We start from the raw sequence: 72089 nt of genomic DNA, 5'->3' as shown, positions 1-72089 counted from the left end.
ACCACTTTCTTACACCATACACAAAAATAAATTCAAAATGGATGACAGACTTCAATGTGAGACAGGATACCATCAAAATCCTAGAGGAGAACATAGGCAACAACCTCTTTGACCTCAGCCACAGCAACTTCGTACTAGATACCTCTCCAAAGGCAAAGGAAACAAAAGCAAAAATGAACTATTGGGACTTCATCAAGATAAAAAATAACTTCTGCACAGAGAAGAAAACAATCAACAAAAGTAAAAGGCATTCTATGAAATGGGAGAAGATATTTGCAAATGGCATATCTGATAAAGGGTTAGTATCCAAAATCTATTAAGAACTTAACAAACTCAAAACCGAAAAAACAAATAATCCAGTTAAGAAATGGGCAGAAGACATGAATAAATATTTTTCCAAAGAGGACATCCAGATGGCTAACAGACATATGAAAAGATGCTCAACATACTCATCATCAGGAAAATAAAAATCAAAACCACAATGAGATACCACCTCACACCTGTCAGATGGCTGAAATTAACAACTCAAGGAACAAAACAACAGATGTTGGTGAGTATGCAGATAAAGGGAAACCCTCTTACACCCTTGATGCAAATGCAAAGTGGTGCAGCCATTCTGGAGAACAGTATGGAGTTTCCTCAAAGAGTTTAAAATAAAACCATCCTACCACTCAGCAATTGCACTACCCAAAGGACACAAAAATACTTATTCAAAGTGGCACATCCACCCCCAATGTTTATAGCAGCATTATCAACAAGAGCCAGATTATGGAAAGAGCCCAAATGTCCATCAACTGATGAATGGTTAAAGAAGATGTTGGGGACACACATGCGCACACGTGCCCGTGCGCGCGCGCCCCCCCCCCACTGGAATACTACTCACCCATCAAAAAGAATGAAATTTTGCCATTTGCAATAACATGGATGAAACTAGAGTGTATTATGCTAGGTGAAATAGGTCAGTCAGAGAAAGACAAATACCATGTGATTTCAATCATACATGGAATTTAAAAAACAAAACAGATGAACCTAGGGGAAGGGGGGAAAAAGAGAGGCAAACCATAAGAGACTCTTAACTATAGAGAACTGAGGTTGCTTGAGGGGAGATGGGTGGGAGGTGGGTGGGAGATGGGCCAAATGGCTGATGGGGATTAAGGAAGGCACTAGTTGTGATGAGCACTAGGTGTTCTATATAAGTGATGAATCACTAAATTCTACTCCTGAAACCAATATTACACTATATGTTTAGTAACTAGAATTTAAAAACTTTAAAAATATTTTTTAAAAATGCATATGGATATTTCATTCTATTCGATAATTCACATTTGCTTTAAGATAAAATCTGCCCTCCAAGATTTTTGTTTGTATTTTTCAATGTCCTACTTCCCCTCCAAGCAAATCTTCAACCAAAGTTGATCTTTCAAGAAGATAGACTAAGTATTTAAGGTGGTGTTCCCAGTTTGAGAAGCATTGGCCAAGGGCAGCCACCTTGCCCAAGAAAAATAATATCTTTATCAGTCAGAATTAATTTGTCCCATTAACCATATTTCTAAGAGAGATTAGCTTCTTTCCCACCGTCAAAGCACATGATTCTGAAGGATTTTGGGTAAAATGGAATTGAACCAAACAGATTAACTGAGTAACTTAGCAGGAGAAAGGAGACAAACACATCAGTTAGACAGATGAAGTTCTCCATGGCTAAACTCAAAATAAGCATAAGGTTTGACATAAGGCAAAGCATCTTACGAGCAGGATATTTTTAGCTTGGACTGAGATGTAAGGACATGTGAGAGAGAAAGGGGGAAAGAATGTGTGAGCGTGTGTGTATAAGAGGGAGAGAAAAAGAAAATTTGGAGAAGGAGCAAAAAGTCTGCTTTTATTAGAAAAGAATGCATTTGGACACCTGGCTGGCTCTGTCAGAATAGCATGTAACACTTAATCTCAGGGTCATGAGTTTGAGCCCCATGTTCTGGGTAGAAATTACTAAATAAATTAAAACTTTTTTAAAAAGAAGAAATAATACAATTTAATGGGGGGAAATGTACAAGAATTAGAGTCAATTCATCCACAAACGAGAACGTTATACGTGTTCATAATAGTGCACTGATTTTACCAAATCAAAGACACCATCAATTATAAGATTCATTCAAATATTCTTTAAAAATTTTTAAATTATTTATAATGTTTAATTTTTTTATTTGACAGAGAGCGAGCGAGCGAGCATGCACAAGTGGGGGGGGCGGGCAGAGGAAGAGAGAGAAAATCCTAAGCAGGCTCCAAGCACAGTGCAGACAGAGCCAGAAGTGGGGCTCTATCCCACAACCCTGGGATCATGACCTGAGAAGAAATTGGGTCAGATGCTCAACTACCTGAGCCACCCAGGTACCCTCATTCAAATATTTTTTTAAAATATCATCTCAGAATTGATGAACTACAGTAATTTCTTTGAGTCTCATTTGCAAAATGAAGATAATACCTACTACACCCCTTTTGGTTTTGTTTTGTTTCATTTATTTATTTTCCAGAGGGGGTGCAAGCAGGGGAGGGGCAGAGAGAGGGAGAGAGAAAGAATCCCAAGCAGACTCTGCACTACCAGCTCAGAGCACAATGCAAGGCTCAGACTCACAAACCATGAGATCATGACCTGAGCCGAAACCAAGAGCCAGTCACCCAATCGGCTGAGCCACCCAGGCACCCTAATACCTACCTACTACAGCCTTGCAGGGCGATGGTGACAGATAAATGAGGTAACATTTGCCTGACATATAGTGAGTCCTCAGGAAATACAAGAAGTATTATTTCTACTACTTTTTGCCAAAAGCAAGTTAGTTTCCTTCTTCTCCAAAATAATATTTTTATTTTTACTGGAAAAGTTTACATTGTAAAAGGGAGCATTCACCTAATCACAAATGAAAACAATACACTGACAGATAAAGCAAGACAGTATTTATCCTCCCCAGATATTTCTATATTTATACAACAATATATGTGAGTAGTGACCCACACACACGAGGTGATAAATTGTTTTTTAAAATTTATTCACCTAAGCACCCTTAAGGGTTTTCACACTGCACTGCATAATGGACAAAGAATCATACTGGAGGAATAATATAATTCATTATTTGTCTTTCTAAGAACAGCTTGGTTCTTCCGCTGAAATTAATATAAATTACACCATACCTATACTTAAAGTGTGTTAGGGTCTAGTAGTGTTTTATTCTATACATGTATCTTCATAATAGACTTGAAGACTTTTCTGATCATCATTAACTAGATGTGCTCTCTCCCACCTTTACAAGACCATGGATTTCTGTATTATGCTTATAATTGTTATGGAATACCACTGCATATTGCACTTACGTGTGTTTATATCTTATCGCCTCTGCCAGCACACTGAAAAATGGAAATGACATGTTGTGGCAATGACACAGCATTGGTCACTGGAAAGAGTGGTAGAAAGATAAGATTGCAAATAAACTGTGAGCAATTCTAATGATCAACTGTGGTTCCCAGGCTGTACAGAGAAGGGCTAGAAGCCAAGCAGGGAGTGAAAGATTAATTTAAAAAAGGGATCAGGGGGCTCAAGCTCTCCTGTGCTCAGTCAGTAGAGTGGCAGAGAAATGCAAGAATTAAGAGTAGGTGTTAGGGGTACAGAGAAGAAAAGTAAATTCACATTGTATGTGGTAGAGAAGCTCAGAGTGATGATAAGCTTCAGGCTGTAACTCTCCAAGTGGGTAATGGAAATGAGGTTTAAGAGTTGGGGGGAGCCTGGGTGGCTCAGTCAGTAAGGCATCCAACTTCAGCTCAGGTCATGATCTCATGATTTGTGAGATCAAGCTCCAATAGGGCTCCAAGCTGACAGAGCAGAGTCTGGTTGGGATTCTTTCTCCCCCTCTCTCTGTCCCTCTCCTGCACACACACAGACGTGCTCTCTCTCTCTCTCTCTCAAAATAAATAAACTTAAAAAAAGAGTTGAGGGAAAATTGAGGTGCCTGAGTAGCTCAGTCGGTTAAGTGTCCAACTCTTGATCTCAAGTGCAGGTCTTGATCTCAGGGTGATGAGTTCAAGTCCTGTATCGGGCCCTGCCCTGGGGACAGAGCCTACTTAAAAAGAAAAAAAAAAAAGTTAAGGGGACAATCTGTGGATCTGAGGTGGTAAATACATTCTGAAATCTAGGATGTTAAAAGGTCCCATGGATGGTGAAACTCCTCAGACAACCCAGGAGCTGGAGTAGCAGGGAAGACAGTGAGCAGGGAACCTGTAACAGGAAAACTCATATTCCTCCTTCTGTGGGAAAAATCCACTTCTTCACTGTGGGTTTCTTTTCTAGAAATCTCCTTTACTTTTACCCAGAACACTTCACTTCTGGGCACTTCTGGTTACCAGATGTGTGGAGACTTTTCCCCATACCAAGCGATTCTCTGGGATACAGGCTAGGCATCTTAAAATTTAGCTCAGTTCTGACACTATCTACCCAGATATGGTGTCAGATCCCCCAGGTTAAGGCCTCAGTCTCACAAGACTGCCCACCCTTGCCTCCTTTGCAAAACGCACATCAAATGCCAGTTGTGAACCCAAGCTATCACCTGGGCTTCTGATCAGCTGACTATAGATTGGAGGTCCCAGAGACCCCCGACCTTAGGTTTGATTAACTTGCTAGAGCAGCTCACAGAAATTGGGGAGACACTTAGGTTTATCAGTTTATTAAAGGATATGATAAAGGATACAGATAAATAGTCAGATGAAGAGAGACATCGGGTGAGGTCTGATAGCATTTCTGGTGCAGAAGCTTCTGTCCCCATGAGGCTGAGGTCTATCACTCTCCCTGTATTGATGTGTTCCCCACCCGGAAGTTCCCTGAACATGACACCACCGGGATGTTATGGATGCTTCCTCATGTATGCATGATCAATTATTTACTCTGTTTCCAGCCCTTCTTCCCTCTCTGGAGGGTGTGGGATAGGCCTGAAAATTCTAAGCTTTTAATCTTGGATTGGTCGTTCTGAGGACCAGTCCCTATCTTGGAGCCGTCCAGGATCTCATCCAGAGTCACCTTAAGAGAACAAAAGGTGCTCTTAGTGCTCTTATTCTTTAGGAATTTTCAAGGGTTTTAGGAGACCTGTGCCAGGGATGGAGGTCAAAGACAATATTAGAGCACGAGATGCTCCTTGTGTTCTTATCATTTGGGAAAGCACAAGGGTGCCAGAAACCAGGGGCAGAGACCAATATATTTTTTTCTATTTTTTTTTAAGTTTTAAAATTGATTTTTTTAAAGATAGAAAGAGAGATTGAAAGCAGGGGAGAGGCAGAGAGAGAGAGAGAATCCCAAGCAGGCTGCTTGCTGTCAGTGTGGAGTCTGACTTGGGGCTCAATCTCACAAACCATGAGGTTGAAATCAAGTGTCAGACGCTTAGCTGACTGTGACACCCAGGCACCCCTATTTTTTCTATTTTATAGTGCCATAAGATCTTCTGAGAGTACGTGTATGAGGTGACTGGAATGTCAGTAGACAGCAGCTACAAGCTGGAGAGTGCATGGCATAATGTCAAAGGTATCAAAGGAAGATGAACATTTGCACCAGAGTAAAGGACTAACAATTTCCAATGGTGATTCTCAGAGTGTAGTTCCTAGGCAAGCAGTACCAGCACCACCTAGGAACTTGTTAGAAATGCAAACTCTAGGCTCCATTCCAGGTCTACTGAATCAGAAACTGGGACTGGGCTCAGAAATCTGTGTTTTAACAAGCCCTCCAAGTGGTGTGGAGGCTTGCTAAGGTTTGGACCACCATTGGTTTAGAAGTTGCTACAGATAGGGGTACCTGGGTGGCTCAGTTGGTTAAGTGTCGTCAGCTCAGGTCATGATTCTCATGGTTCATGGGTTTGAGCCCCATGTCGGGCTCTGTGCTGACAGCTCAGAGCCTGGAGCCTGTTTCGGATTCTCTCTCTCTGCCTCTCTGCTCCTCCCCAGCTCATGCTCTGTCTCTCTGTCTCTGTCTCTCTCTGTCTCTCTCAAATATAATTAAACCCTAAAAAAATTAAAAAGAAAAAGCTGCTACAGACAAAGCTGAAGGACAGGTCAGCATCCACCCATTTACCATCACAACCTCTTCTTTAGTCATCTGTGGGATTCAGATTTCAGTTAAAGCTGCAAAGTGAAGGGAGCATTATGGAGAAAAGATGGGGAAAAGTTTCTGACAGAAACTGGGGACAGGAGTATACTAGAGGGCAAACTGAATTAATAACTGTAACAACAATATTTTATAATAACCTTAATCATACTATTAATAATTACATATAATTAGTAGCTATTAATGCTGTTTCATTCATACCAGCAGGAAGATAAGTGCCACGGTCTCCCAGTGCTGAACGTGGAGAAAATGTTCACTCCCACACTTACAGTTAACAGATGGAACAGGCATGGCCACACGGACTAACAATTTTTCAGTTTATCCTTAAACTAACCAAATCGGTCCAGTAGCATATGAACAAGCCCACAGCACCGAAAAAGCACTTAAGTTCACGTAGTATAAACTTGTACTCATGGTCTCCTCCTTTGCTGTGATTCAAACCCCTCCCAAATCACCACCGAGATCATTCTCCAAATGAAGCTAACCATACCACGTGTTGCTTCAGCCTTTATTACACAGGTAACTTCACTCCTAACTAGTCTTTACTTCATTTGCATGTTGTTGTTTTAGGAGACTGGGGAGGGGATCCTGAAATCTAGACAACTGGGAGCAGCACCTGCAGAGTTCAGTTACAGTTGGACCCTCTCCTCCTGGTTAAACTTCAGCTTTGTTCTTGGCGCTCTGCACTGGAGTCACAGGAATGTAAACATTAGAGAACCTCATCCTTTTGATCTGGTCTGTTACTTCCCATGTCCCTCCTGAATTTACTGATCTAACATATTCTGTTTCTAATAACTACTAAAGTGAATACACTTCTTCCCTTTAATAAAACAGGTCTCCTTTCTGATCAATACAACCCAGAGTGAAGGGCACCTGCGTGGTTCAGTTGATTAAATGTGTGACCCTGATAGGAACTCAGGTCATGATCTTGCAGATCATAAGTTCCAGCTCCAAGTTGGGCTCTATACTGTCAGTGAGAGTCTGCTTGGGATTTTCTCTCTCTCTCACTCTCTCTGCCCCTTCGCTGCTCGCTCGCTCTCAATCTCTCTCGCTCTCTCACACACACACAAGCACACGCACACACACACACACACACACACACACTAAATAAACTTTAAGAAAAAAAATACGGGGCACCTGGGTGGCTCAGTTGGTTGAGTGTCCAACTTCAGCTAAGGTCAAGATCTCACAGTTTGTGATTTCAAGTCCCACATCAGGCTCACTGCTGTCAGCACAGAGCCTGCTTCTGATCCTCTGTCCCCCCACCCCACACCTCTCTGTTCCTTCCCTACTTGTGCTCTCTCTCTCTCAAAAATAAAATATATCTTAAAAAAAAAAAAACAAGAAGTGCAGAGAATGAGAAAGTACAGAGCTACCATAGGAATGTCTGGCTAGCCCATTTATTAATGAGTGTCAGTATAGTTGTGCTTAAGGCAAAACTTGGAAACTTTGGCAAACTCGAGTTCCAGAATTGGCTAATCTAGTTATTAGCTGACTGTAGAAATAATACTAGGCTCACAGGCTTGCTGTGAAGATAAAATGATAATGCATATAAACGTATCAGAATTCCCAATAGTTGGTAAACCTCAATAAATGGTAACTTGGAGTTTGCATTTTTCTTCTTCTTTTTTAAGGTTTTATTTTAAGTAATCTCTATACCCAGTGTGGGACTCAAGCTCACAACCTTGAGATCAAGAGTCATATCCTCTACCAACTGAACCAGCTGGAGCCCTTGGAGTGTACATTTCTTATGAGTAAACTACAGCATAATTTAGACCAATTAAAAGACAGCACATGAGGGGTGCCTGAGTGGCTTAGTCGGTTAAGCGTCCAACTTTCCCTTAGGTCATGATCTCGCGGTTCGTAGGTTCAAGCCCCGCGTCGGGCTCTGTGCTGACTGCCAGCTCAGAGCCTGGAGCCTGTTTCAGTCTGTGACTCCCTCTCTCTCTGACCCTCCCCTGCTCATGCTGTCTCTCTCTCTCTCTCTCCTAGAAATAAATAAAACATTAAAAAAAAAAAAAGACAGCACATGATACAGAAGTAAATGATAATTGAATCCTTACTGCTTCTGTGAACATAAAAAAATGTTGCTCAGGTGAAACATATCATTAAGTCTTTGAAGAGAATTCAGGAAACAATATAGTTAGTGCTATGTTGTGATGAATCTCAAGGGGAGAAGACATGGTCTTCATCCTCAGTGGGACGAGACAGGGAAATTTTGTAAGAATTCACTTTTTTAAAAAAGAGTTTTAGGTTTGCAACAACACAGAGAGGTAGGTATAGAGATTTCCAATATACTTCCCGCCCCCGTGCATGCATAACCTTGTCCGTTACCAGTATCACTCCATAGTGATATTGGGATGTTTTTTACCAACGGGGAAATTACATTGATATATCATAATTACTCAATGTCTATAGTTTACTTTACACTTCACTCTTGGTGTTTTACTGCCTATGGATTTAGACACAAGTATAATGACCTATCATTAAATATCATACAGAGTATTTACATTGTCCTAAAAATGTTTTGAGCTCTACCTATTCATGTGTTTCTACTCCTATCCCTGGAAACCACTGATCTTTCTACTGTCTCCAAATTTGGCCTTTTTCAGTTCCCTATAGTTGGAACTGTACAGTATTTAGCCTTTTCACAGTGGCTTCTTGCAGTTAGTAATATGTATTTAAGTTTTCCAGGTTTTTTTCATGGCCTGATAGTTCATTTCTTTTTAGCACTAAATATTTCCATTGTGTGGATGGATGTACTATAGCTTATTTACCCATTCATGTACTTAAGGACATCTTGGTTGCTTCTAAAAGTTGGCAATTATGAATAAAATTTCTATAATCATCCATGTGCAGGTTTTTGTGCAGACATAAGTCTTCAGCTCCTCTGGGTAAATACCAAGAAACACAATTGTGGGATTATATGTTAACAGTATGCTTCATTTTGCAAGATATCCACCAAAATGTCTTCCATAGTGGCTGTACCATTTTGCATTCCCACCAGCAAAGTATGAGATTTCCTACTGCTCCACATCTTTGCCAGTATGTGGGGTTATCAGGGTTCTGGATTTTGGCCCTTGTCATAGGTGTGTAGTGGTATCTCACTGTTGTTTTAATTTGTGTTTCCCTAATGACATATGATGTTGAACATCTTTCCATGTGCTTATTTGCCATCTGTACATCTTCTGTGGTGAGGTGTCTGTTAAAGCCACTGACCCATGTTTTTAATTGGGTTGTTTGTTTTTTCACTGCTGAGTTTGGAGTTCTTTGTATATTTTGGATAACAGTCTTGTATCAAATGTGTCTTTTGCAAATATTTTCTCCCAGGCTGTGGCTTGTCTTCTAACTCTCTTGATATTGTCTTTCACAGAGCAGAAATTTTTAATTTTAATCCAACTCAATTTCTCATTTATTTACTTCATGGCTTGTGCCTTTGGTATTGTATTTTTAAAAACATCACTATACCTAAGGTCATCTAGGTATTCCCCTATGTTATCTTCTAGTAGTTTTATAATTTTACATTTTGTTTTGTTTGCTTGTTGCTGCTGTTGTTTAAGTGGGCTCCATGCCTAGCTTGGGCTTGAACTCATGACCCTGAGATCAAGACCTGAGCTGAGATCACAAGTTGATGCTTAACCGAATGAGCCACCCAGCACCCTGCATTTTACGTTTGGATCCATGATTCATTTTGTTATTTTTTGTGAAGGGTGCAAGGCAAGACATAGAATTTTAAGAGCTAAAAATTAACAGTATGCAAATGTACAAGCAAGGTTAAAGGTCACTTGATTGGGTGGATCAAGTCATGCAGAATTGAGAATGAGGAAATAATTATTAAGGGAGGAGCAGAGAGAGAGGGAGTGAGAATCCCAAGCAGGCTCCATACTGTCAGCGTGGAGCCCTACTTGGTGCTAGTTCCCATGACCATGAGATCACAAGCTGAGTGAAATCAAGAGTCACACGCTTGACTGAATCATCCAGGCACCCCAGAGAACTAGAGAATAATTATTAAGAAGTGGAGTTATAGATTCTGGATATTAACCCTTTATCTGATATGTCATTTGCAACTATCTTTTCCCATTCCGTTGGTTGCCTATTAATTTTCTGGGTTGATGGATGTGGGGGGGAGGGGGGGATGGGCATGGAGGAGGGCACTTTGGGGATGAGCACTGAGTGTTATGTGGAAACTAATTTGACAATAAACTATTTGTAAAAAAAAATAAATAAATAAAAAAATAAATAAAAGTAACTAATACTAAAAAAAATAAATAAATACACATTTTTATTAAAAAAAATCAGTTTTAAGTTTATTTTACTTAATTTGAGATAGAAAGAGTACAGGATGGGCAGAGAGAGACAGATAGACAGACAGAGGGAGGGAGAGAGAGAGAGAGTATCCCAAGCATGCTCTTTACTGTCAGCACTGAGCCCACTGAGGGGCTTAAACTCATGAACCGTGAGATCATGACCTGNTGGGCATGGAGGAGGGCACTTTGGGGATGAGCACTGAGTGTTATGTGGAAACTAATTTGACAATAAACTATTTGTAAAAAAAAAAAAAAAATAAAGGCAACTCAAGTGAGAAAAAAAAGAAGTGGAGTTAATTAAGGACCTCTTCCTAGAGGGGGGTTGTTTGAAGGAAGTTCATAATTGAAATGTTAGGAAGGAAGCTGATGACCTAGTTTAAATAACCTGAATTGTGCAAGCTACGGAAAACAGACAATGTTTACCCTTAAAAGAAAAGAATGAAGTTCAAGAGAAAGAAGAGGACTGGCTATTTTCTTCAAATAAGTGAAGATCTATCATATAAAGTAAAAATGGTTGCCTAAATAATACCTAGGATGGTATTTGCCCAGCCCATTTCCCCTTCTGTGTAAATGGTCCCAATTCAAAAAATGACCACTGCATCCACTTTTTAAAAAAATGTTTGTTTATTTTTGAGAGAGAAACAGAGTGTGAGCAAGCGAGGGGCAGAGAGAGAGAGGGAGACAGAATCTGAATCAGGCTCCAGGCTCTGAGCTGTCAGCACAGAGCCCAGTGTGGGGCTCTGACTCACGAACTACAAGATCATGACCTAAGTAAAGTTGGATGCCTAACTGACTGAGCCACCCAGGCGCCCCTGTACTCATGTTTAAAGTACTTGACCAACCCCTCTCCATGGCTCAGTTGTTTGGACCCAAGAAGGCATCTCATCCAAGACAGACATTCAAATTCTCTCTTTTAGAAATTTGAGATGGTTCCAGCAGAGGAGTTGAAAACCTAGGGGGTAAATGGTCCACTAAAGGGAAGTGACCTGAACTACTAAATGACTGTGTAGAGCAGAGCACTCCCCTGCCAAACTGCATTAGACTGTGAACCAGCAAGAAACAAGCCTTTATTGTGTTAGGCCATTAAAATTTAAGGGTTATAATAGTGATTCACCTACCTTGACTAATAACAGTAACTTAAACAACATCACCTCTAAATACCTCTTTAAACTCTGAGATTCCTTAATAAAAGTAAGATTTTTAAAAAACTCTAGTCAATAGATGATCTGCAAGATGGATCAAAGGCAAAGAGAAAAATGGAAGTTAGAGATTAGTTATAAATCTAACACAGAAACTTAGAATCTAAATAATGTCACTTTCATGAGAGGCTTTCCTTCACTCCTCAATCTAAATTAATTAATAAATAAATAAATCATTTAAAAATAAATAATAAATTATGTCCCTCTCCCCATTATTGTCTTTCATATTCCCCTAAACTTTTTCTGTAATAGTATTTACTATAAATTACTTTTAATTTGTAATTATATATATATGTAGGGGTTTACTTATTTAAAGTCAATCTGTCTCCCTGGATTGCAAGTGTCATGGGGAAAGTGACCATGTCTCTTTCAGTTCACTTTTTTATACCCAATGCCCAACACAGTAAATAGCCAAAACATATTTGCTGAACTAAGTAATTCTCAGATTTCTAATTTGAAACATTGAAGAAGTATTGCACATTGTCTGAGTCAGTATTCACATATTGAAGAAATATTTGTACAATCGAAAAATTAAAGACTTAGGGAATATCAGCTGTCTGGTGCAGTGTACAGCACACCAGATTAGGTCCGTCAACAAATATTAGCTCCATTCCTTTAGCCCCCAGAATGTATGCCCCAAACCACCAGATGAACTGTCTGCAACAATGGAACATGCGATGAAACAAGAAAGATGGACATTTAGATACTGGTCTTCCAAATACCAGGAAGGCCAAGAACTAGTCCAGACAGGATGTAATAATTTGAGGAGCATCAGGCCCATAATAGAGCAACAGTGCTCCTCAGCAGTAACCAATATTCCATTGAAAGCCCCTGGACTAGGGGTGCCTGGGTGGCGCAGTCAGTTAAGCATCCAACTTTTGTTCTCAGCTCAGGTCATGATCTCATGGTTCATGAGTTTGAGACTCGAATCAGGCTCTGTGCTGATGGTGTGGAGCCTCTTCAGGATTCTCTTTCCCTCTCTCTCTGCCCTTCCTCCACTTGTGCTCTCTCTTTCTCTCTCTCTCAAAATAAATAAATAAAACTTAAAAAATTTTTTATAAAGTCCCTGGGTTTAGGTTCTTAAACTCAGTGTGACAGCTCCTGTCTTGCGCCAATCTTTTTGCTCTAAGCCTTTGGCCAGCACCTTTACCTGGATATTCCTTATCTCTGATTAGATAACCTATTTCCAGTCTTGGCAAACATGACCCTAATCTAACTGGACACACTAGTGCTATTCTTACTCTCAATTAAGAGTAAGATATTCTTAGTGCAATTTCTAAATAAGTTGTCCAACTAGAAAAGGACTTCTTTCTCCCACAAGTGACCCATTTTTTCATAATAGAGAATAAATGCTCAGCAAATAATATGGGGAAAATGTTCTCTATGGAGAAGCAGAAGAGGGAACGAAAAGGTAGTTTTGCTTTTCCTAGAACATTTCTTACAAAGTACTCCTTATAAAATATTTCCTGAAACAGGCATATCATACCCAAGCTGTAAGTGTTTTAGGAGGACAATTTTTTTTTAATTTGTGGCATCATATGTGGCCTTTCAGGTTCACATTTCATAGCTGTCCTTTGATCATTGTTCAAATGGAGTCTGTTTCCCTAGTATATTAATGTTGGCTTCAAAAAAGTAGGGGAGGGGAGTGGCAGCCCTCAGTTCTACAAAGAACAATGTGCTGAGCAAATTGACATAAATGGTATTCAGGGAATTCTGGTATTTTCTAAGTAATAACTTAAGGATATTGAACAGAAATCACTATCCTACTGTAAGGCATCTTTTTTTAATTTCTTTTTAAATTTTAAAAAATTTTTTCTTACAAATAGTTTGTCAGGTTGGTTTCCATATAACACCCAGTGCTCATCCCCACAAGTGCCCTCCTCCATGCCCATCTCCCCCTCACCCCCACATCCATCAGTCCTCAGTTTGTTTCTCAGCATTCAAGAGTCTCTCATGGTTTGCCTCTCTCCCTTTCCCCCACCATTTCCCCCTTCTTCTCCCCCGTGGTCCTCCGTTAAGTTCCTCCTAATCCTCCTATACGTGCACACATATGATATTTGTCCTTCTCTGCCTGACTTATTTCGCTCAGCATAACACTGTAAGGCATCTTTTGAAACACTGTCTTCCATCTCAAACAGCTATGAAATGAAAGTTAAAGGAGTACAAGACTGGACCTCACATCACAAGCTAAGGACAATTAGGTACGTTAACAGGTGTGATTTATCTCTCTCTATGGACAGCAAAATGAATTTGAAAAGTGCTTTGTAACCCAAAGAGCTTGGCTCAAGTTCAAACTGTTCCTACCATCTGTTTCCAATGTTGATTTGCAGAGTCCCTGGGTACTACTCTTTCCTGACCAACTCTCTGCAGTGACCATTCAAAGTGGTGTGTAACTACACTTGGATACATCTGGCTATGCCTTGGTAGGTATGGTACATGATTTTGATATGTTGTATTTAATCTCCCTGTTCTATAAAAATTTCAGAAAGAATCTCATGTTCACTCACTGGCTAGGGCTACAAATACATCCAGAGTGACAGAGTTTATTTTAAAAGGCTCAAATAGAGGTTTCCACTGATAGGAAAAATCCTTTGAGTCGTACAAAAATTAGTTGCCAAAGGTTTGTAGGCCATGTCCAAAGAAACCCCAAGATTCTTTAAATCACTAGTTAAAAATTTTTTAGTATCCAAAATGACATCCTAAAATATATTTTTGAGAGTCCTGTGAAACACTTTCTCACACAGACCAATCACATAGAGAACATTTTCATTTTAGCTGCAGCAGCTGAAAATGTGAATTTATGCTATTTCAGCAGTTCCTGCTATTTCTCATTAGTTTCATTGACATTTACGTTGTGCTCAACACATACCAAAAATAATTTTTCTTTGAAAAGCCTCCATTCTAACACTGTCACTTATTTGATAATACTTTTCCACCTTCCTTCAAAGCCTACTCACCGATGAATAATTATTAAGCACTTTTCAAATTCATAACAATTTGTGTGGTCTGAAACAGAGCTTTGAAATCTGACAAGCCCTAAAACTCATTACAATCTATCCAAGCCATAGACGTCATGGATACTCTTATACAATTCAATCAATGTCACCCCCGGATGTGAGGGCAGTGAAGGAGGGCTGGCCAGAGGGGGTTAAAGCTACTTTTCCAGCAAAGTGGGAGAGATGATGGATGCCCTAAGTTTAGGTGGTCAAGAAATCATATCCAAAGAGGCCAACTGGACAGGAAGCAGAACATGAGGATTATAAAGGCAGACACAGAAACTAGCAGGTAAGAATCAGCAGGAACAGTTACCTTGGTACCCATCTGCCAAGCACTCCCTGCACTCATGAGCTGTCCCTCCCTGTGCCAGCCTAACAGATCCAACCAGGGCTTCCTAGGGCTTCCTCTCATCTCACCATCCCCCACCCACCTGGGCACAGGTATGGATTTCTGAAACAAACTGATCAGAGTGCTAGTGCATTAGGGTTAACTGTGCTCCTGGTTTCTGAGCTGGTGCAACACTGTCCTATCTTTAACTCCTACTTCTACCCCAGTGCCAGAACAAAGTATCTGAGGGGTGAGTGAAGACTGGGAAGGGGGAGTTGCAGGTAAGAGTTGGGCCAGAAAAGGACTGAGCCAGTTCCTCTATCTTCACATCTGAGGAAACCTAGAAACTGGTAAATGTAGAATAGCACCATCTCCACTATTGCAGACATTTTCTATCGACCTCCTGGAGAAAGGAAATCAAGTGATTTCCTATCATTTTTCATTTGAAGATATAAGAAGTTATAGGAACAAAAAGAGCTGATGGCTTTGAAACACAGACCAAGAAAACTTGCACTGAAATATATTTCTAGGCCCACAATGGAGCTGCTCCTGCCCAGGGCATCCAGTCAGTAAAAGAAAACTTAAACAATTCTCATGTCCCTGGAAATGCTCCTCTTGACCAGAAACGCAGTATATCCAGTCAGCCAGTTCACAAACCCAAGACACTTCAGAGCCTTCTCATCCCCAACAAGGATGACTATTGATGCCAACCAATCAGATATTTTTGTCTCTTTCTTGTTCTGTTCTATAGTCTATAAAAGCTTCTTGGCAATTGAATTGGCAAAAGAATTGGCTTCTTGGCAAAAGAATTTGGCAATTCTCCAAATGGAGACTATTTCATGAAGTGTCAAATAAAGTTTGTATCATGTAATTTGTCTTCTTTAGCCATTTTTTTAATCACTTGTAACACCCTTTCACTCATAAATGGCATAAAGAACAGATAATACGGGTTTCTGTAACACAAGTTAACATCTTTTTTTTCACAATTTAACATTTAAATGGATTTACTGGGGGGAAAAATTTTAGAAAATGAGAAAACAAAAATTTTGAAAGAAATTAAAATTTTTTACATTATCAGGATGGTTGGGTGACTCAGTAGGCTAAGCATCCAACTTCAGCTCAGACCATGATCTCATGGTTCATGAGTTCAAGCCCAGTGTCAGGTTCTGTGCTGACAGCTCAGAGCCTGGGGCCTGCTTCAGATTCTGTGTCTCCCTCTGTCTCTGCCTCTGCCCCACTCATTCTCTCTCATTTTCTTCTCTCTCAATATAAACATTAAAAAAAATTTTTTTAACTTTTTTACAGTATTGAGATACATAATATATGGATAAATAGATGTAGATATGATACCGTAAGTGAGCAACCACTAAAATGATAGGACTCTTCTGACACAAAACCAGGACTAGATCCATTGTGTTTTCTGTGACTTGCATGGCACTAGAAATAATCATTTAGTCTTTCTCAACAATTTGAAAATTACAATTACAGATGAAAAATTCAATGATCTATTCTACTGCATTCTATAAAACAGGCACACGCATGTCCTGCCATTTATAATCTAGTACTTCAGGCACACTGTCCTCTGCCCGTGCCCCCATTCCCTCCACCTCCACGCCTGGGCACTCAGGACTCAGGAACCCATAATTACGCTCTTGCTGAGCTACTCTTTGACTCTTTGAGATCCCAGCATTTGTGCTAAACCAAGACCCTGCATTACCCAGCTCTCTCTGAGCTGGTCAAGAATCTACACCAAAACCTGCAAAACTGAGACCTCAAAGGGGGAAGAGACTAAGACGAAGAAGGTGAAAAACGGAACCTTGCTGTAATTCCTTGAGCATTCTCGGTTATTTGGTGACCAGGCCTATGGCAGGGTCAGCCCTGTGAGTTTACTGGCACCTACTTCTAGAGATGACAGGTGTAGTTAATCTTTAAAGCCCAAGAGGTAGGCAAACTGGGCTTCATGGGTGTGTGACCTGGGTTCTGCTATCAGAAAGACAATGTCTTGAAATTATGAATAATTTAATCTTTAAACTTATGCTTTTTGGGTATTTATTTATTTTGGGAGAGAGAAAGAGGGAGGCGTAGAGAAAGAGGAGAGAGAGAGAATCACAGAGCCTGACTGTGGGGCTCGATCTCACAAACCATGTGATCACGACCTGATCTGAAATCAAGAGTTGAAGGCTTAACTGACTGAACCACGCAGGTGCCCCCACACTTGTACTTTGTCAATGAGGTGTGATGGGGTAAGGGGGCGTGCATGTGAGCAGCAGAGCAGAGATGGGCTGGAGGCCAACAGTAAGCTCGGGCCCATGAACGTGGTCTGTGGTACAAAAGTCAAGCCGAGAGACCAGGTGTCCTGTGGATCTGGTGAGCACCTGCGTGCCTTAGCGCTCCAAGATGATTAGAGATGAGTGGTGGCAAAGGTAGAAGCAGAAGCAGCAGCAGGGGCGCCTGGGTGGCTTAGTCGGTTAAGCATCCGACTTTCGCTTAGGTCATGATCTCGCGGTTCGTGGGTTCGAGACCCGCGTCGGGCTCTGTGCTGACTGCCAGCTCAGAGCCTGGAGCCTATTTCAGAGTCTGTATCTCCCTCTCTCTCTGACCCTCCCCTGCTCACGCTGTCTCTCTCTCTCCTAGAAATAAATAAAAATATCAAAAAAAAAAAAAAAAAAACCACAGAAGCAGAAGCAGCAGAAGAAAGAGGACTGGCCCCACCAGGGAACAGTGCTGGCACCTGGGACGGGAGGGCAAGCAACCAGTCCATCCCCTGAGTTCTTCCTGGGGTGTCTGCACAAGTATTAACTCCGCCACCTGAGCTTTGGAACAGGAACTGCTGGTGCTCAGGTAGTAAATCCTGTCTGTAATTATTACAAAATGAAACATACACATGGACTTTTGGGTCCTAGACGCGATTCCAATGTTGTGTGGGGTGAGGGGATGGTGCTTGCCACATACCATCAAGCAATTCCTGGACACCAGCAGGTGCCTGAGAATGCAACCCAATTCTGACACTATCCATTTGGAAATGGCATCAGACTCCATAGGTTCAGGACGTGATCTCACAAGATTGCCCTACCCCCCCGCCCCTCCTCCCCACATTTCAGATGTCTGTAGTGAGCCCAGGTTGTTACCTATATATCTGACCAATTGGCTATAAATCAGAGGTTCTCACAAACCCCCCCCCCCCTGGGTTCAATTAATTTGCTAGCACTCTAGAAACAGAGAACACTCACAGAACCCAGAGAAACATTTTACTTACTAGATCACCGGTTTGTTAAAAAGCATGTCACTGAGGAACAGCCAGATGGGGTACTGTGTAGGATGAGGTACTGCGGCACAGAGTTCGCATGCCTTCTCCAGGCGCACCACTCTTTGAGCCCCTCCGTGCGTTCACCAACCTGGAAGCTCTCAAAACCCACCGTTTGGGTTTTTCACACAGGCAGAGCAGATTAAATCATTCACCATCATTGATTGATTCAACCTCCAGTCTCCTCCCCTTCCTGGAGGTCAGGAGGTGGAACTAAAAGTTCTAACCTTCTAATCACAGGTGGGTGCTCCTGGCAATTCAGCCCCCACCCTTTAGTGGGGTCTAAAATGTACTTCATTAATATGACAGGAGACAACTTTGTCACTCTCATCAGTTAGGAAATGCCAAGGGTTTTTAGTAGCTCTGTGTCTGGAATGAGGACAAAGACCAAATTTATTTCTTATTATAAATCACAATATCACACACAGACATTGCAATAAGGCATAACAGGGAGTTATTGCAATTCTTCTGTTTAGAATCTTTGTTTTTGAAACCATCCAATGTAGCAAAACAAATATCCACAGACTTAGAAATTGTTTCAAGATTGTCGTATCCAATGGAAAAGAATGCTATTTTTATATGAAGCTTTGAGCGAACCAATTATTAATGAGGAAGACCATTTCCCCATTATAATTAGTTTTCCTTGGGGGACCTGGGTGGCTCAGTGTGTTGAGCATCTGACTCTTAATTTCAGTCAGCTCATGATTCCAGGGTGGTGGGATGGAGCCTCTGCAATGAGTGTGAAGCTTGCTTAAGAGTCTCTCTCTCTGCCTCTCTCCCCTATTTGAGCTCTCTCTCACTCTGTCAAATTAACAAAAAATTTGTTTTTCCTTATAATTAAAGATAAAGCATTAAAATGCATAAATAGCCTTCTGAATTATATACAAATTATAGGCAAACAATGAAGGCAGTTGCAGGTTGTTGTACACAAGTTCCGGGAAATGTCAGAAGAAATATTAAAATACCACTGTATAAATTGTCATGGAAAGTTAAATTCACACTCAGATACACAAAAGGATTTTTATGAAGGATTAAATCTTTCTAGAACAGTTGTGCCATGAGACTCATCTAGTCCAGATAAACTAAAATTTGTATTTCAAAATAATTGATCAGAAACTTATCCTACTATAGGGGCACCTGGCTGGCTGAGGAGAAAGTCATGTGACACTTGATCACATGGTTGTGAGTTTGAGCCCCATGTTGGGTGCAGAGATTACTTAAATAAAAATAAAAGTTTAAAAAAAATGTTTTAAATGTATCCTAATGTTGTCACAGCCTATCAAATACTCTGAAGAACTCAGAACAGTTGCATCAGTAGATCTCAAAATTTTAAATTATAAAAATACATGTGTGGGGTGCCTGGGTGGCTCAGTGCTTTGAGCATCTTGCTTTCAGCTCAGGTCATGACCCCAGGGTCAAGGCCCTAAGATCAAGCCCCGCCTCGGACTCCAATTATATCAACTGAAAATAAAGCTAAAAGTATAAATTTTGATTACATAATAAATGAATTTGCAGAAATATGAGCCAGAAAAGTCTTATGGTCAATCAAGATATGACATTAATCAAGTATTATTTATTGTACTCATAAAATTATGACATCAAAAATACTATTTTGAAATTTGTAAGTTATGTTGTTACTCAGTTATCAATATTTTCCCAATTCCTTTTCATAAATAATAAAGGAAATTTTTAAAAGAAAAAGCTTTAAATTTTTGTTCCTTTTTTTAAAAGTTGATTTATTTAAGTAATTTCTACCCCCAATGTGGGCCTCAAACTCAGGACCCCTAAATCAAGAGTTGCATGCTCTTCAGGCTACACCAGACAGGTGGCTCTAGTTTATTCCTTTTTAAAAAAAAAATTATTTATTTTTGAGACAGAGAGATATAGAACATGAGTCGGGAGGGGTAGAGAGAGAGGGAGACACAGAATCTGAAGCAGGTTCCAGGCTCTTAGCTCTCAGCACAGAGCCTAACATGGGGCTAGAACTCAGGAACTGTGAGATTATGACCTGAGCCAAAGATTATGACCGACTGAGCCACCCAGGTGCCCCTATTTTAGTTCCTTTAATGGCTCCTTTTCTCTGCTCTTTGAACAGGGCTCCATGGCTTTTTTTTTTAGTGTAATTTTTAAATTTTATTTTGAGGGAGAGAGTGCATGCATGCACACACAGGGAAGGGGCAGAGAGAGAATCCCAAGCAAGGTCTGTACTGTCAGAACACAGCCTGTTGCAGGGCTCCATCTCATGAACTGTGAGATCATGACCTGAACCAAAATCAAGAGTTGGATGCTTAACTGACTGAGCCACCCAAGTGCCCCTTTAATAACATATTATTTTCTCCAGTTTGGTTTATTATAAGAATGCAGTATATAATACATACAGCATGCAAAATAGGTGTTAACTGTTTGTTATTGGTAAGTCTTCTGGTCAACAGTAGGTTATCAGTGGATAAGTTTTTGGGGAGTCAAAATGTGGATTTTCAACTGCATGGAGGGTTGGCGCCCCAATCCCCATGCTATTCAAGGGTCAACTGTATTCGTGGAGAATGTACTATGTGCTGGACCCATTGCCATCCTGGGATACAATGGTGAGCCTCAAAAGACAAAGTGTTTTTCCTGAGAGTTCTTACAGTCTAGTAGGTGAAAATAATAAAATAAAAGAATCACACAAATACATGTAAAATGCAACCTAAAAAACACTTAGAAGAAAAGAATATAACTGGGGAGATTAGGGAAGTCAGGAAAGGTTTTCTTAGGCAATTGAAGTATCTGTGTTTCCCCATTATATTAGCTAGATTCAAATGATATAGAAAGGAACAGTAAGCTTACCATTGTGTGTCTCATTCTGCACACTTCAGTTTTAAAACAGAACTTAACTGGGGTCCCTGGGTGGCTCAGTTCGTTGAGCATCTGACTCTTGACTTCAGCTCAGGTCATGATATCACAGTTCATGGGTTCATGAGTTAGATCCCCGCATCAGGATCTGCTGATGGTGCAGAGCCTGCTTGGGACTCTCTCTCTCTCCCTCTCTCTGTGCCCCTCCCCTGCTCAGTCTCTCTCTCTCTCAAAATAAATAAATTAAAAAAAAAATTAAAGTAAAATAAAATAAAATTTAACCTCTTCATCTGTGCTACTATTCTTTCTTTAAATGTTTATTTATTTGAAAGAAAGAGAAAGCAAGCATGAGAAGGAGAGAGGCAGAGAGAGAGAGAGAGAGGGAGAGAGAGAGAGAGAGAGAGAATCCCAGACAGGCTTCACACTGTCAGCACAGAGCCTGACTCAGGGCTTGAACTCACAAACTGTGAGGTCATGACCTGAGGCAAAATCAACAGTCAGATGCTTAACTGAATGAGCCACCCAGGCACCCCTATCTGTGCTAATATTCTATTAACGTGCCCTCTTAATCTTTATTTTAGGGGATCAGCACCATTCCTTTCTGCATCCTTTGTCCCCCAGCCCCTACATGCACACAGAAGCCTATTCCGCACTCAGGCTCTCCACAGCCTCCACTATCACCTCCACACACCCGCACCGCGTCCTTCTCATCTCCCCAGTACAGCTTCCTTTTCCTCAGTCAATTAATAAAGGAGAAATATTCAGTAGTGAATGCCCACTAGCATTTGCATTTCTTCCACCATTTGCATTTTCAGAGTATATGTGATATTGACATCAGGAAAGTGTAAAAATGTGAAATGATGAATTACAGACTGCAGAGGAGAGCAGACTGAACATTAGGAACCTTCCAAGAACGTCTTGGCTGGCCTTGGTAGATGGTATTTGGTTGATACCAAACTGGGAAACATGGTCTTTGGAATCAATATACCATATGGTTTGAGAATATCCACGAAATTCATAAAAGTTATTTAAAACAGAATTTCTAGAGGGGTGCCTGGCTGGCTCAGTTGATAAAGCATATAACTCTAGATCTCAAGGTCATGAGTTCAATCCCCATGTTTGATGTAGAGCCTACTTAATTTAAAAAAAGGATTTCTAGAAAATTCCTTTTTCCCATGAGAAATCATTCCTTAGAAAATTCAAGGCAAACATCATTGTGAGATTGCCTGTAATCACTTCAGATACAAATACAGATCAGATTACATCATTGCTTAATTATAATGTAAGGAGCCTTGGCTTTTTAGGGCTCTAAATAAAGTCTGGGCAGCAATTTGGCTTAAAAAAAAACCAACAACCTAAATCCCGGCACATGATATGTTACTAATCTCCCTCTGAGAGTTAGGGAAATACACACCCTAAGATGTCATACAGTAAGAACTTTACAATTGTTTATACCATATTAGGAAAAAAGCTCATGCTATGATTAACTAACATGTTTTTCCCTTTGATTTGGTAACCATCATATTGGTTTAGGAAAACATTAAACAATTTGAGTCAATTGTAAGTTATTTGATTTCCACGTTGTAGCTATATGACTGTAATTCTTTTCAGTATTACATTGTGATTAGAAGGAATCTAATTTATATTATAATAATTCCCTCAAGGAATATTTATTGGTAGACAAAACAAACCCATCAAAACATCTCACTTTTTCTATTTGTTAACACAATATTGTATTACATTTTATTGGCAGGAAATTTTTAATGCTTCATTAGAGGCTTTTACTATATTTTGACATGAAGGAAGTTAGAGGTACTTTCATTTAGCGGTATTAGAAGAAAGAAATCATTATTTATTGAGCATTTATGATGAACCAAAGAGTGTTCTGGACATTAACATGTCCGATCTCATTTAATTAGCATGAACACTGTACCAAACCAAATAAAGAACCAATTCTTTATTGTTAGATATTATTGTTAATATCATTATTAATAATAGTGATAGTCTTTGTTGCTTTACAGTTTATAAAGAAATCTTAATGTAATTTTATCTTTATCAGTTTATATATTCATAGTTTAAAAAATTAAAGTCCCACAAAATTTATTATGAAAAACAGTAATCTAATAGCTTCATATGTCTCTGATTTTTGTTTCCAAAGGACCAGTTTTCAATCCTTTTCTCTGTTTCTTTTAGGATTTATAGCCATGTTTCTATACTTGTTAATTTTGTTATTTTAAGCATTTCTTAGTCTTCTCTATCCACCAACTTTCTATTTTGGAATATAAAATGATTCTATTACATACTAACTGCCCCCCACACTCACATCCACACATCCACATTAATGAATCTCCTCTTTCCTCATAATACATAATTGTGTCATGCTTTGATTGGATCAAATGGTGTTTACACTGTTACGGCCATAAAATAGTTTGCAGTGTTGAGCTAAGTAGTACAGTGTGATTATATTTCCTTTCTTGTACTTTTTCCTAGTGTTCGTTTTTCATTTGCTTAGTTTTCTATATAACTTAACGTGTTCGTTTTTCATTTGCTTAGTTTTCTATATAACTTAACTTACCACAAACTCTTGTTTGAACCTTGATTGGTCCTCTAATTTTTTTTATCTGTTCTCTTCCATTTTATCTCTCTCTCCATTTTTATTCTATTTTATGGAAGATTTCCTTGGGATCTTTCAATCCTTCATTGAAATTTTAATTTTCCACAAAAAATTTTTTAAAACTTTTCTACTATCGTATTTTAAGTTTCCAATGGATGTCATTTTTGTATTATGTATATGTATTTTGTATTATGTCTCTGTAGATTTTAATGAGCTGTTTTTTTTTGTTTTGTTTTGTTTTTTACTTTTATTCTCCCTTTAGTTTCCGTTTTCTCTAAGCTTTAGCTTACCCTTGGATTTTGTCTCTGTCTTTGATGTTGGAGGCTTTGCTCAAATGTATGGGGAACCTCCATACTGTTTTCCAGAGTGGCTACACCAGTTCACATTCCTACCAACAGTGCAAAAGGGTTCCTCTTTCTCCACATCCTCACCAATGTCTGTTGCTGTCTGAGTTATTCATTTTAGCCACTTGGGACAGGTGTGAGGTGGTATCTTATTGTGGTTTTGATATGTATTTCCCTGATGATGAGTAACATTGAGCATCTTTTCACGTGTCTGTTAGCCATCTGGATGTCTTCTTTGGAAAATTGTCTACTCATGTCTTTTGCCCATTCCTTCACTGGATTGTTTTTTGGGTGTTGAGCTTGATAAATTCTTTATAGATTTTGGATACTAACCCTTTATCTGATATGTCATTTGCAAATATCTTCTCCTGTCTGTTGTCTTCTATTGCTGATTGTTTCCCTTGCAGTGCATAAGATTTTTATCTTGATGAGGTCCCAATAGTTCATTTTTGCTTTTGTTTCCTTTGCCTCTGGAGACATGTCAAGTAAGAAGTGCCATGGCCAAGGTCAAAGAAGTTGTTGTATGTTTTCTCTTCTAGGATTTTGATGGCTTCCTGTCTTATGTTTAGGTCTTTCATCCATTTTGAGTTCATTTTTGTGTATGGTGTAAGAAAGTGGTTCAGGTCAAAAAGAATGAAATCTTGCCGTTTGCTACAACGTGGCAAAATATGTCAGTCAAAGGATGACAAATATGACTTCACTCATATGAGGACTTTAAGATACAAAACAGATGAACATAAGGGAAGGGGAGCAAAAAATAATATAAAAACAGGGAGGGGGACAAACTATAAGAGACTCTTAAATACAGAGAACAAACTGAGGGTTGCTGGAGGGGTGTGGAGTGGAGGGATGGGCAAAATGGGCAAGGAGCATTAATGAGGACACTTAATGGGGATGAGCACTGGGTGTCATACGTAAGTGACAAATCACTAAATTCTATTCCTGAAATCATTATTACATTATATGTTAACTAAGTTGGGTATAAATTTAAAAACGATTAAACTTAAAATATTTTAAAGAAAAAATATTAAAACAAGTCTAAAAATTTAATTGGCTGCCTCATAAAATAAAGAGCTTTTTATCATGGAACATATGTATTCACTCATGAACCACTATCAAGTGCCCGTTAGGACCAACATAATTTCTCCCCGATCTCAAGCTGCTCATGGTCTAATGGAGGGATAGAAATGTCTCAGCCTAAAGATCCTCGATCCCCGAGGTCTTCCTGTTATACGCACCATAGAAATTATATTTCTCTTTTGGAGGATTTACAATCCCTTCCTTAATTTCTGACTTCTTTTTAGTCTCTGAACTCCATAAGAGCAAGAACTGTGTCTTTGTTGATCATTACGTACGTGGATTTAGTACGGTGCCTGATACATTGTAGGTGCTCTGAAGCAGACCAAAATTTAAATAGCAGATTAAGAAGTAGTATGATATAAATATAATCATAGCACTAGAGGAGAATTCCGGAAGAAGTAGAATTGAGTGAAGACACTTAATTTAGCATGGGATGATGAGGACTTCCTGAGGGGTGATGGTACTGACATGAATTCTTAAAGAACATTCAGGAGTTAGGAAGGCAAGGAAGGAGAGAAGGAAAATTCTAGGAGAAGAAACACAATGATCAACAGAATTTTTAAATAACAGATGTAATCTCTGAACTACAGTGTATTCACTATAGTAGGTTAGAGAGAAGACTAGAGAGCAAGAGAAGAGAAGATCATACTAAAGAGTTTGACAATATGGCAAGGCTCTGAAGCAGATTTTACAACTTTTTTTTTTTTTTTAAGTAGCCTTCATTAGCAGTGCAGAGCCCAACATGAGGCTTGACCTCACAACTGTGAGATCAAGACCTGAGCTAAGATCAAGAATTGGACGCTTGACCGACTGAGCCACCTAGGTGCCCCAAAGATTTTACAATTTAATTTTGCTTAAGATCATTCTGACAGCAATGTGTAGGATGCATGAGAAGCGGCAGGTAGACAGGTAGAGGCAAGACCAGTTGGGAATATGAAAAGTAGAGTAAAACACTAGAACATGAACACAATTCAGCCAAGCACTTTGCCACTATAACAAAGATTGCCTTTCCTCCAATTACCCTAACAGGTTCCTCATTTCTGTCTGAGACCTCACCAGAATGGTCTTCACCATCACTGTTTCTACCCACATCCTATTCCAAATTACTTCAATATTCTCTAATAGGACTGAAGCTTCCTCCACAGCTCTGCTCTTTTCTTTCTGACCTCTCACCAGAATCACACTTAATGGTCCATTCACGGCAATATGGGATTTTTCTAGCATGCACCTCAAAACTTTACCAGTCTCTGCCCATTACTTAGTCCCAGAGCTATTTCCACATATTTATTTAGGTATTTATTACAGCAGCACCTCACATCTGAGTACCCGTTTTCTGTCCTAGTTCTTTTGGGGTACAATAAGAAAACACCATAGCATCCAGGGGCACTTGGGTGGCTCAGCTGGTTGAGTGTCTGACTTCTGCTCAGGTCATGATCTCACAGTTCATGAGTTCAAGCCCCGCATCGGGTTCACTGCTGTCAGCACAGAGCCTGGTTCAGATCCTGTCCCCTTCTCTCTGCCTCTGTCTCTGCCTCCCTGCTCTCTCAAAAATAAACATTAAAATTTTTTTTTTAAAGAGATGGAATCCATATCTTTTGCCATGCAGTTTCCTGTTATGATTTATGGAATTATTCTTCACTACCAAGCTACTGTCTCCTTCAGTGTTATTCCCGACTCTTAATTTACCATTAGCTCACACTGCTCATGCGTTCACCTCCTCCTGCATTATGATCTGGTTCAGGATGACAGTTTAGCTCACTTCCTTACATGTGAACTCCTGGCATTAACACAGCTCATGTGTCAACAGATAGGCTCTGCATATAGTCACAGTTTAAAATTTGATATTTTTAAACACCTAGACACCCAAAATATAGTTTTGACCAAAGAAAATATTTTTTTCCAAAGTCTAAGCATGATTGGTTTAAAAAAACAATGTTACTATTTATAGTGTTTTGTATGTGAGGCAGTCCACAATGATATGATAAATGAACGGACATTTCAGGTCAGGAAATCAAAATAAAAGACTCAAGATGGCAAACTCTGGGTATGTTCTAAAAGTAGTTAATTGTCAAAATAGCAGACACATGAAAGCACAATAGGAAGGTGAGCTGGAGTAATGGAGAGTCCTGAATGCTAAAATGAGATGTTTGGATTTTACAGAGAACCATTAAAATTTGGTTATAATCAGCTATCTGCTTAAGAAAAGATACCCTGGGGGGCACCTGGGTGGCTCAGTCGGTTAAGCATTAACTGTCCAACTCTTGATTTCGGCTCAGGTCATGGTCTCCTGGTTTTGTGTTGAGTTTGAGCGCCACGTGGAACTGCGTGGGTAGCCTAGAGCCTGCTTGCGATTCTCTGTCCGCCTCTCTCTACCCCTTCCCCACTCATGCTGTCTCTATCTCTCTCAAAATAAATAAAACTTTAAAAATTTTTGGAAAAAAGAAGATAATTCTGAAACTTCCCATTTTAGGGATGTTTTCAAAAATGGTTAGTATGATATAAATGCAGGAGCAATTCTGTTTCAGGAGTGGAAAAAGACATGGTATAAGGTCAGAGCAATTTCTACAAGACAAGGTGCAAACAAGACCATAGGGGGGTGGGGTGGGGGGTGAGGGGGAAAGGAGCCACCTAAAATCAATAAAGGAAAAAGGGGCGCCTGGGTGGCTCAGTAGGTTAAGTGTCTGACTTCGGCTCAGGTCATGATCTTGTGGTTCATGGGTTCAAGCCCCCGCATCAGGCTCTGTGCTGACAGCTAGCTCAGAGCCTGGAGACTGTTTCAGATTCTGTGTCTCCCTCTCTCTCTGACTCTCCTCTGCTCACGCTGTGTGTCTCTCTCTCTCAGAAATAAAAACATTTAAAAATTTTTTTAAAAATCAATAAAGGGAAAAGGAAAAGCCTGCTTGGGTAAGAAGTGATGGTGTCCATGACAAAACCCAACCCCCAACACTGTGAATGTAGGCAGTAGTGCTGCAGGCTGTCAGCAGGAGGCCCTGTCAGAGCAGAGGCTCATTAAGCCTGCCCTTGCGAAGTAGAGCACAGAGGGGACTGTGAACTTCTAAAATGAGGACTGCTGTTTGTTGTCAGTGTGAATGTGTGTGGTGGGGGGGGGGGGGGGGGGGGGGGGNGTCTGACTTCGGCTCAGGTCATGATCTTGTGGTTCATGGGTTCAAGCCCCCGCATCAGGCTCTGTGCTGACAGCTAGCTCAGAGCCTGGAGACTGTGCTCAGTAGCAGGACCTCGCGCGCCCGGGGCCGCTGACCCCTAACATTCCCAGCCTCGTTTCTCTGCTGGGGGGGGGGGGGGGGGGGGGGCGGGAGGCAGCACCAAGGAACAAACCTTGAGAAGCAACTGACTGGCACATCAGTGGAAAAAAATTTTTTTTAGAGAAATTCTTTGAGATAACTTCCTTCCTACTGCAAACAAGCTGTTTATAGTATAAATCTTGCAAAATCATGAAAGAAAACATAAACTTTTATTCCTTCTTGGAATCAAAAGATTTGCCCAAGGACCCAGATAATCTCTAACACAATTTATTTGAAATCCTAATATTGGACCAATATAGATACTTTGTTAGGATGAACAACCAGAAATGTTAACAAATTTCAAAGTTTACTGACAAATACACACATACAGAACTTGAGTAAATAACGTTGGAAAATGAGTAAATATGATGTTCCTGAATAGGAAGACTCAACATGACAAAGATGACAATTCATCCCAAATTAACCTATGATTTATACAACCCCAACCAGAATCCTAAAAGGTTTCAGTTAAGCATTTCATCAGAATTTAATTTATGTACTCTGGAGCCCAGCACGCCTTCCTCAGGAAAGGGATTATGAGCAAGCCCTACATGTCCTTTGATCTGGTTCCATAGATACCACTTGAGAGAAACTCCTTGAAACTTGTGCCATGTCGTTGGTATTTTCCATATCCCCATATTAATACGAGCTGTTTTAATTATCAATTGTTATGTAACACACAACTCCAAAATTTAGTAACTTAAAGCTAGAATCAGTTTCGTTGCTTGTGATTTTGCAGTTTGGGTAGGGGTCAGTGGGGACCTCATCTCTGCTTTGTATGGCACTTGTAAGGTTGGTTTGACTGAGGCTAGGGGGTCCATTTGCAAGAAGGTTTCCACGCTGGTGCTGGCTGTCACATGTGAGCTCAGCTGCAACTACTAGCTGCAGGCCTGTATTAGTTCCACTTTTTCTCATAGCATGGTTACTGGGTTTCAGAGGAAGGAAGCACAAGGCTTATTAATGCTGGGTTCAGAGATCCCCAGAATGTTACTTCTCTGCATTCGACTAGGCGACACAGCTACAAACCCACATCAGATCAAGAGGAGACATAAATTCTCCCTCCTGATGGAAGTAGCTGCATGTATGTACCAGAAGGGGCAGGATTATTTGTGAGATTTCTTTGGAGACTATCTAGTACTCAGGTTGTTCCTCGATCTTATATTCCATTGGTCATTTGGTCAGTTTCCATAAAGGATATCCAAATGTTAGTGCTCAAACCATCACCTCTCTTAGAAGTAGTCCCAAATAATTACTAATTTAAATACGACTCATCACAAAAGTAGTATTTCCCAGAAAAGCACATTATTTTTCTAATTTTTTTATTGAGGTGTAATTTACAGTGAAATATACAGATCATAGTATAGAATTTAATGTATTTTGATATATGCATGTAGCTGTGTATGCATACATACATATGCATTGCATAGCTGTGTAACACATACCCATATCAAGATATATCTCCCTCACCCAAAAATATTCTCTGTGCCCTTTTCTTGTCAATGTATGTTCCCAGAGGCAACCACTATTATTTTTTTAATCTTAAATTCGCCTATTCTAGAACTTCATATAAATGAAATTATATGCACATACTCTTGTGTCAGACTTCATTCAGCAGTTTTTGAGATTCGTGCTGTTTTGTATATTAATAATTTGTTCCCTTTAATTATGAGTAGCATTTCATTTTATGAATATACTACAATTTGCATAACTTCTTGTGTTGGTGGATATTTAGGTTGTTTCCAGTTTGGGGGTACTTTAAAGCTGCAATGAACATTCATTTTCATATACCTAAACTTTTATTTCTCTTTGGTAAATACCTAGAAGTGAAATTTCTTTTCTTTTTTTTAATGTTTTTTTTTTTTTATTATTTTTATTTCTAGGAGGGAGAGAGAGACAGACAGACAGCGTGAGCAGGGGAGGGTCAGAGAGAGAGGGAGTCACAGACTGAAATAGGCTCCAGGCTCTTCTAGTGATCCTAGAAGTGAAATTTCTGGGTCATATAGACGATCTTTAATTTTAGAAGAAATTGCCAAGGTTTCCAAAGTGGTTGAGCCAGAGTTCCAGTTTCTCCACATCCATGCAAATATTCTGTCAGTTATTAATTGTAGCCATTTTAGTTTTTGATTAAAAATTTTTTTATGGTTTATTTTTGAGACAGAGCATGAGTGGGGGAGGGGCAGAGAGAGAGGGAGACACAGAATCCCAAACAGGCTCCAGGCTCTGAGCTGTCAGCACAGAGCCCAATGCGGGGCTTGAACCCATGAGCTGTGAGATCTGATCTGAGCCAAAGTCGTACACTTAACCAACTGAGCCACCCAGGTGCCCCAAATTTAGCCATTTTAGAGGTGTCTGATATAATCGTATTGTTGTATTAACTTGCATTTCTCTGATGGCTAATGAGTTTGAGCATTACTTGATGTACTTAATGTCCATTCATATAATTTTCCTTGTAATGTGTCTGTTAAAGTATTTTGCTCATTTTTATTGTCTTTTATAAAATATACTATGGATATAAGGCTTTCATGAGATATGATTATTACAAATATACTCTCCTAGTATGTGGCTTGTCTATTCATTTTCTTAACCATGTCTTTTGCTGAGTAGAAGTCTCTTGTTTTGTTTTTAACGTTTATTTTTGTTTTTAACGTTTATTTATTTTTGGGGGGCGGGGGGAGGTTGCATGTGTGAGGGGAGGGGCAGAGAGAGAGAGAGAGAGAGAGAGAAAGAGAGAATCCCAAGTAGGTGGGGCCCAACATGGGGCTGGATTCCGCGAACCCTGAGATCTTGACTTGAGTGGAAACCAAATCGGACGCTCAGCTGACTAAACCACCCAGGCACCCCTTGATGAGAAGTTTTAAATTTTTATTATGTACAACTTACCAATTTTCTTTTATAGTTTGTGCTTTCTGGGTTCTAAAAATTACCTGCTTACCCCAAGGTCATGATATTTCCTGTTTCTTCTTGAAGCCTTAGTTTTCACTTTTATTTACATTTAGGTTATTAATACACCACAAATTACTTTTCAAGGGTAGTATAAGGTTCAAAATATCCAATTACTCCAGCACGGTTTCCCTTTCCCCATGGAATTATTGTGGAGTCTTTGTTAAAAATCATTTGATAGGGGCGCCTGGGTGGCTCAGTTGGTTGAGCGTCTGACTTTGGCTCAGGTCATGATCTCATGGTTCGTGGGTTCCGGCCCCATGTCAGGCTTTGCACTGACAAGCATGAAGCCCGCTTTGGATTCCACCCCCTTGCTCTCTGCCCCTCCTCTGTCATGCGCAGGCTCTCTCTCTTGAATAAATAAACATTAAAAAAATCATTTGACTATATTTGTGTGGGTATATTTCTGGACTGTATTGTGTTTCAGTGACCTATGTGTCTTCTTTACTGTACCCATCCATACCCAAAATCTTAAAATCATAGAGACTCAGTCTTTCAACTCTGTTCTTTTTCAAAACTCTTTAGCTATCCTAGGTTCATCACATAGCTTTTACATAAGCTTGAAATTTTTAGTGAAAAGCCTACTGGGATTTTGACTGCATTGAATCTATTGATCAATTTAGACAGATCTGATAACAAAACAATATTATGTGTTCAAATCGTGTACATAATGTATCCATTTATTTAAATCTCCTTTCATTTCTCTCAGCAATAAGTATCATACATTTAAATCTTAGATGTTTGTTTATAATCTGCTCTGATCAGTGTAATTTATAAATCTGTGTAAAAGCCATTCGAGGAAATTTCAAGATTGGTATGACATGTTGTTTTTTCTTGCAATCAAATAGGAAAGCGGTATCCTCATTACAGTTTTAAAAGTAGAAAAATTTGAGTAACATTTGAATTAGAAGAGATGAAATATGTACACAATTATTAACAGCACAAAGACAGAATATAAGAATTATAGAAGAAGCACAATACTATAATACAAAAACCAAGAAGAAAGCAAATTCAGTCTTTGATTTCTCTTAAACAATTAAAAATAACAGAAATATGTTTAAGTGAATCTGTCACTTAATATATGAAAAACTGAATTGTAAGAGCTATAAGCAATCGGGAAAATAAAAATCTTTTTATGACAACTTCTGCATCCAAATTGGCATTCAGCATGGATAACAATCTTCTTTATAAAAAAGACTTTATTTTAAGTAATCTCTACACAACGTGGGGCTCAAATTTATAACCCCAAGATCAAGAGTTGCATGCTCTACTGACTGAGACAGCCCGGCGCCTCTATTTTCTTTATTTAATATTTTCATTTATGAAGATTACTTAACTTACTTCATTAAATGATTTCAGCATTTAATAACCAATATAACCAAGCTTAATCCTTCAACTTTGATCTTCTACTTTAATTAAGAATGGCTGGTCAGAACTCCCTTTATATAAACTTTTTATAACATACCTGAAAGTGGTTAACTTATTTCTTTTTTCTTGCTAAGTACATAATCCCAATTCAAAAGCTTTTCTTCATGTATTTTAATTCCTTAATTTTTTGGATAAGACTATCAAATAAATATACACTAAAATATGATTAAATCAGTCTTTTAGAATACTTCCCTCTGCATAATTTCAGAAGAGAAATTAGACTTTTGATTGAAAAATAAAGTTATTCTTTATTATTTTAATTTTTTTTAAACAAATGCATCAAATAAGAAATCAATATTATGTTAGAACATTTATAATCTGAAAATGTTCTTAGCAGTAGTAATTCCTCCATAAAATATAACTGCAATAACTGCATATATAAAGCACTATCAAATGCATATATATATATATATATATATATATATAATGAGAAGATAGCACATCTTTTTATGTCAGGGCTATATGAAAATTAATAGTTATAAAATGGGATAGAAAATATCTTTGCTGCTAACTAGTATGTGACTCTAACAAACTTCTCTCACATCTTCATTCTCCTCTCTTCTGAAAAAAAAGGGAGGGAATAATAATACTCACCTCCATAGAGTTGCTGTAAAGATTAAATTACTGTTTGCAAGGTACTTTGTATAGTTCCTACCTGATAGTAAGTACTAAATTAATGGCAGCTGATTTCATCTTATGGCACGAATAACAACAGAAATACAGTTGATCCTTGAACACTGGGATTAGAGGGACTGACCCCTGCAAAGTGGAAAACACAAAATATAATGACTCCCACAAAACTTAATAGCCTACAACTGACTGAAAGCCCTACCAATAACATAAACTGTCTATTAACAAATATTTTGTATGTTGTAGGTATTATATATTGTATTCTTACACTAAGCAAGCCAGAGAAAAGAAAATGTTATTAAGAAAACCGTAAGGAAGGGGCGCCTGGGTGGCTTAGTCGGTTAAGCATCCGACTTTCGCTTAGGTCATGATCTCGCGGTTCGTGGGTTCGAGCCCCGCGTCGGGCTCTGTGCTGACTGCCAGCTCAGAGCCTGGAGCCTGTTTCAGTCTGTGACTCCCTCTCTCTCTGACCCTCCCCTGCTCACGCTGTCTCTCTCTCTCTCCTAGAAATAAATAAAACATTAAAAAAAAAAAGAAAGAAAACCATAAGGAAGAAAAATACAGTACTATTAAAAAATCTACATGTAAGTGGAACCACATAGTTCAAACTGGTGTTGTTCAAAGTTCAACTGTATATTGCCATACATGGGCTATTCTGTATGCTATTTAATTAGATAGGCCGACCTAAAGAGGAAGAGGAAACCTGAGAACTCTGCAATATGGCAATTATTCCACAGCTCTGTGTCTGTACACTAAAAACCAGCCGTAATGTAAAATGTTCATTAGCGCACAAATGTACAAACCATATCCTAGAGTCTTACATAATTTTTTCTTTAGCATCTGTAGCTTGTTAGAAATTAATAGTTATTTGAAAGAATTAAGGGTCTCAAGAATAAAATTAACGTCAAATTTGAAAGTTTTAGAATTAAATTGAGAAAATATTTAACGTATCATTTGTGACTGATCTTCAGACCTACTTATTTAAAATGACCAATTATGGTTAGGTTTAAAATATAAAAGTGCAAATAAAAATTTAAATGTGTAACAAAGATCTCTCTTCAGTTCTTATAAAAAGAAAAAAGGACAAAACTAAGTAGGTAAAATTCTATTACAAATATCAGGAAACTTCAACCTTCATCAAAGATTATATAGAAAACTAGCAAACTCTTTCTCACACGCATTTAACTAATCTGAAATAGAACATATGTGAACATATTATGCATGATTTTCTTTGGCTACTAAAGACCACAAAACAATTTGGAACAAAATATATTTTGTGCAAAAATTAAAGAGACTGTATTTTAAGAGAGAAGAGAAGGAAAAATGAATCATTAACAGGTACCCATTGTTAGGAACTGAACTTGTTTCCCCCAACACTTATCCCACTGCCAGCAATGGGAGTGGAGACAACTGGAGACAAAAAAAATAACATGTTATATTATTTTAAAATAGATAATGCCAGATTATTTCACTATTATAAGGCAAACATTCACTCTTGACCGCTTAGCAAGGAGTTGCCCCAGAAAATTCTATTATCTTCTCAATATTAATCTGGACAGAGGGATGAGCATGGTGCAGATGGAAGACTTAAAAAGAGAAAACATACAAAAGAAATACATATAACATAAGGCATTTAGTACAAATAATGAAAAGCGACTTTATGACACATTTTCCAAGAAAGATTATTTTTACATAGCTTGAAATCCTGTAAAAACCAGGTAGATAACAAGGGGTTAAAAACAAAGTCACTGATGAATGATAATCACTTTTTACCAGAGTTCATGCAGTTATCTTAGTTGGAAAGCTCCTGTCCCAAGTCACAAATTTATGCTCCGCCACATGATTACATATGAAAATCATTTTTTAAAAGAAATTATTTTGTATTTGGTGCTGACAGAGCTCTTGACAAAGTGCTATACAAACTGAAGTTTATAGAAATTTTTAAGTGATCATCTTAAAATACCATACAAAAACGTGTAAACGAAAAGAATCTTTAGAGTTGCAGGGCATTATAAAATCCATAATGCAGATTAAGGCCAAAGATCATCTCTTCTGCATTTAAAAACATTGTTAGCATAATATTAAAAGTTCAAAGTTGTGTTTTCAGTCAGCAGCGAAAGGTGCCAGACGCACTACGGCACTTCACAGGACCTGAGGGGCGACTGCAGGTGCGCTGTGACCCGGCCAGCACAAGCTCATGGCGCTTATGGATGGATGCAGGAGAGGGATTTTGCAACAAGTCTCACCTGGGAGATACGCTAGCATTAAAACGTTTATACTCATCTTGTATCTACCCTGTCAGAGAGGGAAACTGCTTTTAGAAGATATTATAAACAATATAAATTCTGATAGTAAAGCACTGTAAAAGTTATGTATGATATTTTTGGCACGAAGCACTTTTAAAATCTTGAGCTCATTTTGCAAAATATATGTCTGGAATTTCTTATTTGAAAATAAAACCTTTTAACGTACACACAGATGTGTAAATGATTTTATGAATGAATTAGAGTCTATGTTTCCTTAAATGCTGAACATAGCTTCAGTATACTTCAGTTCCAGATATCTGCATGCATACCTCCACATTCTAAATTATACAGATATTGCACAAGCAACATTGCCAAAATACACACTAATGCAGTCTGGCAAAATTTAGAGTTTACCTTTCAATATAAGTTTTTTTTGTAAGTATTCAGATTCAATACTATTTTCCAGAAAAGCTATATGACCAATTTCAGAAAAAGAATGCTTGCTATTTTTCCTTGACCCATAATATTAAAATCTGTACTAACATATTTAGTCACTTCAGTTATGTTTTCCAGCATTTCAAATTCAGCAAAACCCGTTTTTGACACTTCTTATGGATCATTCCTTCAAAAACAGGAGAAGCTTCGTCTGATGCAAAAAAATTAAAACAAGTCCACAAGGCAGTATTTTTCCACCAAAGATCTCACTCCATCTGAAAAGCACTGCAGAACAGTATTTAAGTCTGTTAACTTTCAGAGAGTGATTAGGTGCAAAGTCTGCTTAAAAAAAAAAAAAAAAGAAAAAAAGAAAACAAAAAAAACTTGTAACATACCATGACAGCTGGATGTATTTCTTATGGAATTGCACAATATAATTCAATTTTTTCCTTCCTAAAACGTTTTAGGGTATGCTACAGCTGCTAAAAGGATTTCTGTTTTTCTTGGTCCTCTGTTTGTTGGGTCTGAGATTGATGACATCTCCACCATTAAGGGTACTTGAATTTTGACCTGAGTGACTTCCACCAGATGTATTAAAGACACCTGTATAAATTGAGAGACAACACAAAGAATGGAACTGATACAGCTCACGGTTACCAAATGTAAACTGTATATCCAGTTTCTTAGTAAATTTGTAATATTTTCAGTATTTATAATTTTAAGATTTTGTTTTCACTTCATTTATTTATTTTTTAAAAATGTTTTATTTATTTTTGAGAGAGAGAGACAGCGTGAGCAGGGGAGGGTCAGAGAGAGAGGGAGACACAGAATCCGAAGACAGGCTCCAGGCTCTGAGCTGGCTGTCAGCACACAGCCCGACGCGGGGCTTGAACCCATGAAGTATGACCTGAGCCAAAGTTGGACGCCTAAGTGACTGAGCCACCCGGGGGGCCCCTTATTTATTTATTTTTTAAGTAAACTCTAACATCTTTTTTTTCTTTAAGTAAACATGGGGCCTGAACTCACAAACCTGAGATCAAGAGTCACATGCTCTACCAATAAGCCATCCAGGTGCCCCATATTTTATTTATTTAAAAAAAAATTTTTTTTAACGTTTATTCATTTTTGAGAGACAGAGAGATGGAATGCAAGCAGGGGCAGGGCAGAGAGAGAGGGAGAAAAGAATCTGAAGCAGGCTCCAGGCTCTGAGCTATCAGCACAGAGCCCGATGTGGGGCTCGAACTCACAAACCATGAGATCATGACCTGAGCCAAAGCCGGTCGCATAACCGAGTGAGCCACCCAGGAGCTCCAACATTTTTAATAGCCAATATACATCATTCAAAGTTCAAAGGATACAAAAAAAAAAAATTACAATGACGTCTCCTATCCACATCACCAGTTTACCTTCCCTTATGCAGGCATGTTTTATCACTTTTCCTGTGTACCCTTTCAGAAATAGTTTGTGCATAAATATAAGCAAAAATGCACATATATTCTTCTTTCCTCCCTAAAACAGTAATGAACCATATACACTGTTCTGCATCTTTTCACTAACGATCTACTTCTTAAATCTGGAATACGATAATTTCAGTAATTTTGCTCATTATCTTTTATACCATATAATTTCCTCAAGAATACCAGATCTGTAGGTGACAACAGTATTTGTGAGATTTTATGTTAAAAACACTGCATATCTAAAAGTTGGTAGTAATGTAAAATTTTCCTATTTGGCTAAAACAACACTAAAATGGTCTATAGGTAATTAAAGTGTTGAGTAGATAAAAGGATGAAATAAAAGAACATCTTTAACTATTGGAGTTTCCATTTTGAACTGTGATCTTAAAATGTAATCTCCAATTTCTAAACTACTTAGTAAGGGTGTGTGTGTGTATGAATAGAATACAGATATGAAGTCTTTAAGAGACTACACAGAAACTCAAGAAACATGGGAGCCTGGGGCACCTGGGTGGCTCAGTCAGCTGAGCACCCAACTTCAGGTCAGGTTATGATCTTGCAGTTCATGGGCTGGAGCCCTGCATCGGGCTTGCTGCTCTCAGTGCATAGCCTGCTTTGGATCTTCTGTTTCCCTTTCTCTCTCTGTTCCTCCCCAACTCTCTCTCTCAAAAATAAACAAAACAAAACAACAAAACAAAACAAAACAAGGCCTGGGTGCCTAAGTCAGTTAAGCGTCCAACTCTGGATTTTGGCTTAGGTCATGGTCTCAGTTTTTGAGATCAAACCCCAAGCTGGACTCTACACTGACAGCATGGAGCCTGCTTGGGATTCTCTCTCTCCCTCACTCACTGCCCCTCTCCGCTCACACGTAAGTGTGCGCTCTCGCCTTCTCTCTCTCAAAATAAATAAATAAATATTTAAAAAAGCAGCATAGAAACAGAAAATTTGGTTCTCAACTTCTTGGAAGCCAAAGCAACAAGCAAGACATGGTTAGTCAGTTATTGTTAAAGAGAAGACAACACACTTGTTCTTTAGGAAATGCCAAACTTTGCAGGCATTTAGCATTAAAAATAAAATCAGTAAAGTGTATGGAGACAGTATAAGTAGAGAGTCAGAAGAACAAACTTCTTTATAGAACAGACCATTACAAAGTCTTTATCTCTGTTCTCTTAATATATAAAATGAATTTAGAAAATTCAATAGTTAAAAAAGATCTTTTCACTCAATATACCTTTTGTTTTTATTTATTTATTTTTATAGTTTATTTTTGAGACAGAGCACGAGTGGGAGAGGGGCAGAGAGAGAGGGAGACACAGAATCTAAAACAGGTTCCAGGCTCTGAGCTGTCAGCACAGAGCCCAACACGGGGCTTGAACCCACAAACCATGATCATGGCCTGAGCTGAAGTCGGATGCTGCACCAAACCCACCCAGGTACCCCTCAATATACCTTTTAATAGGAGACCTGATACTAAGTTTAAAAACTGCTGATCTAGGAGCACCTGGGTGGCTCAGTCGGTTAAATGTCTAACTTCAGCTCAGGTCATGATCTAATGGGTGGTGAGTTCTAGCCCCACATTGGGCTCTGTGCTGACAGCTCAGAGTCGGAAGCCCGCTTTGGGTTCTGTGTCTCCCTCTCTCTCTGCCCGTCCCCCACTTACATTCTGTATCTCTTTCTCTCAAAAATAAACATTAAAAAAAATAAATTGCTGATCTAATACTTCCTAACCACATTTCTTAAAGAAAGGAACATATTGTATTAAAAAATACTAAATACGGGGCATCTGGGTGGCTCAATTGGTTAGGCGTCTGACTTCGGCTCAGGTCATGATCTCACTGCTCCTGAGTTTGAACCCCACGTCTGGCTCTGTACTGACAGCTCAGAGCCGGGAGCCTGCTTTACATTCTGTCGCCCTCTCTCTCTGCCCCTCCCCCACTCAAGCTCTGTCTGTCTCTCTCAAAAATAAACAAACATTAGAAAAAAAATTTTTAATGTTAAATATGACAATAATGAATGAAAAATAAATTTACCAGGTAAACATGGGACTAATACTACCTAGGTACTTACCAATTTTGTTACTACTTGAATGCATTAATTCTGGGTCCTCAGCTATTTGCTGTTTGAGTTTCTGAAGATACTTTTCAGCCAAATATTTAAATACTAGAATAAAAACAAAAACAATAACCTTACCAGGTCAGTATAATTTCTGCATGTAAAATCAGTTATTTTATATCACTCACTATAATACCTTATACATTTATTTATTTTTGAAATATTTATATTCTTTTATTTATCCTTACTAAACACATTTAAAATTACATTAAAGTATAAAATCTAGGGGCATGTGCGTGGCTCACTTGGTTAACTGACTGACTCTTTTATTTATTTATTGTGAGAGACAGAAAAAGAGAGAGAGAGAGACAGTATGAGTGGGAGAGGGGCACAGAGAGAGGGAGATAGAGAGAATCCGCAGCAGGCTCGGCACTGTCATTGCAGAGCCCAACGCAGGACCCAAATTCACAAACTGCAAGATCATGACCTAAGCTGAAATCAAGGGTCAGATGCTTAACGCACTCAGCCACTGCAGCGCCCCAAGCGTCCAACTCTTGATTTCAGCTCAGGTCATGATTTCATGGTGGTGAGATGGAGCCTCATGTCGGGATTCTCTCTCTCTCCTCTTTACTCCTCCCCTGCATGCATGTATGCTCTCTCTCTCTCTCTCTCAAAATAAATAATAAACATTAAAAAAAGAAGTATACAATCCAATTGAAAAAATTCAACTTCTGAAATTACATGAGCAATACCTAAGTACAATGGTAATACTAATATATATATATATTTTATTAGTAAAGAAATGAAATAATACTTGTAGTCATTAGTCTTAGGTACTTGAATAGGGATCAACTTCAGCAGCACTATACTAACTCAGTCTTGAAAAGATGTCCCCTTTCTTTAGGTGAAAAAAATAATTCAATAATTAATGATGCAACAATTGAGTTGCAATCTAATAAAATAAGCAGCAATTCTTATTATTCATCTTTCTCTAATCTCACTTTCTTAAACTGGGAAATATTATTAAACAAATTAAGATTAGAGGCGCCCTGGCTAGCTCAGTCGGTAGAGCATAAGACTCTTGATCTTGGGGTCATGAGTTCGAGTCCCACATTGGGGGTAGAGATTACATAAAAAACAAAACAAAAACACCACATTAAATTAAGGTCATTATAACTACCTAATGGAATATCCACTCTTGTAGAATTCTCAATTCAGTAACTTAAAAAGGTATGCATGAAAAACACATACATGCAGGCAATGAGAAAGAATGAAATCTGGCCATGTGTAGCAACATGGGTAGAACTTGAGGGTGTTATGCTGAGCGAAATAAGTCAGGCAGAGAAGGACAGATACCATATGTTTGCACATACAGGTGGATTAGGAGGAACTTAACGGAGGACCATGGGGGAAAAGAAGGGGGAAAATAGTTGGGGAGATGGAGGGAGGCAAACCATGAGAGACTCTTGAATGCCGAGAACATAATGAGGGCTGATGGGGGTGGGGGTGGGGGAGAGGAAGGGGGGTGCTGGGCATGGAGGAGGGCACTTGTGGGGATGAGCACTGGGTGTTATATGGAAACCAACTTGACAATAAACTATTAAAAAAAAAAAAAAGGATGAAAGACCAAAATAAATTAAGAATAAATTCACCTGCATATAAAATATTCTCTAAAACAAAATATCATAATAAAAATATCAATAATTAATATGACAAAAGGTTAATATATTTTAAAATCTTTATGCTGCATCTCAATAAATTTATAAGAAAAACAGAGATCCAAATTTTAGAAAAATAGGTAGAAAACATGAATGGATATTCATCAACAGATGAAATACAAATAGCTAGAAAATATGGAAAAATCTACAGCTTTATTAGTGTTATTTATCAAAGGCACTAATGTTGGTGAAACTGCAGAGAGAAATGTAGATTTGAACAAATATTCTGTAAAACGATTCAATCTTATGTATTAAGAGTCTTAAAATGCTCCGGCTTTTTGAATCAGTAACTTTATTTTTAGGAATAGCTTCTAAGGAAATAATCACAAATGTGAACAGTTTTATGCACCAAAGATATTTATTATAGTGTAATTTACAATTGAAAACAACCTAAATATTCAATTATAGTGAAAATGTTAAAAGTAATTTATGGTTAATCATACGAAATTCAGAGCTCCCACATGCAGTCATTAGAAGTGATTTTGTTAAATAGAGATACTTGTGAAATGATGGTAGGTGTAAAAGACAGAATATCAAATTGAATACATTCATAAGCTATATCAATTTATATTTTTATATATTTATATATAATTTTATATATTTAAAATAACATTAAAAGACCAATTAAAATTGGAAAAAAAAGAAAAACACATACATATATACATACTCACATATACACAGTAATATTTTTCTTTTTAAAAATTTTTTTAAGTTTATTTATTTATTTTGAGAGAGACAGAGACAGCATGAGCAGGGGCTGGGCAGAGAGAGAGAGAGAGACAGAGAGAGAGAGAGAGAGACAGAGAGAGAGAGACAGAGAGAGTCCCAAGCAGGCTCCACACTGTCAGTGCAGAGCTCAGCATGGGGCTCAAACTCATGAAACTGTAGATCATGACCTGAGCCAAAACTGAGCATCCAATGCTTTCCAACCAAGCCACCCAGGCACCCCCAGCTATATTTTTAAAGGTAAAACCAAAATAAAACCCACCAGAGTTTTGCTATAGACAGCAAATATTCTAAGACATCAGTAAAGGGGTGCCTAGCTGGCTCAATCGGTTAAGCATCCAATTCTTGGTTTTAGCTCAGGTCACACAATCTCACAGTTTTGTGAGTTCGAGTCCCACATTGAGCTCTGCACTGACAGTGAAGTGTCTGCTTGGGATTCTCTGTCTCTCTCTCCCTCTGCCCCTCCCCTACTTGCAGTGTCTCTCTTTCAAAATAAATACACTTTAGGGGCGCCTGGGTGGCTTAGTCGGTTAAGCGTCCGACTTTCGCTTAGGTCATGATCTCGCGGTTCGTGGGTTCGAGCCCCGCGTCGGGCTCTGTGCTGACTGCCAGCTCAGAGCCTGGAGCCTATTTCAGTCTGTGACTCCCTCTCTCTCTGACCCTCCCCTGCTCACGCTGTCTCTCTCTCTCTCTCTCCTAGAAATAAATAAAACATTAAAAAAAAAAAATTAAAAAAAAATAAATAAATAAATACACTTTAAAAAATTAATTAAAAAAAGATTAGTAAATAGTTAAGGACTCTAAGGAGCAGTACGCATTTAAATTTTACTTAATGATAGGTGATGAGAAAATTCTGTTCTCATTACATAGGATTTCCAAACAACATCACAGAAAAAGCATAAACAGGATAAAACAAACTTCCTGTTATTAATTTTTTTTTAAAAAGGCAGTTTACCTTCAGTCACATTTAGATCTTCTTTCACTGACGTTCTGTAGAATCTTAGCTTTAACTTTTTTGCCAGTGCCTCAGCTTCCTCACTATATACAAAAGAAAAAAGTGCTTATAAAGGTACTTTCTGATAGCCTGTTTTAAAAAGTCATTTTTATTACATTTACTGAATACAGCTTGGGGGTGAGGGTGGGGGTGTCAGACCTTCCAGACCAGTTAAAAACCATGTTCTCAGTGCTCTTTTAGGATTTTTAGTTTTCAGTACTCTTGTGGAATAAACACCATGACGCTGTCAGTTCTATAGTCACATACTCTAGCCTTAAAATAGCTAAATATCACTTTTCTTTATATAATACTTACTTTTCTCTCTTGTCTTTAAAAACATTTGAATTTAATTGCATACTGACAGTCTTACACTGCATTCCTTTCTTCACTCTTGCTGCCTATGAAACCACTTTGCTGCCAAGGCCAAAGTCATTATATTAACAACTGCGTCTACAAAAGGGGAGTCCTAATGGTAGTTTTATCCTGGCTCCTGATCTTAGTTTTATTGAGACTGTAGTCGCTCTGCTCTAAAATGGTTCTCAAGGATTCCACCCCATGCCTCGCCCTCCTCCTGGTTTCACATCCTTGTACAGCCTCCTCCCACAATGGAATCAGGGTTGGTCTGTGTGATCAATAACGTACAGAGGTGACAGCAGGGGACTTCTGAGACTAGGTCATAAGAGACATTATGGCTTCTGCTTTGTTCTGTCTTGAATCATGTGATTGGGAGAAGCCAGCTGCTATATTGTGACAACACTCAAGCAGCCCTGGGGAGGTCCACATGGCAAAGAGCTAAGGCCTCCTGACAACAGTCAAGTGATGAGCCAACTTGGAAGTAGGCCCTCCAAGCCCTAGTCAAGCCTTTACGTGACTACAGTCTTAGGCAACATCTTGACTGTAACCTCATGAAAAACCTGAACCAGAACCACCTGGTTAAGCCACTCCCAAATTCCTGACTCAGAGAAACTGTGAAATAATATTTTTTTGTTGTTTTAAGCCACTAAATTTTGGATTAATTTGTTATACAGCAACAGATACACTAATATAAGAACATACAAAAAACGATAAGGTAAAAACCAAGCAAAAATGTTCAAAGCTAGCAAAAAGTTAATAATATGATGTACAAATACTTAAGACAGAATTATCTAGATACCTCTATTCACAGATTTGAGCCTATTTCTGAATATATAAAAGAACGTGAATCTGAACTACTTATCCATTTGAACTCATCCACACAGGACAGCTCCATGCTCTAGACATTAAAACATACAGGGATGTTTTTCTTAACATTCTTATTATAACCAGATTTGACAACATCAAGAGCTGGATTTGTGGTGTAAGACATAAGACTGGAATTCTAAAAGGGCCTTCAAAATTTATTCCTTTAATTTGTTCTACTATGACTTTGTGTGAACTTTTTTTTACCCAACCCAATCAGACCAAATAGCTCACAGAGAATTTTAAGCATAAGGTGGTCTCTATAAAAGCTTTCTTAAATTTTTAATATCTATGCATAAATTAAAACAGGTTTTAACTTTATGGAATTACCACCTCCCCCTCAAAAGTGGACATCTTACTTTTTTATACAAGAATCATCCAAGAGATCAATCTTGTTTTGCACAAGCACAGTTGGTATATCTCCAACTTCAGCTACTACTTTCTCTCTCCAACTGGAAATTGCCTCAAAAGATTCCCTGTCTGTGGTAGAAAATACAAGCACACAAGCCTGGGCTCCTGTAAGATCACAAAATAAAAATGTTATTTACATTAATGAAGCAATCCTATATAGGATGAGGATAACTTTTACCTATTCAAACAATTTTTTAATTAAAGCATAAAATGTGATATTAGCTTTAGGTGTATCAAGACAACTTTATGTGAATAAATATTGAGCTCATCTTTGTAGCAATCTGCTTATTTTTAACATATAAACTTTATTTTCCAATTCAAAGAAACAGTGGTTCCCAAAATTCCTGGAAAGAATCAGGGTACAGCTGTCTGTGTTGTACCCTGCTCCCTGCCCCAATTTTTATAATTAATTTATTCTTTGATTTAAACTAAGTAGATGGTGCCAGAGATATGAGCAGCAAGAATGATTAAGAAAAGAAAAATGTTTAAAAAAACAAAGACTGGGGATACTAGGTGGCTTGGGTGGCTGAGTGTCAGACTCTTGATTTTGGCTCAGGTCATGATCCCAGGGTCATGGGATCAAGTCCTGAATCGGGCTCTGTGCTGAGTGAGGAGCCTGCTTAAGATTCTCTCTCTCTCCAAGGCACCTGGGTGGCTCAGTAGGTTAGGCATCCAACTTTGGCTCAGGTCGTGATCTTGCCATTCATAAGTTCAAGCCCCATGTTGGGCTCTGTGCTGTCAACTCAGAGCCTGAAGCCTGCCTCAGATTCTGTGTCTCCCTCTCTCTCTGACCCTCCCCTGCTCGTGCTCTCTCAAAAATAAAAAAAAATTTAAAAAATTAAAAATAAAAAAGATTCTCTCTCCATCTGCCCCTCTGCCCTGCTCACATGCTCTCTTAAAAAAAAAAAAATCAGGGACGCCTGGGTGGCTTAGTCAGTTAAGCGTCCGACTTTCGCTTGGGTCATGATCTCGCGGTTTGTGGGTTCGAGCCCCGCGTCGGGCTCTGTGCTGAGTGCCAGCTCAGAGCCTGGAGCCTGTTTCAGTCTGTGACTCCCTCTCTCTCTGACCCTCCCCTGCTCACGCTGTCTCTCTCTCTCTCTCTCTCCTAGAAATAAATTAAAAAAAAAAATTAAAAAAAAAATCAGTGCTCAAAAGATAAAAGTATGTCCATAACAATTCAAAATTATTTAGTGGGCGACTTAGTGGGAAGACACCAGAGAAATATGGAAAAATGCTAAAGGGCTAGTCTAAAGATGAAGAACATGTAATATTAATGTTTAAGCAATCCAGGGAGGTCAATAACACAACTACAGGCAGAGACACCGGAGTTTCACTGCAGCTGTGGACAGGTCCTGACTGTTGTCAGCATCCACCTCAAAGCATACGCTGCAGGTGGTACTCAGCTTTTCTGCCTCATGGTTTTTTCAGAAAGACCCTTGGTTTAGCCTATTTTAAGAGGAACTGATACCCCTGGGGAAAAACTTGAATGTACGGGAGATAAGATAAAACCTCAGCTTCCCTTTGGTGGGACCATCTTGAGGCGTGTCTACCTGATGCCTCACAGGGATGGATCCCCAATTGCTTACAGTAATAATTAGGTTATTAATGCACCTTCATAGGTTTTTCTCCCTTCTCCTCCAGTCTCTCACTTCTTTCTGGGGTCACCTACCAAATAAATCAGCCCCAAGTTGTGCCAAGAACTGTTTGGTACGTGATTGTGGGGGTGCATTCAAACTAAGACAGAATCTTAAGTTAAAGGCAATCACTGTAAGAATAAAAAGAATCGGGCTCTGCGCTGACAGCATGGAGCCTGCATGGGATTCTGTCTCCTTCTCTCTCTACCTCTTCCCCACTCTCTCTCTCACACAATAAATACATAAACTTTAAAACAATTTAAAAAAAGATTACAAAGGGAATGTATAACTATTAACCCAGATGTCTCCAAAGTAAAGGAGGAAAGAAAATACACACACACAACCCAAACAAAAAACCTACAACAAATATGAAACCTGAACCAAGATGTCAGAAATAAGTCCTAACAAGAACAGCTGCAATCTCAGATTGATACACAATCTCAGAAGCAGGATGGTTCCCTGATATCAAGCCTTCAGACTGGATGCTGCAACCACCTCAGCTACTTACCCTAAATAAATTACCAAAAGGAAAAACCAAAAACACAAAACAGACAACCTGGATTACTTTTAGAGATTTAATAATTCTGACAAATGATGGACAACTACTTGTTTTAATTTCCCGTAACTGAATGTTATCATCCATCCATCCATCCAGGTAAATACACTGTGAAATTGTGATGCATTATGGTTCTTTTCTGCTTCGAAAACCAGCACCCCACCACCACCATAAAAGTCCTTTACAATATATACTTTAAGTGAAAGACCCATTATAGAAAAATTTTACTTAAGTACCAATAAAACAGATTCTAAATATGTGTGGAAAGATCATTCTTTGCAGAATTTATGAAGGAAATGATCATAAATTCATTATACCACTTTGGAACTCTCTCAAACACTTCAACAATTATTTTGTTAAAAATTGAGAAGAAGGGGAAAGGATTTTCTCAGAGAAAATGCCATACACTCCAACCCCTCTCTCTCTTTTACGGCGGGGTGCTATGGGGGAGAGTACTATCATTGCCTCCTTCATCTCAACCTAGAAGCAAGACCACTTAAGCAGCATGATACACGTTCCCAGGCACTAGAGGACACTCTGGATTGCCGGTGCAGTGATTCAAGGCTGGGAATGAGAGCAAAGGGGCAAGACCAAAAGACAAAAAAAAGAGAGCCGCACTTGGAAGTAACGGCACTCCTGCCAATGGCAAGACAAAGAATGCACATACGGATAGAGGTGAACCACCTCTAAGAGATAAGCTAGCATATGGGGTCATCTTAACTCACATCTAACAGGACTGCTTATCGGGTGATGGGAGCTCAAAGGAAGGGTAAAGTGGAATGCAAGTCCCCCAAAGGGAACCAAGGGAGCAAAGCAACTGCAAGAATCAAGTGCTCAGAAGAAATATCCCCAAAAATGGGAACCTTGGAAGAATCCAGAACAGTCACCTAGAGAAAGTATCATCTTTGAACATCTGCCACCCACTCAGTCAGTTGAGCTTCCAACTCCTGATTTTGGCTCAGGGTCATTGATCTCACAGTTGTGAGATGGAGCTCCACGCAGGGTGTGGTGCCTGCTTCAGATTCTCTCTCCCTCTACCCTTCCCCCTACCATGTGTGTGCACATGTGCATGCGCTCTCTCGCTCGCTCTCTCTCTAAAAAAAAAAAAAAAAGAAAAAAAATTGATAACGTTAAAGAAAAGTTAATCATGTTTTAATTTCTCTATTGCAGTCATTTGGATATATTTTACACTCCTGTCATTTAAAGGAAGCCAGTGTTTTCTATTCATATATTTATTTTAATGTTTTATTTTTGAGAGAGAGAGCGAGAGAGAGAGAGAGAGAGAGAAAGCGCGAGCTGGGGAGAGACAGAAAGCGAGGGAGATGCAGAATCTGAAGCAGGCTCCAGGCTCTGATCTGTCAGCACAGAACTAGATGCAGGGCTCAAACACACAAGTGGTAAGATCATGACCTGAGCTAAAGTCAGATGCTTAACCGACTGAGCCACTCAGGCGCCCCTCCATATATTTTTAAAAGACCTGTATTTTCCTGCTATTCAGTCTTCCTTCAATACCACAAACCCTTAGAATCATACCGTTAGGAGTTACTTTGTTATCATAGATAACAGTAAATCACCCACAAAAGAATCACTTCTGATAATTAACAAACTACTCCACTTATCCACATATCAGGAACATAGAGATCTGATTGTGGTAATTATAAGATCACCATTAACAAATACCTATTTCTTTATTTTAAAAAAAATTTTTAATGTTTATTTATTTTTGAGAGAGAGAAAGAAACAGAGCATGAGCAGGGGAGGGGCAGAAAGAGAGGGAGACACGAAATCTGAAGCAGGCTCCAAGCTCTGAGCTGTCAGCATAGAGCTCGTTGCGGGGCTCGAACTAACAAACAGCAAGATCATGACCTGAGCTTCACCAGCTGAGCCATCCAGGTGCCCCAGCAAATACTCATTTCTAATTAGTAAAGCCTTTCAAAAAAAGTTACTATTTCTGATGCAATTCATAAAATACTCCTTAAGAGACATACTGTATAGACAGTAATTCTGTACTCAAATTACTGAAAGATCCTAAAAGATGGTCTCTAGACTTGTGAGTGTGGCTGTGGACCAGCAGCATCAAAGTCACCTGGGAGGTTGCAGAAATGCAGAATCTCATAGCCACCCACAGATCTACTGAATTAAGAGACTGCATTTCAACAGGTTCCCAGGGGATTCATGTGTATATTACAGTTTAAGAAACACTGCTCTACAAAACACAGCATAAAATTTAATAAGAAACACAAGGCTTTATATACTATTATAGAAAATATTCTGGATTTTAAATGCCTGTCCCTTATTCTTGCTGACAATCCATATAATGTGAAGCACACAAATTATTTAAAATTTTTTAATGTTTATTTATTTTGGGGGCGCCTAGGTGGCTCAGTCAGTCAGTGTGCAACTTCAGCTCAGGTCATGATCTCACAGTTAGTGGGTTCGACCCCCGCGCTGGGCTCTGTGCTGACAGCTAGCTCAGAGCCTGGAGCCTGCTTCGGATTCTGTGTCTCCCTCTCTCTCTGCCCCTCCCCTGCTCACACTCTGTGTGTGTTTCTCTCTCTCAAAAATAAACAAACATTAAAAAATTAAACATTTATATTTATTTTAGAGAGAGAGAGAGAAAGAGCGCATGCATGGGAGGGCAGAGAGGGGAGAGAGGGGGACAGAGGGTCCAAAGCCCACTCCTAACTGACAATAGAGAGCGCAATGGGGGGCCTGAACCCACAAACCATGTGAACATGACTTGAGCCGAAGTTGGAAGCTTAACCAACTTACTTAATAAACACAAATTACTTAATGAACCAATCTATCACAGATTCCATGCTCATATAATTTTGAAACAAATTAGACCTGCATAGTCTAATTCTGTTGTTCCTTAATTTTTGCATTTATAATTGAAATCTATAAATAGCTTCCTGTCCAGAGCTACTTCATTTTCAACAATTTATATTCACGTATGTTTGTGAAAGAAGGCAGTTAAAAAAAAGTTTCCTTCTATATATGATGATAATCTCAGATAACAGGTCTCAAGTCTGTAACCTGATTTCTATGTATTGCTAGAAACATTTCTCAGAACCAAATCATAGTAAAAAACTATTAATGAAAATCTGTTTTATATTGTATGTAACTTTCTGTACAAGGAATGATGTCTACTGCCTACAGTGGACTTCTTAAGAGTTTAAAAGGAATCATTTGGGATCCTAAATGTTCCTAGTATGATCTGTGCTCTTTCCTTCATAAGGTTATGTTTCAACATGTCTCACTATACAAGTAACACAGCATTCTAAGAACATAATTATTCCTTTAAGCAATGGTTTCTGACATGAGAGACCTTTCAAATGAATTATAATAAAATTCTTTTTAAGTATAAATTTTTAAAATTTTTATGTATTTTGGACAATACATTTCTTGGATATAAATCTGAGTCCTAATTTTATAAGGCATGGTATTTCTAACACTAAATTGATATCTTACTTAATGCATTCTTCCCAGTCCTTACCTTCTCTTCCTAGTCTTTGCTTCTATTTAATTACATCATCATTTGAAACTATATTAGTAGCAAAAAATTGGCATCCAATTCCCGTCCCTCTCCAAGAAAACCTCTCTCTCACCTACGTATAGTAGCCACACCGTTTAGGCAGGCTGAACTTACCCTCTGCTCTGAGGGAGAAGGCCCTAAGTGCACCAAGCCAATTAGGGTAATCACATTCCTCTGACTACTTACTGTGATCTGGTCAAGGGTGATCTAATCAGATAAGAGCTCAGGACTTTTAATCCATTGCTGTGGGATGTGAACAAAGCACGTGGCTTCCATTGCTGATGGTAGCAATCTTGCAACCAGGAGGAAAATCAGCATGAGAAGGAACCCCACAAAGGGAGAGAGGCAAGCCAGGAGAATCAATGAGGTTACAGGAAGAACAAACCATAACTAAAAGCTATGATACTTCCACTTTTCTTTGTAAAGTCAGTTTGAAATTATTACTTCTGTTGTCAGAAAAGCATCTGATGAAACCCCAAAGAAAAGCATAAAAATATTCTGTATGCCATTTCTCAAATTCACAGATAATTGCCACTGGGACGAGATGTTTATTCTTACAACTTAGAAAAAGCAACTGAAACTTAAGACCTGTCTCAGTATCCCATTCTCTTTGCCACTTTAACATGGTTGACTAAAAAAATTACACCTTGCTTTTAACAGAGGTCTATTTATATGCTGAAGATCATTTTAAGTTAAAATGTTAAATGTAGGGATATCAAAGCTGTTTAAAACCTTTTAGGCCAAGTGGAAACCAAGTGGAAAAAAAATTTAAACACCCACAGTAAATTAAGATGTAAATACTAACAATTACGGGATCTCTTTTTAGTTTCTGACAAAGAGTGCTTTTTGTAGAAGTAGCAAAGAGAAACTGTGATATGTGGACACCTAAAAAGTACTAATCAAGAATTACACAAGCCAGATGAGTCAAATTTTGAAATTTAAAAGATAATGAACACAGCCTCATGGGAAAAAACTGAAGAAAGCATTAATTCCTCAAGTACAGTAGAAATAAAAATATTTTTTGCTACCTGGTCTTTTTTTAAAAAATCAAGGACCCAAGAGATCTATTTAACTCTATGGTTCCAACATTTTCTCCTTTCTATTTATACCCAAATCAAATCATTTTTGACTTTGACCAGTTTTGCCTTTTTTCAAGTTAAACTTTATTTTGGGTCAATTATAAACACAGTTTTGTTTTATAAATTAGAGATACATATGCTAAATACATTCTCCACAATAACCCATAACAGTTAAAAAGGAATACTGACATAATCAAATTGTCACAAGCTTAAAAAGAACCCAACCTATCTTTTTTCTTCACAAAAAAACATGTATTTCAAGCCAAGAATTTAGAGAAAAAAGCTAGATGAAAACAATGAAAATCTCATATATTACTACTATTTTTTGATGTTTCCACCTAGGTTTTTTGTTTTGTTTCTCCTGTGTGAATGGGGCACGAGGGCATGGTGGTAATAATCTAAGAAAATACAAATAATCTTACTCAATAATTAACTTTACTGGGGCCTCTGGGTGGCTTAGTCAGTCTTGAGTATCCAACTCTCAATTTCAGCTCAGGTCATGATCCCAGGGTGTGATCCACCCCCGTGTCAGGCTCTGCACTAAGTGTGAAGGCTGCTTAAGATTCTCTCTTTCTCCCAGTGCCCCTCTCCAATGTACACACACTTTCTCTCTCTCTCTCCCCCAAATAAATAAATAAATAAATAAATAAATAAATAAAATGGACAACTTAAAATATGTTAAAAAGAAAAAAAAGAACTGGGGCACCTCGGTGGCTCAGTTGGCTAAGGATCTGACTCTTGGTTTTGGCTCGGGTTGTGATTTCACAGGTCATGGGATCGAGTCACACGTTGGGCTCTGTGCTGCGTGAAGCCTGCTTGGGATTTTCTCTCTTTCCCACTCTCTCTGCCCCTCCCCCACCTCAAAAATAAACATTAAAAAAAAGAATTAACTTTCCTCTTAGGATCTTTTGTATCAATGCTCATGAAATTAATAATTTGATAAAAATGCCATCTAACGTAAGAGCTTTGGATACTAAGGACATAATTCCTGCCTCATACCATGTTATAGGTGCTCAAGATCCAAATGGCATGCATAGGAGAGCAACAGTCCAAACTACTGCAGATGGGAAGTCTTTAAGGACACAGTAAAAGAATGAGAAGTAGTGGCGACATTATTAGAATAATACCTGAGAGGTATACCTCTCTTAATTTCTCAAGGAACCAAAATGTCTTCTGAGAGTAGGCAATGGAAGTCAAGTTTCCCTGGTACCAAGTTGGGAAGGCAACTTCTTTGGTCAAAGACGTTAGCGTAATTGTGTTTTCATTATACCTCAGCAGCCGTTATTATTATAAATCCCACATTTCCAAAAGTGGGAAAAAATAAGATATATATTCAAAAGCACAGATTATAGAGCCTACATGGTATTATATCAAACCTCCACTTATTTTGTTCTCATTGCAATCACCACCACAATGAGTTTATAGAAACACTAAATGCTGTCATAAATTTCAAAAGAAAAGGACAAAATTTTATAGGAAAATGTTACCGGAAACTTTAAGTTCCATCTAAAATTTCAGTTCCTCCCTTACAACGCAGGAACTGCACTACTAGGTATTTATCCAAAGGATACAGGTGTGCTGTTTCAAAGGGGCACATTCAGGTGTTTACAGCAGTACTATCAACAATAGCCAAAGTATGAAAAGAGCCCAAATGTCCATCAACAGATGAATGGATAAAGATATGGTATATTTACACAATGGAGTATTACTTGGCAATCAGAAAGAATGAAATCTTACCATATGCAACAACTAGCGTGTATTTTTTTTATTTTTAATTTTTTAATTTTTTATTTTTTTTCTGAGAGTGAGAAACAGCGTGAACAGGGGAGGGCCAGAGAGAGAGGGAGACACAGAATCCGAAACAGGCTCCAGGCTCTGAGCTAGCTGTCAGCACAGAGCCTGACGTGGGGCTCGAACCCATGAGCCGTGAAATCATGACCTGAGCCAAAGTTGGCTGCTTAACCGACTGAGCCACCCAGGTGCCCCTAGAGTGTATGTTAAGTGAAATTAGTCAGAGAAAGACATATCATGACTTCACTCATATGTGGAATTCAAGATACAAAACAGATGAACATAAGGGAAGCAAAAATAACATAAAAACAGGGAGGAGGACAAAACATAAGAGACTCTTAAATATAGAGAACAAATAGGGTTGCCAGAGGGGTTGTAGGAGGGGGGAGGGGCTAAATGGGCAAGGGAAATTAAGGAAGACACTTGTTGCGATGAGCATTGGGTGTTATATGTAGGAGATGAATCACTGGATTCTACTCCTGAAATCATTATTACACTATGTGCTAACTAACTTGGATGTAAATTTATAAATAAATAAGTAAATAAATAATTAAGTAAATGAATAAATAAATGTCAGCTTTTCTTGAGGAATTTAACCCCACATTTTAGAGTCTTAAATCCTATAGCTGTAGTTCTTGCCTTTCACATGTGTCTTACACCTTTCTGAACTCAGAGCGCTGAGGTGGCTTTATCCACACAACTTCATGGGTCATAACAAAATATCATCTTATTTGCAGATATGGTCAGAATAGGCATTTATGGGGCACCTGGATGGCTCAGTCAGTTAAGCGTCTGGCTTTGGCTCAGGTCATAATCTGGCAGTTTGTGGGTTCAAGCCCTGCATTGGGCTTGCTGTTCTCAGCTTACAGCCTAGAAACTGCTTTGCAGTCAAATGCTCTACCACTGAGCTATACCCCCAACCCTAGAACCTGCTTTGGATCCTCTGTCTCCCTCTCTGTCCCTCCTCTGCTCAGAGAAGTTCTCTCTGTCTCTCTGTCAAAAATAAACATTTAAAAAAATGGGCATTTAACAGTGTCTAACTGATTAGAACTGGGAATGCCTATGTGAGTCATATAATTCCAAGGTGGAGACAAATGATCTATAGTTCAAAGTATTATTTACCACTCAACAAGATCATTAGGAGAATGATGACCTAAGAGATTTTTAAAAATCTCTGAAATTAATTTAAGCATTCTTAAAAAGAAACCCTTCTATGTGGAATAAAAAAAAGTGAAGTTCTTTGCTTAGCCAAAAGAACATGCCCCCCCCAATAAACCACAATTTACCTCGATAGTAGGCCTTTGTTATTGCATCAAATTCCTCTTGACCTGCTGTATCCCATAACATTAGTCTGACATCTTCATCATTAACTCTGAAACAAGAGATGAATTTATTTCATATGTAAAAGAAAATGTCTTTAGCAACATAACTTTGTGCCTATTTTTTAAAAGATTTGAAGGCTTTAAAACTACATTATTGGTGTTCACTCTGAATAAGTCTGAGTGCTTTTAAATGTTGATACTATTACCAACAGAGGGAAAAGACATTCCCTCAAAACTATAACTTTATACATGATTTGAGTTTACGTGTCCTGTTTTCTCCTTTGTACCAGTCACAGACAGTGGGGCTCTAAGGCTAGCAGCACTGGCAAGGGGGTTTCCTTATGTTAATACTTGCTCTCCTCTTGCTATAAAATTCTAATGGGTCCTGGTGCACAAGTGATAGAATAAGAATAAGGAAGGAAAGAAATGAAAGACAGAAACGAAAGAGAGAAGTGAAAGAAAGAAAAAAGAGAGGAAGAAGCAAGAGGAAAGAAGGAAGGAAGGGAGGGAGGGAGGAAGGGAGAGGAGGCAAGGAGGAAGGGAGAGGAGGCAAGGAGGAAGGGAGAGGAGGGGAGGAGGAAAGGAGAGGAGGGAAGGAGGAAGGGAGAGGAGCGGAGGAGGGAATGAGGGAAGAAGGAAAGAATAAGCGAAAGCAAGCAGTTTACCTGCCTGGTTGCCCTTCGACTTAAAAATTTACTCTTACTTTGTCATTATAGTCCATTGTCTTATTTACCTTGGTTCTGTTCTATAAAGTCACTGCAAACGCTGAATTATGAAATACTGAAACACTGCTCCTAGGAGAAATGCAGGGTTACGGTCCTGTGAGCCCTGGTCACATTCTCCCCAACCAATCAATACATAACTTTGGTTTTTTTGTGGTTCTGTTTAAAGAAGCTTTATTTAATGCATAATGTTAATTCATTAAGACTGAAGTCAAAGCCAACAGCACTGTAACTTATGCCTGAATGAAGTGTACCTAACACACATATTTTCTCTATAAGGCACATCATAGCATTCTTCTACTTAGGGAAACTACACAGCACTATGCTTGGGGGCCATGTTAAACAGTGACATCCTCAACAAAAAGCACAAAAATCTGGGACAAAAGCAGACACAAAAAACACTTGTTTATAGTATGAAAGACGAAAAAAGAAGGACGCCTTGTTCGACCTAACCTAAGAATGTGCGTGTAAGATACCAAATATTTACTGCTGTGTGCATATCAATGAATGATCACCAAAGCACTGAGCACATTGATTCTGGGGTTACAAATAAATTTTAGCAAGTAGATGAATTTACAAATATGGAATTACAAATAATGAGAATCAACAGTGTACTTAAAGTATAAATATGGAATCTACAAATAACGAGGATCAACTGTATACTTAAAATATTAATTTGGGAGGGACCTGGGTGGCTCAGTCAGTTGGGCGGCTGACTTCAGTTCAGGTCATGATCTCGCAGTTTGTGAGTTTTAGCCCCATGTCAGGCTCTGAGAAGACGGATCAGAGCCTGGAGACTGCTTCAGATTCTGTGTCTCCCTATCTCTCTGCCCCTCCCCCACTCATATTCTCTCTCAAAAATAATAAACATTAAAAAAATTTTTTTAAATATTAATTTGGTTCAGATAACAAGTACAAAAATGAATACTATGAAGACTTAAAATGAATTCTCTTAAAATATCTGAGAAAGGAAGTAAACACAGAAGTATCTTTAAAAAACGGAAATAGGGGCACCTGGTGGCTCAGTTGTTAAGCATCTGACTTTGGCTCAGGTCATGATCTCACAGTTCATGAGGACAAGTCCTACACAGGGTGAGCTCGAGCCCCACTTCAGGTGAGCCCCACTTCTTCCTCTCTCTCTCTAGCTTACTCGCACCCTCTCTCTTAATAAATAACTAAATAAATGAGGATAATAAAATGCAGATTAGAAATTGAACAGTCTTTAAAACAATGAACACAATTATCTTTAATGCTAATATCTAGGCTAGTCAGATTTGTTTAATGTTACTTATTTCTGGGGCTCCTCGGTGGCTCAATCAGTTAAGCATCTGACTCTTAATTTCAGCTCAGGTCATCATCTCACAGTTCATGCCTTCGAGCCCCACACTGGTTTCTCTGCTGTGAGTGCACAACCCGCTTCAGACCCACTGTCTCCCTCTCTCTCTGCATCTACCCCACTTGCTCTCTCTCAAAAATAATCAAACACTTAAAAAATAAATATATGTATGTGTGTGACATACGCATATACACACACACATATATACACACAGGCATGGGGTGTGGAGGAATGGGCAAAATGAATGAAGGGCAGTGGGAGATATAGGCTCCTAGTTATGGAATGAATAAGTCACAGGATTTATTTCAAAAGTCAAGTCACAGGACTTGTATCAAAAGGTACAGCATAAAAAAAGTAGTCAATGATATTGTAACAGCGTTTTATGGTAACAGATGTAGCTACACTTGTGGTGAACACAGCTTAACCCAGAGAGTTGAATCATTCCACTGTATACCTAAAACTAATGTAGCATTATGTGCTGACTATACTCAAATAAAAAAAAAATAAAATATCTTAAAAGTTCTGAGGACTAATGACAAAAACTCTTACTTTTAATGTGTTTTAGAATCCAAATGGATCTCCTAAAGTAAGATTTCTTTTTCACAGGAGTATTTAATTCTGCCAAATCTGTTCTTATTTTTTAAAACAAATGATCAACTCTCTAACTTCTAGACAGTCTTAGTATCCCACAATATAAGAGTTGAAAACTATCCTGAGAGGCAGGTAACTTCCCTTTTACATAAAGTAGGTATGGCTCATTTTATGCACTTTTTTTTTTTTTTAAATGTTTTATTTATTTCTAGGAGAGAGAGAGAGACAGCGTGAGCAGGGGAGGGTCAGAGAAAGAGGGAGTCACAGACTGAAACAGGCTCCAGGCTCTGAGCTGGCAGTCANGAGTCACAGACTGAAACAGGCTCCAGGCTCTGAGCTGGCAGTCAGCACAGAGCCCGATGCAGGGCTCGAACCCACGAACTGCGAGATCATGACCTAAGCGAAAGTTGGACGCTTAACCGACTAAGCCACCCAGGCGCCCCTTATGCACTCTGTTTTACTCTGCTCCACAGATACTTTTTTTTTTTTTTTAACAAATTACAAGTTTTTGGCAACCCTGCATTTAACAATCATATCAGTGCCATTTTTCCTTTTTTTAAGAAGATTAAATTTTTTTTAAATGTTTTTTATTTATTTCTGAGAGAGACAGCGTGAGAAGGGGAGGGTCAGAGAGAGAGGGAGACACAGAATCCGAAAGAGGCTCCAGGCTCTGAGCTAGCTGTCAGCACAGAGCCCGACGCGGGGCTCGAACCCATGAACCATGAGATCACGACCTGAGCCGAAGTTGGCTGCCCAACCAACTGAGCCACCCAGGTGCCCCTATTAGCGCCATTTTTCCAACAGCTTCTGCTCACTTTGAGTCTCTGTGCCACATTTTGGTAATTCTTAAAATATTCCAAATTTTTTCATTATTATCATATTTGTTATGGTGATCTGTGAATAGTGATCTTTAATGTTACTACAATTGTTTTGGGTGCCACAAACCGCTTCTATTTAAGATAGCACACTACATGGATCAATGTTGTATGTGTTCTCACTGTCCTACTATCAGTCATTCCCCCATCTCTCTCCCTCTTCTTGGGCCTCTCTATTCCCTAGACATAGCAATATTGAAATTAGGCCAAATAATAACCCTATAACAGCCTCTAACTGTTCAAGTGAAAGGAAGAGCCACATAATTCTGACTTTAAATCAAAAGCCAGGGGCGCCTGGGTGGCTTAGTTGGTTAAGCATCCGACTTGGGTTCAGGTCATGATCTCATAGTTTGTGAGTTCAAGCCCTCCATGAGGCTCTGTGCTGGAGCCTGCTTCAGATTCTGTTTCTCCCCGTCTCCCTATTCCTCCCCTACTTACAATGATTAAGCAGTGAGGAAAGCATGTTGAAAGTTGAGACAAGCTCAGAGTGGCTAAAATGAGCAAATCAGAGGACTCTAGATGCTGGCGAGGATGTGGAGAAACAGGCACCCTCCTACACTGTTGGTGGAAATGTAAACTGGTGCAGCCCCTCTGGAAATCAGTGTTGGGGTTCCTCAAAAAATCAACAATAGAACTCCCCTAGGACCCAGCAATAGCACTGCTAGGAATTTACCCAAGGGATACAGTAGTGCTGATGCATAGGGACACATGTACCCCAATGTTCAGAGCAGCACTCTCAACAATAGCCAAAACATGGAAAGAGCCTAAGTGTCCATCAACAGACGAATGGATCAAGAAGATGTGGTTTATCTATACTATGGAATACTACATGGCATTGAGAAATAATGAAATCTGGCCATGTGTAGCAACATGGATGGACCTTGAGGGTGTTATGCTGAGCAAAATAAGTCAGGCAGAGAAGGACAGATACCATATATTTTTATGTATAGGAGGATTAGGAGGAACTTAATGGAGGACCATGGGGGAGAAGAAGGGGAAAAATAGTGGGGGAGAGGGAGGAAGACAAACCATGAGAGCCTCTTGAATGCCAAGAACAAACTGAGGGCAGATGGGGTGGGGGAGAGGGGGAGGGGGGTGATGGGCATGGAAGAGGGCACTTGTGGGGATGAGCACTGGGTGTTATATGGAAATCAACTTGACAATAAACTATTAAAAAAAAAAAAAAGAAGAAAGTTGAGACAGGTTGAAAGCTAGGCCTCTTGTGCCAGTTAGCCAAGCTGTGAATGCAAAGGAAAAATTCTTGAAGGAAATGAAAAGTGCTGCCCCAAGGGTGCCTGGCTGGCTCGGTCAGTAGAGCATACAACTCTTGATCTCAGGGTCGTGAACTCAAGCCCCAAATTGGGCACAGAGATTATTTACTTATTTACTTACTTAATTACTTACCTACTAACTAACTAAATAAATAAATGTACCTACTCCAGTAAACACATAGAACATAAGAAAGCAAAATAGCTGTGCTGCTTATATGGAGAAAAGTTTTTGTGATCTGGACAGAAAATATAACCAGCCATAACATTCCCTCAACCAAAAGCGTAATAATCCAGAGCAAGGCCTTAACTCTCCTCAGTTCTATAAAGGCAGAGAGAGGTGAGGAAACTGAAGAAGAAAAATCTGAAACTAGCAGAGACTGGCTCATGAGGTTTAAGGAAAGATGTTGTCTCTATGACATCAAAGCACAAGGTGAAGCAGCAGGTGCTGATGCAGAAGCTGCAGCAAGTTATCCAGAAGATCTAGCTGGGATAATTAATGAAGGCAGCTACACTAAGTCACCAAGTTTCAGTGTAGATGAAACAGCCGTCTATTGGAAGGAGATACTATCAAGGATGTTCATAACTAGAGAGAAGTCAGTGCCTGGCTTCAAAGCTTCAAAGGACAGGTTGACTCCCTTGTTAGGAGCTAATGCAGCTGGTGACTTTAAGTTGAAGCCAATACTTATTTACTGTTCTGAAAATTCTATGGCCCTTCAGAATTATACTAAGTCTACCCTGCCTGTGCTCTATAAATGGAACAACAAGGCCTAAATGACAGCACATCTGTTTACATCATGGTTTACTAAATATTTTAAGCCCACTGTTGTGACCTACTGCTCAGGAAAAAAATCCCTTCAAAGTATGACTGCTCATTGACAATGGACCTAGTCACCCACGAGCTCTAATGGAGATGTACAATGAGAGAATGTTGTGTGGATGCTAACACACATCCACTCTGCAACCCATGGATCAAGAAGGAATTCTGACTTTCAAGTCTTACTATTTAAGAAATATATTCTGTAAGGCTATAGCTGCTATAGACAGCGATTCCTCTGAGAGATCTGGGAAAGTAAACTGAAAACTTTATAGAAAGAATTCACCACTGTAAATGCCAATAAGAACATTTGTGATTCACTGGAAAAGGTCAAATATCAACATCAACAGGACTTTAGAAGAAGGTGATTCCAACCCTCATGGATGACTTTGAAGGGTTCAAAGACTTCCATGGAGGAAGTATCTGCAGATGTGGTGGAAATAGCAGGACATGGAGCCTGAAGGTGTGACTGAATTGCTGCAATCTCATGATAAAACATGGGCAGATAAGGAGCTGCTCATTATAAATGGGCAAAGAAAGTGGTTTCTTGACATGGAATCTAGTTCTGGTGAAGATGCTGTGCAGACTGTTGAAATGACAAGAAAGGATTTAAAATATTAAATAAACTCAGCTGATAAAGTAGCAGTGGGATTTAAGAGAACTTAAAAAACATTTTTTTAATGTTTTATTTATTTCTGAGAGAGAGAGAGAGAGAGAGAGAGAGAGAGAGCGAGCAGGGGAGGGTCAGAGAGAGAGGGAGACACAGAATCCGAAGCAGGCTCTAGGCTCTGAGCTGTCAGCACAGAGCCTGATGTGGGGCTCGAACCCACAAACCGTGAGATCATGACCTGAGCTGAAGTCAGATGCTTAACTGACGGAGCCACCCAGGCACCCCCAAGAGAACTTTTTTAAAGTTTTTAATTTTAATTGCACTATAGTATAACATACAGCGTTATATTAGTTTCAGGTGTACAATATAGTGATTCAACAGGGTTTGAGAGAATTGACTCCAATTTTGAATGAAGTTCTACTGTGGGTAAAATGCCATCAAACAGCATCACATGCTACAGGGAAATCACTCCTGAAAGGTAGAGTAAATTAATGAGGCAAACTTCACTGTTGTCTTATATTAAGAAATTGCCATAGCCACCCTAACCTTCAATAACCCCTGCCCTGATTAATATGAAGGCAAGACCCTTCACCAACAGAAAGATTAAGACTCAGTGAAAGATCAGAGGATGGTTGCATTTTTTAGCAATACAGTATTTTTAAATTAAGGTATGTACATTTTTTTAGACATAATGCTCTTGCATACTTAATAGACCACAGTATACTGTAAACATAACTTTTATATGTACTGTGTAACCAAAAAATTAATTTGACTTGCTTTATTGTGGTAGTCTGGAACAGAACCTACAAAATCTCCAAGTTGTGCCTATATGGGACAGAAATCTCATTAGAGTCAAGCATCAGTTTGAGTTTAAGAGGTATGCAGGGTGCCACTAATAAATATAACACCAGATACAAGATAGAAAGTGGGGAGGGGAGAATGAGAAAAAGGGAGAAATGAGGAAGGGAAGATGGACAAAAGATGAGAAAAAGGCAGGAGAATAAAGATACACACAGGAATATTAACTGGAATCATAAAGAAACTTGAAACACTAAAAAGAAAAAGAAAAAAAAGATACACAATAATGATATAAAAACCACCACCAACTGTCTCATTAAGTCACTGTCACTAGACTCCTAACCTTGGACTGTATTGCAATTAGTATTCCAATGAAAGTCTTAGATATAGTTCACAAATCAAAACTGAGGGGATAAAATGGCCAAGTACATACTGGATTTGTCGCTCCAAAAAATCAACTCCAATGGTTTTCTTGTAGTCTTTTGTAAAAATGCCTTTGCAATATCGCTGAATCATACTTGATTTTCCAACTGCTCCATTCCCTACAACCACCATCTTGATAGCCACTTCCATATCTTCCTCCAACATTTTTGCAGCTGAAAAGGTTTCTGAACCAACTTTAATTCCAGGTGATCAGATCTTCTCAAATCTGTGGTTTAAAATGAAATTATTTTTCATAACATAATTGTACAAAATAAGCTATAATTGTATTATGGAGAAATAACTATATTGCATTGCAAGAATTTGTTTCCATGATGGAGGCCCCCTTATCATCCTGTTTAGATCATGTAAATTCTTTGAAAGGAATTACAATATTATCATTCATTTTTGAATCCTGATCAATAGCACAATGTATGACATCTAAGTATTAATAAATGCCTAGATTACATAGTTCTACCTTTCACTAAGATTAAGATGGGTGTTAGAGTGGAGGTCTGATTTAAAGTTGCTCTTAGTGAAGTTACTGCTTAACCTCTTTCAACTTTAGTTTACTGAGGATATTTACCTCACAAGACTGTTGGTCAATGGCACATATAAAGCACTTAGCATAATGAAAATCAAGCATTCAAAAAATAGTAGTTTTATACAACATAATAAATCCTCCATAGTTACCACCATATGGGCAATAAATACAGTATCTAAAGAAACTGCTTTTTCAACCTCACAGGTAATAACTACTATCCCTAGAAAAGCACCCTTAAGAAAGATTTTGTATAATAATGTACAACTGTGTGACAGCATTGGACTCTTACAGTGCTTTACTGTTCAGGTTATAATGAATCCCTTATAAATAATCTTATACCACACATTCTTTCTTTAGTTTCAGACTAGTCACAGTTACTCATATAATGAACATAATACAACGTGTACTGTCTGCATTTTAGATCGAAAAGAACAGAAAGTCAATTTCTTATTCTTAACATTACTAGTTAAGTTCCTAATATACAGTATTATATTCCAACTACCTTAACTGAAAATCCATCTATACAACCACTACATAAAACAAGTCTGAAACATGAAGAACATTTTCCCATCCCCCCACCATGGAGTCTCAGTAATTGTTCCTACCGCTTCACAAATTTCCACAATCATAAGAATCATCTAGAAGGATTTGTTCAAGTATAGATGCTAGGTCTCCACGTCAAACATAATTAAAGATGTAAAAAAACCCCAAAAAAACAAAAACAAAACCAGTGTATCAGAATGAAAAGAAGACTGTGGTGGGAGCAAAAATCCAGGAAAATACAAAAGCCTTCTCGAGTGTTCTAAATTATGTTGGACTCAAACACAATTGTGTGGTTTTCAATATGTGTAGAGAAAATATTTAAGACAAGTAATTACAAATGGGAGAGGATAAAGGAATGTAAAGGGAGATAAGGTTTCTATGATTCACTTGAACTGGTAAAATGCTGACACCCACAGACTGTGATAAATTTTATGTGTACGTATATATACAAATATACTATATATGTGTGTGTATACAGTGTATGTATACAGTGTATACACTGTACATACAGTGTAATATCCACAGCAACCACTGAAGAAGTTAAACCAAGAGATATACTCAAAACACTACAATAAAACAAAATGAAAGTCTAATAACAATAAAACTATCAGAATTTAAGTGACCTTTATAGAACCATCCACACAACAGCAGAACATACTTCTTTTTAAGTATCTATTAAATCTATTAAATATATACCAAGATAAAATAGATTCTAGGTGATTAAAAAAAAACTCAACAAACTTAAAATAATAGACCACAATGCAGTCAAATTAGAAATCAGTAACAGAATGGGGCGCCTGAGTGGCTTAGTTGGTTAAGCGTCTGACTTTCGCTTAGGTCATGATCTCGCGGTTTGTGGGTTCGAGCCCCGCGTCGGGCTCTGTGCTGACTGCCAACTCAGAGCCTGAAGCCTATTTTGAAGTCTGTGACTCCCTCTCTCTCTGACCCTCCCCTGCTCACGCTGTCTCTCTCTCTCCTAGAAATAAATAAAAATATTAAAAAAAAAAAAAGAAATCAGTAACAGAAAACAGAAAGATAAAAGAAAAATCTGCAAACATTTGCAAACTAAAAACAGACTTCTAAACAATGTGTGGGCCAAAGACAGAAGCTGAAGAGAATTTTTTTTTTAAGAGAGATAGCATGAGCGTGAAAAGAGGCAGAGAGGGAGGGAGGGAAGGAAAGAGAGAGAATATCTTAAGCAGGTTCCATGTTCAGTGTGGAGCCTGATGTGGGGCTCGATCCTATGGGCCTGAGATCATGACCTGAGTCAAAATCAAGAGTCTGGATGCTCAACCAACTGAGCCACCCAGGTGCCACAAGAGAAATTTTTTAAAATAATTAATTGAATGAATATGTGAAAAGCTGTGAGACATAGCTAATGTAGTGCTGAAAGAGAACATTTATAGCACTAAGTGCTTATCTTAGAACAGAAGAAAAGTCTCAAGTCAATTCTTTAAACTCCCACCTCAAGAAACCAGAAAAAGAGAAAAATAAATCCAAAGCAAAGGATGGAAATAATAAAGAGCAGAAATCAATGAAACTGAAAATAGAAAAATAGGGAAAATTAAACAAAAAACTGTTTTTTTAAAGATCAGTGTAACTGACAAACAGAAGAAAAAAAGAGAAGACACAAATTACCAATATTACTAATAAAATCAGGAAGTTCACTATGGACTTTGCAGACTCCAAAGGATAACACAACAAACAACTCTATATACATAAATTTGACAAAGTAGATGAAATGGACCAACTCCTTAAACAGATTAACTACCACAACTCACTCAATATGAAATAGACAATTTGAATAGCTCTGTAAGTGGGGCGCCTGGGTGAATCAGTCGGTTAAGTGTCTGACTTTGGCTCAGGTCATGATCTCACGGTTTGTGGGTTCAAGCCCTACATCGGGCTCTGTGCTGACCACTAGCTCACAGTCTGGAGCCTGCTTCTGATTCTGTGTCTCCCTCCCTGCTCATGCTGTCTGTCTCTCTCTCAAAACAAAATAAACAAAGCATTAAAAATTTTTTTAATATAAAAAAATGAATAGCTGTATACCTATAAAGGAAATTGAATTTGTAACTTAAAAACTCAAAGAAAAGTCTCCAGGATCAGGTGTATCCCTGGAGAAATCTACCAAACTTTCTTTTTAAAAATGTTTTTAATGTTTTTTTTTAATGTTTTATTTATTTTTGATAGAGAGATAGAGACAGCATGAGCAGGGGAGGGTCAGAGAGAGAGTGAGACATAGAATCTGAAACAGGATCCAGGCTCTGAGATAGCTGTCAGCACAGAGCCCGACACGGGGCTCGAACCCACAAACTGTGAGATCATGACCTGAGCCAAAGTTGGACGCTTAACCGACTGAGCCACCCAGGCACCCCTCTACCAAACTTTTCAAGAGCTGACACCAATGAAACACAATCTTTTCCAGAATATAGAAAAGAAGGGAACAGTTCACAACTTATTTTATAAAGCCAACATTACCTTGATACCAACACCACACAAAGACAGTACGAAAAAGAAAACTAGACAAATATCCAATCATGATCATAGACACACAAAAGTCTTCAACAAAATATTAGTAAATCAGATACAGGAATATATAAAAAGAATAACCAGGACAAGTGGGTTTTGTTCTGGGGATGCAAGGGTGGTTCAACACCTAAAACCAATCAGTGTAATCAAGCACAGTAACAAAGCAAAGAAGAAAAACCTCATTACCATATCAACTGATACATATTTCACAGGAAATATATAAAACTCAACATCTATTTGTCAGAAAAATAGCAAACTGGAAACACAAGAGGACTTCTTCAACCTGATAAAAGGTGTTTATTAAAAACTACCCAGCTAATATTATATACTTAATTCTTTAAAAGCTTTTTTTTTTTTTTTTTTTAAGTAAACTCTACCCACAACATGGGGCTCAAACTCATGACCCTGAGATAAAGAGTTGCATGCCCTACTGACGGAGCCAGCCAGGCACTCCTGAAAGCCTGACTGCTTTAACCCCTAGACTGAGAACAAGGAAAGAATCTTTACTCTCATCACTCCTATTCATCATACACAAAATTCTAGCCAGGGAAACAGGTGACAAAAAAACAAATAAAACACTTACAGATTAGGGGAAAGAAAACAACAAATAAAATTGTCCCTATTCACAAATTACATGACTGTCTTTATAGAAAACTTCAAGGAATTAGGGGCGCCTGGGTGGCTTAGTCAGTTAAGCGTCCGACTTTCGCTTAGGTCATGATCTCGCAGTTCATGGGTTCGAGCCCCGCGTCGGGCTCTGTGCTGACTGCCAGCTCAGAGCCTGGAGCCTATTTCAGATTCTGTGTCTCCCTCTCTCTCTGACCCTCCCTGCTCACGCTATCTCTCTCTCTCTCCTAGAAATAAATAAAAATATTAAAAAAAAAAAAAAAAGAAAGAAAGAAAACTTCAAGGAATTAAAAAAAAAAATCCTGGAACTAATAAGTTAGCTTAGCAAGGGCACAGGATACAAAAACAACAAACAACATTGAATTGTATTTCTATACCCTAACAATGTACAATTTGAAAGAAAAAAATTTTTTTAAGTTTTATTTATTTAAGTAATCTCTATACCCAACATGGGGTTTGAACTCCCTATCCTGAGATTAGGAGTCTCATGCTCTTCCAACCGAGCCAGCCAGGCACCCCGAAACCAAAAATTTTTAAGTGACATTTACAAGAGTTTCAAAAAAAAATTAAATACTTTGTTAAAAATCTAACAAAATATGCATAGGATCTATATGCTGAAAACTATAAAACACTAATGAAATAAACACCTAAATAAATGAAAAGACATGCCATGTTCACAGATTGCAAGATTCAACAAAGTAAAAACAGCACTTCTCCCCAAATTGATCTTTGGTTTAATGCAGTTCCAAAGTACCAGCAGGATTATTTTATAGTTGAGACAAGCTGATTCTAAGTTTATTTTTATTTATTTATTTTGAGAGAGAAAGTACAAGCGGGGGAGGCAGAGAAAGAGGGAGAGAGAGAGAATCCTCACTGGATTTCACACTGACAGCATGGAGCCCAATGCAGGGCTCAAACTCACAAACCATGAAATCATGACCTGAATCAAGACTGAGTTGGTTGCTTAACAGACTGAGCTAAAGGCAAATAAACTAGAATAGCTAACACAATTTTGAAAAATAATAAAATTGGAGGAAATCATGCTAGCCAATTTTAAGACACCAAAAAGCTGTACTAATTAAGAAAGCACCAAAAAGCTGTACTAATTAAGAAAGCACGATACTGGCAAAGAGAAAGATACATAGATCAATGGAACCGAACAGAGCCCAAAAATAGACCCACACAAATTCAGCCAACTGATTTTTGACAAAGGTGCAAAAACAGTTCAATGGAAAAAAGACAATGTTTTCAACAAATGGGGATGGAACAATTGAACATTCATATGTAAAAAAAACCAAACATCTACCTAAACCTCAAAATGGACCAAAGATCTAAAACTATCGGCTCTCTCTCTCTCTCAAACATAATAAACATTAAAAAAAATAATAATACATTTTTTTAAAACAGGGACTCCTGGGTGGCTCAGTCGGTTAAGCATCTGACTTCAGGACATGAGCTCTTGGTTTGTGAGTTAGAGCCCCACATCAGGCTCTCTGCTGTCAACTCAGAGCCTGCTTCAGATCCCGTCTCCCTTTTTCTCTGCCCCTCCCACACTCTCTCCTTCTCTCTCTCAAAAATAACGTTTTAAAAATATAAAATAAAAAAATAAAAATATAGGGGCACCTGCGTGACTTAGTCGCTTGAGCATCAGACTCCTGATTTCAGCTTAGTTCACGATCTCAGTTTGTGAGTTCCAGTCCCTCATCAAGCTTGCTACTGTCAAGTGAAGAGCTGAGACTGCTTTGTATCCTTTGCCCCCTCTCTCCCTCCCACTCCCCCCCCCCGTCGCGCTCTCTCTTTCAAAAATAAATAAAACATTAAAAAAAAATAAAAGTAAAACTGTAAGACTCCATAAAAACTAAAACATTTGCTCTGGAAACGATGCTGTTAAAAGAATAAAAAGACAAGCTACAGACTGCAAGAAAATATTGGCAAAGCACATGTCTACCAAATAACTTGTATCCAGAACATATAAAGAACCCTCAAAATTCAACAACATTAAAAAAAAAAACCCTCAACATAAGAAAGCAAACAACCCACTTGAAAAAAGGGCAATACCCTCGGCCAGATACTCATCAAAGATTATATATGCCAAATAAGCACATGAAAAGAAATTCAACATTGTTAACCATTAATTAAAGACACATCAAAACCATGGGATACCACATGTCTATTAGAATGGCTACATTTAAAATTACTGGGGGGCGTCTGAGTGGCTCAGTCAGTTAAGTGTCCCACTTTGGCTCAGGTCATGATCTCACCGTTCGTGGGTTCGAACCTCGCGTCAGGCTCTATGCTTCTGTGCTGACAGCCAGCTCAGATCCTGGAGCCTGTCTTCGGATTCTGTAACACCCTCTCTCTCTGACCCTCCCCTGCTCACACAGTCTCTGTCTCTCTCTCAAAAACAAAGAAAGAACATTAAAAAAATGTTTAAATAAAATTACTGACCATACCAAGTGCTTAGGAGGATGAAGAACAACTGGTACTCTCACACACTGCTTGCTGTTAGGAATGCAAAATGACACAACCACTCTGGAAATCAGCATGACAGTTTCTTATAAAGTTAAACATACTTTATATGACCCTGCAACCTCACTCCTAGCAATATGCTAGAAACGAAAACTTAATGTTCATACAAAAATCTGCCCATGAATGTTTATAAGCAGCTCCATTCATAATGAGAAAGAACTGGAAACACTCCAAATGTCCTTCAGTGGGTTGATGTATAAACAAACTGTGGCATGTCCACCTAATGGAACAGTACTTAGCAATAAAAAAAGAAAACTGTTGATACGTGCAACAACTTGGAGGGATCTTAAGGACATTAAACTGAGTGAAAAGAAGTCAGCATTAAAAGATTACATATTGTATGATTCCACTTAGAAGACATCTGGAAAGGACTGGTGACTGCCAGGGTTGAGGCGTTAGGGAAAAGATAAAAGGACAGCATGAGTTTGGTGGGGGTGGGGGTGGTGATAAGAACTGTTCTGATGGTAGTGGTGGTTGCATTAATCTAAAATTCATAGAACCGCACATCCCCTAAAAAGTCACTTTTACCATATAATTTTATTTTTTTATGTTTATTTATTTTGAGAGAGAGAGAGAAGGAACACACAGGTGGGGTAGGAAGAGAAGGGGAGAGAGACAGTATCCCAAGCAGGCTCGAAGCGCAGCACAGAGACCAATGGCAGGCTCGATCCCATGACCCTGAGTGGAAATGAAGATTCGGAGGCTCATGCAACTGAGTCACCCAGGTGCCCTTTATCATATAATTTTAAAAAACAAAATGTAAAGGAACGCCTGGGTGACTCGGTCTATTACGCCTCCGACCCTGGTTTGGCTCAGGTCATGATCTCAGGGTTGGTGGGATCCAGCCCCTGCATCAGGTTCTGTAATGACAGCATGGAGCCTGCTTGGGATTCTCTCTCTCTCTCTCTCTCTCTCTCTCTCTCTCTCTCTCTCTGCCCCTCCCCAGCTCATTCTCTTTCTCTGTCTCTCTCTCAAAATAAATAAATATTTTTAAAAAAAATTAAAAGAAGGAGAGTGTAATCAGATTTTAACACAAGCAATCTGACTCTTGTGATTATGAGCTACTACTACTCTCCAGACTTACGGCATTATATCAAAACAACTAAGCTCTTGGAAAATAGGCATAATTCTGAGTATGACAATTTTATTTTATTTTTTTAACAAACAGTTTATTGTCAAGTTGGTTGAGTATGACAATTTAAAGGCTTACAGTAATGCTTTACATAAATACTCTTTCCCCCAAACTTAATTTTAAAGACTTTTTCCAACCAATGCAGTCTAATAAACTAGAAAAGGAAAAGATGAGCTAAGTCACTGATCAAAAGGTTTATTTACATCTGAGCCTGTACTTAAGTACAGATACGATTATGTTTATAACAACACCGAAAAACTTGTTAGGTTCAGTGAAATTACTTAGAAGACGTTAGGAGTTCTATAAAACCTAGAGAAGTACACGGGGTTTTCAGGCTCTCCTGACACTCCTGATAGTGAAATTAATACTCTCTCACACACCCTCAGGTTCTTACGTCTGGGAGCTGCTGGAGGCTCCTCGGTTCTCCGAGTTAAGTAATTCTGTGGCAGCCACTGTCAATGAACTAGTGCAGTCTGGCTCATTCATATTCTAGCAGTCTCTGAGCGAGAAACTAGGGTAGGGTGGGGCCGCGGGTAAGGAGGGGGCCCCTCTGCAGGAAGGAGGGGGGTTTAAAAGCCAGAGTAGGACTTGGGACCCTCTTCCCCATCACACCTCACCCAGGACTTCAGGCCCCTTGGCCGGGGTCTCTCCCGGCTGGGGTCGCGCCTGCCCCACCTGGGGGCTGGGGGAAGACGAGGAGCTGGGTGCTCAGCCAGGCTGGAGGCCAGCGCCTCGCCCGTCTCGCTCCTTCCCGCCCTAGGGGCAACCCCAGGGACCCACACCCTGGGAGCCCGGGCCGCCGGGCGGGGAGAGCGGGCGCCGGGCAGGCGCTGCCGCCCACCTCCTCCAGCTGGAACTTGGGCACCGCGCTCCGCGGCGGGGGCGCGGGCGCTCAAGGGCCGGGAGCTCGGGCCTGGAGGCCCCTGTCCCCGACACCCCTCTCCAGCCCCCGGAGTACGGCACATCCCGGGACCCCGGGAAGAAGCGGGACCTTCCCCAGCAGAGCCGGGGGAGTCCTGAGCCGCCGGAGAGGGCGAGTGAGAGGCGCGCGGCTGCCCGGAGTGCAAGCTGCTACTCACCGTCCCCGCCCGCCACGGACCCGCCGCCCGGCGCGACCGGCTCCTCCTGGTCGCGGCGCAACCGCTGCCGCCGCCGCCGCCGCCGCCTCCTCCTCCTCCCAGAGCGCCAGCTCCCCCCGGCGGGGCCGCCCGGCTGGCTCGCGCCCTCTTTCACTCTCTTAAAAATGACTATGATTTTTTAACGAACTTTATTGGCAGCCAGGGCTCAGAACAAGCCGCTCAGCAGCAACTCCGGGAAGGATGGTGGGGCGCGGGAGACTCGACTCCCCTCATCTGTGGACCCGCCGCGCTGCGGAGCATGCGCTGGGCTGGGTCTGCGCATGCTCCGCGCAGACCCGGTTCCCCCCCCCCCCCCCCGCCCCGCTCCACCCGCGTCCGAGCTGGTGCCGGGGGAGGGCGGCTCTCCTGCGTTCCCCGCGGCTCCTCTGCGTTCCCTGTGCCTCTGGGGAAACCCGGTGTGCAGTGCGGAGGGCAGCGGAGGGCGGGAGCTTCTAGATCGTGGACCCTAGTAAAGAACTGATAAGGAAGGTCCGCATAGGTTTCGCCTAAGCGATCAGACTTCCATAGTACTCAAAGGACTTGCTGCGCCTTGGACGCACACCTTATTTTCTCCACCGAATGACATCCAAGTGGTAGAGTGAGCAAAAAATGTTGAGCAAAACTGAAAACGCACTCACAGTCCATACGTTGCAGCTGAACAAAGTAGAAGTCTGAGATGGTTAACAAGTTCAGAGAACCAAACCAACAATTAAAAGGTCCCCCTAAAAGCAATCTAAACTGCTTCAGTTGTATATTTCAACATAAAATAGAACAGAGGGAATAAAGGAAATTACCAAGTGTTGGCAAAATACTCCAAGGATGTGGAATAACTGAATGCATCTACCCTACTTCCGGAATGTAAACTAGGACAACTCCTTTAAAACACAATTTGGCACTGTTTCCTAAAGAAGCAAACCCCATAACCCAGCAGTTCCACCTCTACTAATCCAGCCAAGAGAAATGAGTACTTACCTTGCACCAACACCGCAAAAGAATGTTCACAACTGCATTGTTTTAATAGC

General features: G+C 39.2%; 1 protein-coding gene across 1 annotated transcript; it reads right to left on the bottom strand.

Annotated features, from left to right (window-relative positions):
* Positions 1-34482: 34482 nt before the first annotated feature.
* RAB23 (RAB23, member RAS oncogene family) lies at positions 34483-71297 on the bottom strand. Its single transcript, XM_039244307.1, has 7 exons — positions 71029-71297; positions 62056-62271; positions 54570-54655; positions 44637-44793; positions 43021-43103; positions 39637-39729; positions 34483-36715 (listed from the first exon to the last, which is right to left on the bottom strand). The coding sequence occupies exons 2-7, from the start codon at positions 62208-62210 to the stop codon at positions 36576-36578; spliced, it is 714 nt and encodes a 237-aa protein (XP_039100238.1). The 5' UTR covers positions 62211-62271; positions 71029-71297; the 3' UTR covers positions 34483-36575.
* Between the last annotated feature and the right edge of the window lie 792 nt (positions 71298-72089).

Source organism: Hyaena hyaena, unplaced genomic scaffold (genome assembly GCF_003009895.1).
Source record: "Hyaena hyaena isolate Hyena2069 unplaced genomic scaffold, ASM300989v1 scaffold_242, whole genome shotgun sequence".
NCBI lineage: Eukaryota > Metazoa > Chordata > Mammalia > Carnivora > Hyaenidae > Hyaena > Hyaena hyaena.
The sequence above is the reverse complement of the archived record's forward strand: the minus strand, read 5'-3'. Positions and strand labels throughout refer to the sequence as shown.

Coding starts and splice junctions, on each gene's coding strand:
- RAB23 (XM_039244307.1), bottom strand. CDS start 62,210: ATGTTGGAGGAAGATATGGAAGTGGCTATCAAGATGGTGGTTGTAGGG. Junction 54,656..62,055: donor TTTTTGGAGCGACAAATCCA/GTATGTACTTGG, acceptor CTCTTGTTTCAG/AGTTAATGATGAAGATGTCA. Junction 39,730..43,020: donor AGATCTAAATGTGACTGAAG/GTAAACTGCCTT, acceptor TTTTTATTCTAG/TATTTAAATATTTGGCTGAA.